The sequence below is a fragment of the Marmota flaviventris genome, chromosome 18, assembly GCF_047511675.1.
Source record: "Marmota flaviventris isolate mMarFla1 chromosome 18, mMarFla1.hap1, whole genome shotgun sequence".
Classification (NCBI taxonomy): Eukaryota; Metazoa; Chordata; class Mammalia; order Rodentia; family Sciuridae; genus Marmota; species Marmota flaviventris.
The window spans coordinates 8,241,072-8,300,669 of NC_092515.1; the positions used below are offsets into that span (position 1 = coordinate 8,241,072).

The 59,598-nt window shown below is 42.2% G+C and overlaps 1 protein-coding gene, 3 non-coding genes and 2 pseudogenes across 4 annotated transcripts; 5 read left to right on the plus strand and 1 right to left on the minus strand.

Annotated features, from left to right (window-relative positions):
• LOC114082168 (sulfotransferase 2A1-like) overlaps positions 1–1,113 on the plus strand; it is a 12,217-nt pseudogene extending 11,104 nt beyond the window's left edge.
• A 4,781-nt stretch (positions 1,114–5,894) lies between these two features.
• LOC114080049 (U6 spliceosomal RNA) lies at positions 5,895–5,997 on the plus strand. The gene has a single exon (XR_003580569.1). It is a non-coding gene; the product is annotated as a U6 spliceosomal RNA (small nuclear RNA).
• Positions 5,998–27,527: 21,530 nt separating this feature from the next.
• LOC139702821 (U6 spliceosomal RNA) lies at positions 27,528–27,634 on the minus strand. Its single transcript, XR_011705415.1, has one exon. It is a non-coding gene; the product is annotated as a U6 spliceosomal RNA (small nuclear RNA).
• Positions 27,635–29,694: 2,060 nt separating this feature from the next.
• LOC114080045 (melanocortin-2 receptor accessory protein 2-like) lies at positions 29,695–30,277 on the plus strand (annotated as a pseudogene).
• Positions 30,278–43,719: 13,442 nt separating this feature from the next.
• Positions 43,720–43,845, plus strand: LOC114080050 (small nucleolar RNA SNORA51). Its single transcript, XR_003580570.2, has one exon. It is a non-coding gene; the product is annotated as a small nucleolar RNA SNORA51 (small nucleolar RNA).
• Positions 43,846–53,028: 9,183 nt separating this feature from the next.
• LOC139702783 (binder of sperm protein homolog 2-like) lies at positions 53,029–56,319 on the plus strand. The gene is made up of 3 exons (XM_071604945.1): positions 53,029–53,110; positions 55,798–55,938; positions 56,168–56,319. The coding sequence occupies exons 1-3, from the start codon at positions 53,029–53,031 to the stop codon at positions 56,317–56,319; spliced, it is 375 nt and encodes a 124-aa protein (XP_071461046.1).
• Positions 56,320–59,598: the final 3,279 nt, after the last annotated feature.

Sequence of the window (59,598 nt, forward strand, 5' to 3'; positions counted from 1 at the left end):
GTGTAGGAGTTATGTCCATATATTTAGCAGCCTTTTCCTCAGCCACTTTCTCACGGAGTAACGCCTCCAGGGCTTTTTAAAAATCCTTGCCTATAAAATGGGATATTATGCTAGTATATTACTAATTCTTTGTTAAACCTTTCAACAATTATTTATTGAGCATATATGATGTGATTCTTTGAAGCTCTAAATCTTAGGCAATTTACAAAGTTTTGATTTTTTAATGTTAGAAGTGCATACCTTATGCACATTCAAAAAGGAAGTACACAGAACATCTCATGTTTGATCATTGCTATGAAGTGAACGAAGATGGACATGTGTGGTTCTGAACTGAGAGCCCCACTGAGTCACTGCATTGGACAGCACTCTGGGGTCAGGAGCAGGAAAGGTAACTACCCTGAGGAGCGGGCAGCCTGGCAAGTCTGAAGCTGAATCAGAAGACTGTGTCATGGAGCACAGAGAGCAAATGGGCAGTCCCAGGGATGGTGTCAACCAACAAGGACCCTACACCTAGAGCCTCAAAGCACCGGGGAACTTGGCTGAAGGAGAGTGGACATCCTGGGAGACTATGAGCCCCAAGGGACTGGAGCCACTGGATCTGGCAAGGGGTCAACATGGTGCCATGTGCAGAAGAACTTCTCACAGAGAATGGCCTAAAGCAGAGGGACTAGTTTGACCTACTCTGATCACCCAAGTTATAAATTGTTAGATTGAGCCAAAGTTCTCAAAAAAGAAGTGGTCAGAATTAGTTATGATCCAGATCTTCTGATTTATACCCAGCATTGCTGCTTATACATTCGGTACAGGTTGCTTTGAAAAGGGAGGGAAGTCAGGACACACTTTCCCAGCAGGTAGACTTGTAAATAGGTGTGGTGGCCAGGCAGGAGAAGGCCTCACCAATGACCCAGGGGTCACTCTGCTGTCTTGACAGAGCAGGGAGGAGGTTGCCGTCTTAAGACCTCTCCCTAGATCTGATCTGCGTCTACTTCATCTTTTCCAGGCATCTGTGGGGACTGGAAGAATCACCTCACAGTGGCCCAAGCTGAAGCCTTGGATAAAGTTTACCAGGAGAAGATGGCGGGTTTCCCCAAAGAGCTGTTCCCATGGGAGTAACGTCTAAAAATTCTGGATATGGTCATTGTTTTTAATGTCATGGAATGTGTACACGACTGGGCGTTCTTAGCATAAAATCCATTTCTACAGAAAAGAGGAAGTGAATGAAAATAACATAAAGAACCAATGAAATATAAATTATCAGACGAACAAAAGGAAGTCTAGTTGAGTAGGGAAAGGAAAATGGGAGAGGAGAGGGGTAACACAGGGAAAGGGGGATCATGAACTAAAGTTGATTTCCATGCATTGATGAGTTTTTCTGGATGAACCCAATCACTATGATAACTATAAAGCTCTGAGAAAAAATTAAAAACCGGTTTCTTCATTCTGGGACCTTGAAATATACATTTTGCTTCTCTAATCACTTGCTTGTTAAAAATTACTGGGATTTCCCTTTTCACTTCATCATATCCTAGCTTTAATAAAATCTTTGTAATACTTCAAGCCAGGTACGGTGATGCATGCCTGTAATTCCAGCAGCGGGGGTGGCAGTGAAAGGAGGATTACAAATTCAAAGCCAGCCTCAGCAATGACAAGACTCTAAAGCAATTCACTGAGATTCTGTATCTAAGTAAAATACAAAATAGGGCTGGGGATGTGGCTCAGTGGTTGAGTGCCCCTGAATTCAATTCCCCAGGACCCAAAGAAAAAATCTTTGCAATATTTTAAATACATAGAAACCTACGAACATAATAAGAATATCACCCACAATTGTGTCTAGTATTTAAATCAAGAAATATAATTTGCAAGCCATTAATGTTCCTTTTCTATTACATGTATCTGTAGAATTTATGATGATGATGATCTGCAGGAGTATGATTTCCAACCCAGTGTTATTTTCATTCCCAGTACTGTGTAAAGCATAACTAACAAGTGATATGGATGGAACTTTTAAACCTCACATGAATGGTGGATGGTATGATATGTTCATAGACTTTCATTTCTACCCAGCATTTAACATATGGTTTTGTCCGAGCTGACATGTTCAAAGTAGTTCAGAGTTGAATTGAGACTTGGAACACAGTTGAGTTACCTGTTTTCTTGTAGATGACTCTGGGTTTCCCCCTCACCAATTTTCCCATATTTAAATCACTATTTGGCAAGAATGACAAAAACACAGGTAGGAGTTTTCCGAGGTAGTACTTGACTGAAGTTGACTGTTCTCTCATTGGCCTGTTGTAGGTGTTACTAAATGTTCCCCCAATAATCTTGTAATGAAGTTAAAATCTAAATAAACTCCTCTACCTCTACCTCTGCCTACTTTTAGTTGACTTAAAAATTTACGAATTTTGGAGAACAAGTAGTTGCACTATATAGTATTAGTGTCTTTCTCTACCTTGCTGTAGAAAACACCTCTTACATGAGGATATGATGATAAAAGTCACTTAGGATTCTTTAAAGGGTTTTGAAGACCATTTTGGTAAAAGCCCTGACTGACTGTTCCCTCGATCCTGCAGATGTCCAATGGGTAACTAAAAAACAGAACTCAGAAGTTTGCCTTCTTGTTGTTTCTCTCTTTTTTGCCTCCCTAAAACTTTGGATCATAGTATCTGTAGATTTCTTTTGATACTATGGCCATTTCATGACATTATGACAAATTCTGCTTGCCCGTGAACATTGGATTCTTTTCTTTTTGGAACTGTAAAGACCAAGGGGAATCAAGTTCAGCAGCATCCATCATACCATTCTCAGAGACTACCCCAGGGAAGACTCCATCTTGGCATAGAACCCTGCTTTTAACCCAATTCCTACCATCCTTGCAGTTGGGTACATACCAACTGTGGTTCTGAAAAATACTTTTTTGCAGATGGTCAAGTGCTCTTGTACACAAGGACTATTAAGTTGAACAACAAAGGAATCATGGGTTCTCTCTGGTGTCCACCCAGCACACACAGAGGGTAGGGTGTCCTGGATCCCACTCACAGTGTCTTGGACCTGCCCTCAGGGTACAGCATATGCAAATCTCTAGAACCAATGTTCACATATTTATCACAACTTCATAGATATTCAGGGATATAACTGCCCATTTTCCTTGGGAGATGTTGTGACTAGAATTAAAAACATTAAGAGTAGTCACCAAAAACCAGAAAATAAAGAAATCAAATCAAAGATGGACTAGCTTAATAAATAACAAGAGTTCCACTACCTGCCACACGTACAGACTTCTGTTCCCTCTGATGTGTGTATCCTGGATTTGACGTTATGGTGTCAAATTAACTCGAAGAAGAAAAATGTAGGGTATCCATTGGGCTCTTGACTGGATTTCTTTAGAACAAATATTTTCGGCTCAGAAATCAAAAGAACTCTGCAAAGTTGCTCAGTTAGCTAATGAAAGGAACTGAGTACGTTCTATCTTTCCCTTTATTCTGACTCACGGAGACTGATTTGATCCTAAACAGACTCTAAGCCAATGTTTTCAAATGGATGAAGGCATGCTCCCTGTGGCTCTAAAGAAGACACTTCCTAGGAACACAATCTGTGAGAGCTTGCTAACCATGGTGTGCTGAAGGATGTGAGGAACTGGACTTGGGATGTCTGTGTGGATTCTTCACCCCCCACCTCTGTAACACCCACTTAGACTTGACAAGTGATTTTGTCATTCTGAGCCTCGGTTTCCCCAGAGGAACTGGGAGTGCAATTCACATGGGAGGATATCATGCTGAGATTTTTAGGAGCACATGTGTGCAAAACAAGGATGCCACCCATGGGGCTCACGCATGACTGACAGGCATCTCCCTTTCACTGAGATCCTAGAGGTTTGGTGAAGACCATCAGTTCAGCAAAATGGTAAGAGCCTGTGGGATGGAAGTCTTGGTTCTCTTGGCTTCTTGCCTTTGTCAAAGTTCTCCACTTCTGTTCCACACATGGTGGGATATGGGGCAAAACTGAAATAACCAGATAGAACATGGAAGCAATGTTCCCTTCTGCAGCAAGATGGTTGGGAGAAAATGGAATTGGGGTATTCTCAAATTCATAATGTGGGAACCCTTTGGACCAATGGAGGGGAAAGTTTGAAGCATGCATTGTCTTGTAATAACTTAGATCAGGGCTCAGCAAAGGCTAGGAGGGGCCTGGTCTTAAACATTTCAGACCATGTGGTCTCTGATGCAAATATTCAACTTTGCCATTGTGGATCCAAATCAGCCACCAATAACACAAGAATGAATGATGTGGCTGAGTTCTGATACAATTATATTCATGTGTCCTGAAATTTGATTTTCATATAACTTTCAGGGGCCACAAAATGTTAGTCACCTATTGATTATTTTTCAAGGAGGGGAGTCAAACTTTTAAAATAAGAAAACCATTAGCTCATGGGTCTTAAAGAGACAGGTAGAAGATTGGGTTTGGACTCTGTGCACTTTCAGACTGTACCTGGCTTGGATTATCTGTCCTTGACCACAGGCTAATGATTAAATAAGGTTAATACCATGGAAAAGATAAGAAAGAAAGGTCAGAGACCATGCTCTGGGATCACGACTTACCTAGAACTTTCTGCAGGTGGATGTCTGACCCTGCCACAGAGCAAACACAACAGTAAAGGGGATCACAAGAACTTACTGGTCGCCCAATACATAAAAAACATTAAATAGACTACATGTTCTACTAAGAATTTTGTCTAAAAGATGTACAAATCTTAACTAAAATGTACTTTATTGAAAAAAAACAATGCTAACATTCACGTGGGATATTGGGTACCCGGCACTCACAAACTTGCTCAACCTGGGAGCACCACAAACCTCCAATTTGTAAAAAGTAGAAAATCTGACCTCAATAAAGCAAAGTGCACTAAAAGAAGTGATGCCTGTAAATACGGAGGGTTTCAGTGGGTGCTCAATTTGCACTGGACACCATGCCATGTACTTCACACACAGCATCTCGCAATGACTGAGGATGTGGTGTTAGGCAACATTAAGCTATTAAGGAACAAGGGAAGTGAGGCTTAGGAAATTTGGGTCACAGCCGAACCCAAGTGTCACAGCCCATCACCTCATTGAGGCGTCACCAGAGGCCACTTAGCAACAGACAGCATCAAACGCGCCCCTCCTCGAGGCTCTCATGAACATCCCCTCTGCCCTCTCTGCCCATGGAACTGCCAATCCTAGGGACCCAAGACAGAGGCAGGGGCCTGAGCACCTTAGCCTGTCAGAGACGAGGCCCCTCACCTAACACAGGCTCGGTGTGGCTGAGGTCAGTCTTCCCCGCCACCTCCCGGCTCAGTGCACACGGGAAACTCCTGCTGCCACTCTTTGGAAAGGTCCCTGCACACATCATCACAACACTGGTGAAGACAAGAGGGGGATCTCCCATCCGAGAGGAGAAAAGAGGATTCAGGGAGAGAAGTGAGTGTGATATTGATCCTTGGAGGGTGAGATAGACTGGGACCTAACTCTCCCTTGTTCATGTCTCTGCAGCTTGAAGATAGTTCTTGATGTTTTCACAGAGACAGAAGTTACAGATTCATCAATTGCATCTCAAAATAAAATCCTGTTCTTTTTAGTCCTGATCATGCTGGTCAATAAAAACTTGATCACTTGTCAATGGATGACTCATTTTCCTAATAAAGGCTCCAGCCAAAGCCCAGTGGTGACCAATACAGGCTGTGGCGTGTGGCAACAGACTGCATTCAAGCCAAGACCCTGATGAATCACCAACTCTATAGTCTTTGTAAAGTTAAACACTCAGAGAACATCAAGCTTCCCTCATCCAATTTAAAACTTTTTCATTTGAAATAGAAAATAGTTCCTTAAATTTGGGGGATGAAATTTACCTGAAAGTTTTTGCTTTGGCAGCACATAGACTAAAATTGGAACAACGCAGAGAAGATTAGCATGGCCCCTGCCCCAGGATGACAGGCAGACTCATGAAGTGTGCCATATTTAAATATATATATATATATATGATTAACCATTTAAAAATTGAACAATTCAATGATGTAAGTATAATTGTGGTATTGTATAACTGTAACTTCTGTCGAGTTAGAAAACATTTTCATCAGCCAGAAGGAGACCCTGTTCCCCTTAAGTAGTCTCTGCCCATCATCTCCTCCCTCCAGCCCTGGGCAGCCACAGGCCTGCCTTGCACACTTGGGATATCTCCTCTAAATGGAATCATCCAATATGTGACCTTTAGTGACTGGCATCTGGCATGTTTAACTCCATCTAATGGCTTTGAGATCCATCCGCATGACAGCCTGTATCAATACTTTGTTAGATTTTGTGACTGAGTAATATTTCCCTGTGTGTGCTTAGCACTTACGCTTTAAGTATGCATGTATTTAAATTACAATTAATTGGTGTACTTTAACTGGTGGATATATGAAGACACAGAAGGTGCTAAAGAGGTAACACAGTGGTGGACCACACGCTTACAACATGGCCCTGGGTTCAATCCCCAGAACCACAGAGACTAATAAGAGAAACAGAACCTATCTACCCCCATTTATGCCCCTTCCAACAAAGGCAACCACTCTCTGGACTCTGACAGTATTGACTTCTGTATTCATACACATTGAATCCTGCCCCTCCATCTGGCTCCTCCTGCAGAGTGCTGTGTGGGAGGTCCACACCTTGGCTATGCAGATGCAGACCCTGCATCCTCGGTCATGTGGCCTTTCTGCTGTGTGAATGTGCCGTGGTGGTTCATCCGTGTTTCTCTTGATGTACACTTGGGTGGTCTTCATCAAGGGTCCATGATGAAGCATTGCTATGAACATTTTCTTGCAAGTCTTTGGTGAATGTGCACAGTGAGGAAGGAATTGCTGGGTCAGAGTACAAGTATATTCTGCTCTAATAGTTCCTGACAAACCCTCAGAGCCATGGAACTGGGAGATGACTCAGGTTTACATTTGTCCCAGTGACCATGAGCCAACCAGAGTCACAATTCTGACTCTTCTCTGTTAGCTGAACTGTTGACAGGTCAAAACAGAGATTTATGCCTTCTTGTTACAGTGTGGCCCACAGGAGTTGGAAAGGACAAAGTGGGTAGTTTTTAATTCAGAAAATCAATTATTTAGCCTATTATCTCTCTCTTTTTGCTTAAGATAATACTGTGAGTTTGACTCAAGAAATATTATTCTCAGTCTTCACACAACCTTCCAGATAAACAACCCTGCACATCAGGAAGCAGATGTCCTTGGATGGAGGAAGAGAGAGGCTACAGGAAACTGTTGTCACATGAAAACCCATTTTTTATTTAGGCTCAACACCTACCCAGTGAGAACCCACTAAGGTCAATGGGACCTACTAAATTTCATTAAATCCAAAGCCCTTCACTTTGGCCTCTTGCTACCTGATGCATGTGAGTGCTGTGATCTTAATGCTTGTGTCCATTCCTCCACATTCATGTCAAAATCCTGAATCCTGAGGTGATGGCATTATGAGAGGTTAGGGTTATCTTTAGGAGATGATTAGATCATAAACATGGGGTCTCTGTGAACGGGGTTGGTGCACTGATGAAGGAAACCCAGAAAGAACCCTCCTCTTTCCCACCACGTTGGGACACGTCTTGAAGGCACTGTCAGTGAGCTACAAAGCTGACCCTGTCCAGATGCCAAGTCTGCCTGGATCCTGGACTTCCCAGCCCCCAGGGCTGTTAAAAATGAGATCTTGCTGTTTATGAGCCACCATCTGGTATTTTGTTATATCAACCAAGGGAGCTCAGATGGAGAACTGAAGCAAGACACAGCAACTTGCTGAAGCCTCCCACACTGTAGGTGGCAACAGGGGTGAGACGTGGATCTTCTCACACTTGCCAGACTGTTCTTTCAGCATCTATCCCTTCAGCAATTCCCACAATATATATAATTTCTTCCTCTCATTAAATTCAGGAGTTATTTTTTTAAACTTTTTTTCTTTGGGGAGGATATTTACCTTGATGTCTGAGTCCTGGCCAATTCAAACAGTTCCAAGGGTAAAAATCTGTTTTGATTGCAAAATTGGGCTTTGTTTGTTTTAGATGCACAGTCAGCATATTGATTAGCAAGAATGGTGTTGGGCGACTCTCTACCCTTCTTAAAAGTGAAATTCAGGGAATTTCTTTCACGAAGTTCTGCTGACCCACACAGAAGGGGCACAAATATTAAGATCATGGCTAAGGGCACACAGATTAGCTGCAAGCATTATTTCTGGGAATATTGGGTGGTGTTTTTTGAAAGCCTGGCATTTGAGCAGTGGACTGAGTGAGGAAGACCTGCCCTAGTTGTGGGTGTGCACCAGCTGGTCATCTAAGGCCACAGAAAACAACCCACAGAGGAAGGTGGCTTATTGCTCTCCCTCATGGAGCTGTGTACCCTTCTTCTGCTCTGGATGTCAGAACTCCAGGTTCTCTGGCCATTGAACAGTAAATTTGCATTGTCCCCTCCCCTGATTCTCTAGCCTCTGGCCTTGGGCTAAGAGCTGTGCCATTGGCTTCCATAGTTCTGAGGTGCCTGGACTTGGGCTGGGCTGCTCTGCAGCATCCCAGATCACCAGTTTGCAGAAGGTCTACTGTGGTAATTCTTCAGAAATATATGAGCAAATTCCCCTAATAAACCCACTCTCCTGTTTCTATCTGTGTATATATGTGTATGTGTGTGTGTTCCAATACTTCTGCCTCCCTTATTCCCTACCAAAATCACAATTTCACTGTGAAGAGTAACACAAAATTGTATATATAACTTCTTTTTTAAAAAAAGAGAGAGAGAGAGAAGAGAATTTTTTAATATTTATTTTTTAGTTTTTCGGCGGATACAACATCTTTGTTTTTATGTGGTGCTGAGGATCAAACCTGGGCCGCATGCATGCCAGGTGAGCATGCTACCACTTGAGCCACATCCCCAGCCCTATATATAACTTCTTGACAACAGGCTACTTTATCCAGATAAAACATCAAATGACATAAATAAATACAAACCAAATTTGTTATTTCTATAAAAATACAAGAATATTGAAACAGATAATTTTAGTTGGGAGAACACCAACTTGGCAAAGCCCTTCTAATATTTACATTTAACTAAGTTGAACTTTTGAAGTACAATTCAGAATCCAGAGTGTATGGTAACAATAGTCACAGGTCTGTATGGATTAGCAAAAATCAAAGGATAGCCTTATAGCCTTCCTTATACTATCAGGAAACAGTGTTAATGATCAGAAATGGACTTAGTCAAAGCAAACAGATATAGGACAGGTCCTCAAATAACAGTGTAGCCCTTCTATGTCAAATATAATGTATAAAAGCACTTATAGTTGATAAATTTACATAAGCTTTCATTTTATCAATTTTTACATAACACTTAGACAAGGCTTACACAGATACAGTCCAAGAGGCATACATGTACTTAGTCACATGTATTTACAGTGTCAACTATATTGTTATAACCTAAATAACAGTTGTTTAACAAGTTACCAAGTAATCATTTAAGTCTTTAAAACAGGTTCAAATCCTAAATCCTTTAAGACTTAGTTTTTCCAAGTAATGAAACCTAAAAGATACAAGAAAATTATCTTGGGAGGAGGAAGCAGCCAGGCGCCAGCCAAGCCAGACCGGAGGAGGAAGCCCAGCGCCAAGCCAGACCGGAGGAGGAAGCTCAGCCCTGCCCCATGTGCTAGTCCGGAGGAAGCCCATCAACCCTTAAAACACATCAAAGGGGGTGTGGCTACCAGCACGGTTCTGTGGGTGATCCAGGTACCCGGTTTCCAACTCCCCCACCCTTAGCTGCGATAACTCAAAATATTTCCCACAAGCTTTTGGGGGTTGTAGCTATCAATGCAAAACAACAACTGTACAGGCACCTGGTTTCTACCTCAGAGATTAGAGTAGGGAAGATACAGGTGGAAGCTCATTTCCTTTCACACTGGCTATACGCACCACCCTGAACACAGAGGCTCAAGCTAGGAATAGACAACGCCACCTACTGGAAGCAAGGAAAACAGTGTTCTGAGAGACTTTTTTTCTCTTTCTTTCTCTCTTTTCTTCTCTCTCTTCCACAACTTCAGCATATGTGAAACCAAGAACTGTGCATGAACAACCGAATTACCAAAGTAATATAATATAGAGGAATTGCATATAGCCCAGCTTCCCCCCATTTTTTTTCTTTATTTCTATCTTACTTTCCTTTTCCTTCTCTCTTATTTCTCTTTTCTTCCTTGTTATTATTTTTTCTTTTTTTTCATTCGTATTCTCTCTATCCCACTTGCAATCTCCTAACTTTTGCTATCTATACATAGGGTAACTATCTAAATACAGATAGGAGGTTGAGTCTATACATTCTTCCATAAATTACCAGTCTATTGGTTAGAGTTCTCCAAAGGTGCTAAGTTAGTTTAACCTCATACCCTCACTCCTTTCCCTCTAAGTATAACATCCTTCGTCTGAAATTAAGTTTTCTATATGCCACCAGATATGGTATGCCTTTTATGAAACTAATGAATATATTCTTAAGTAATAATTAAAACCAATATCTATAGACTTAGAATCTAACTATAAGAAAATTATCTTGATCTATAAGCAGATCAGTGTTTCAGACTTTGTTTCATATCAGTAACATTAAAGTTGAAATAATTTTGACTAACTCTGCTAATTATAGCAATTTAATCAAAAACACAATTTTTTTGTAATTTTTTTAGTTGTTGATGGACCTCTATTTTATTCATTTATTTTTATGTAGTTTGAGAATTGAACCCAGTGCCTCACACATGTGAGGCAAGCGCTATACCACTGAGCCACAACCCCAGCCCACAAACACAACCTTTTTGAGATTTACCTTCCACAAAGCTTCTACAACTTACATAGACATTCTCAACTTCTTTACCTCCTTAGTTTTGTCCTCTTTCATTTTGGACATATGCCGCAGTTCAGCTGCAGCAAAATAACCGGGGGGTGACGAGCAACTTGTGTACATTGATACAGCAGGAGTGGGAGCCATTTATTGTAGGACAGGAGGGGTATATATACACTACACACAGCTTATCTTAATTAACATAAACTAGATACAGCAGTCAACCAATAAGGAATCTCCACACTTAATGGCTCGATGGTGTTACTTCACAAACCACTCCCTCTAGCAAAATGCCAGGCACTATCTTGACTTGTTTACAGACCCTAACATTTCCCCCTTTTGTTTAATTTAAATAATGACCATAGTGGTTTTTACACAAACACCATAAATAATCTGCTACAAGCAGAAGGGGAGGATACAAAATGCCACAATACCCAGCCAATTGATGGCTCCATGCAAGAAGCCCTTGGAAAACTTATACCAGCAATGACACCATTAGCAAAGATACCGAGTTACAATTTGTTGTAGATTACAGTTTGTTGTCTCAGTCCAGGTAAAGCAGTGTCTCAATAGATTAACTCACAGTCCAGATAAATCACAGTCCAGGTAAGTTCTGCAGGCAGCTAGCTTAAATCATAGTCCAGGTAAGTTCTGCAGGCTGCTAGCTTGATCCGAAGTCTCATCCAGTTCTCAGCAACACTGGAAATTCTTCCATCCTTGTCCTCACCGGCACTGGGATGAAGGCAGGAACTCCGGCAATGCTGGCTAAAGAAAATCCTGTAGCATTCCACTAAGAAAACAACCTTCTGAACAATTTAGTACATTATCTCAGGTTTTTTTTACATTTGAAATAAGCCTTAATAGTGCTCATTACTCATTAGCTTCCAGGTGTGGGGGAACCATTGTAGTTACTGACCTTGAAAATGATCAAATTTCAGGGACACAGGCCATCTTCTGCCTGCAGCATCCCAGGCAGCCCCAGATGGCCCCGGGGAGAGTCCGGGAGTGTCCCAGACTCAAACTGCCACTGGGCACAGGGAGCAAGAGCCTGAGAGACTGTGCCTCCAGGTCAGGTTTGGATTTGGGCTTTCGCAGTGGCTTCCCGCTCCCCAGGCGGGGGGGGGGGGGGGGGGGGGCGGGGAATGGGGAAGAGTCAGCTGCCAATGCTTGCAAAGTCCTTGCTGAGCCGTGACTGGCTCGTGCACGTGGCAGCTGCCACGCCGATTCACGCACCCTCTGGTAAGGAAAAGTATTCAGTAATAGCCTTTTGCTGCAACATTTTCCTAATAATCCTTCCTCCTCTGAACTTTCTTCTTTCTGACTAGAGTTCCTGGGCTTCCATCAACACATGCCCTAACTGCTCTTGGTTCCACTGGGGTGCCTTCTTCCCTTAGTAATTTACTTCTCACCCCTTCCATATTTTCGTCACAAAGGCAATACAACATTTCAAGACAAAACAAGACACAAACGTACTGTATCAATCTTATCCATTTTTTCAAAATGGCCATTTTTCCTCTCGCCTTATCTACCTAGGGAAAAGCAGATTTGCTCCCATCCTATCTAGGGACGGGCAACATTTCCTCATCAACTTACCCGCTAGTGTCCCGGGGCTCCTGGTACGGGCCACCATCTGCCACAGTCCGGCTGCAGCAAAATAACCGGGGGGTGACGAACAACTTGTGTACATTGATACAGCAGGAGTGGTAGCCATTTATTGTAGGACAGGAGGGGTATATATACATTACACACAGCTTATCTTAATTAACATAAACTAGATACAGCAGTCAACCAATAAGGAATCTCCACACTTAATGGCTCGCTGGCATTACTTCACAAACCACTCCCTCTGGCAAAATGCCAGGTGCCATCTTGACTTGTTTACAGACCTTAACAGACATAAACCAAGAATATTATTTTACCAGACAAAAATACTTTCTCATCCAGAAACATTTATTGTACCTTCCAATTTCCCAGACTAAAATATTTTCATACCTATGACTGTCTTTTATCTTTTTTAGTTTCAGACCGTTACTTAAATTCACATTCTGAAACAATCTTTATGAATATTATCTGTACATGTAGTTTACACAATGAACTTCATCCCAAGAGAGGGATCAGACAGTCAGGAAAGAGGGAGAAAGTGACTTCAAAGGCTGGTCTTGGAATTTTCCAACTCAGTCCCACTGGGTATGTGACAGCAAGAATTTCTCTTTTTCCTGGCCATAGGGTGTAATGGCATTGAATTGCTGCACATGGATCAGATCCCTGTGGTTGTCACTGTTGATCACTAGGACTCATGTGGCCCACCTGGGCTGGTTTCCATGGTGATCCATTGGCGAACATAAACTCAGGGTTAAAAACATGAATCTCCAGTGCATTCTACTTTGGAGAAGATGAAGTGCTTATTATTTATTGCTGTGTTCATGTATGTGTTTTTATTTTTACTAGTTTTAAAAAATAACAAAAGAGCTAGCTGGGCATGGTGGAGTGTCCTTGCAACCACTGATACTCAGGAGGATGAGGCAAGAGGATCTAAATTTTGAGGCCAGCCTGTGCAATTTGACCAGACTCTATCTCAAAATTAAAAATTAACCAGGTGCACTGGCACATGCCCTGCACACATCATCACAACACTGGTGAAGACACGAGGGGTCCTGCGAGGTGGTCATTCCACTCTAGGCTCAGTCACAGCCCTGCACTCACGGGGACTCTGGGGAGTGACGTGGCCCCCCTTCCTGTTGGGTCTCCAGAGACGTCCCAGGGCGCCCTGGGACACAGCCTCAGTGCTTGTGCTGTTTGTACATGCAGAGGGTCCCTGTTCCTCAAACTGGCTTCCTGGGGACTTACTCCTGGGCTCCAGCCAGTGCTAGTTCTTCCTGGGCTGCTCGGGAACTTGGCTTCTGGGAGAGACGCCCAAGCCCCTCTGGTTGTCACACTCAGCCTCAGGCCCCTCATCCACCAGGTGCTTATTCCTGGAAATAGGAGTCAGTGGTGCTGAGCAGAAGCCACCCAGTGCCATTGGACTGCTGTTTGCTGGGGGCTTCTCCTGTCCCTGAAGCACTGCAGGAGCCAGTGCCAGCCCTGCCCCAGGACCCATCCCAGTGCCACTCCAGAGAGAATTTTAACAGAACAACACCTGGGAGGGGGGCTGTCTGTCCCCCACCAGTGATGGGGTCCCTGTTGCCATCACAGGGTCAGATGATCCAGCTCCAGGTGCTAAACATCATGGATGGATTATCAGAAGCCTATGTGTCATGTCTGCTTTCTTTCCTGGGTCCCTTCTTTCTTTCTGCCTGCCTCAATCCAAAAAGATTTGAAAATGCTAATGAAAATAATTAGCTGTGTAATCATAAAATTAATAGATTCAGAAATCAAGGTAGCTTTGGGGTGATGGGGGGAGAGTTGGCACCAATTCCTGGAGGCTGAGGTGGACTGTGACCTGACTCTCCCTTGTTCATGTCTCCACAGCACTTAGGTAATTTTTGGTGCTTTCAAAGGATCAGAAGTTACAGATTCTTCAACTTCTCAAAATGGAATCCTGTCCTTGCAAGTCCTCACCATTCTGGTCAATAAGGATTTGTCCACTTTTCTACATGGAGGACTCCTTGTCCTGAAACAATGCACAGCCACAGCCCAGGGGTGACCATTACAACATGAGTGGGGTGGGGACCCAGGCTGGCATTTGTGAGGAGCAGCTTGCACTCAAATCAAGATCCTGATGGATCACCCACGATGTCATCTTTGGAAAGTTAATTACATGCTCAGAGAACTTGAAATTCCCCCCAAACCATTTCAAACTTTTTCAATGAAATTCTATCTTAGGTTTTTAAATTTTGGGGTACAAATCAGCTGACACAAATTGACCTTTTAAAAGTGAACAATTCAGTGACATTTAGCACAATCATGGCACTGTCCAGCCCTCACTTCTGTTTAGTATGAAAACAGTTTCATCAACTGAAAGGAGACCCTGTACCCACTAAGCAGCCACTCCCATCACCTCCTCCATCCAGCCCTGGGCAGACTCTCACCTGCTTTGCAAACGCAGGGGATTTCCTCTAAAACAATCATGCAATACATGACATTTTGTGCCTGGTTTCTTTCACTCCTTCAAATGGTTTTGGGATCTGTCTGCATTACAGCATGTGTCAGTGCTTTCTTTCTCAGGACTGCATAGTGGTCCATTGTGGGTAATCACACCTGGTTTATCCATGACACACACAGACACACACACACATACATATATATGTATTATATATTTATAAAGGCATGTATGTTAACTAGGTTGATTCTCCTAAGTGAAACACTCTGTTAACTGTGATTATATTAAGAAACAAAACAGAGGTTAAGGATGAGGCGGAGCACATGGTTAGATGGGTAAGAGCGTGGGTTGAATTCCCCAAATCCTTTCTAGCTCTCTGCATTGCTCCTCTACAAACAATAACCACTTTCTGGATCCTGACAACATTGGCTTCTGTATTTTATACACAAGAATCCTGTCATTGCGTCCGGCTCCTCTTGCAGAGTGCTGTGTGGGAGGCCAAACCTTGGCTATGCAGACGCAGACCCTGCATTCTCGGTCATGTGACCTTTCTCTTGTGTGAATGTGCCATGGTGGTTCATCCGTGTTTCTCTTGATGTACACTTGGGTGGTCTTCATCAAGGGTCCATGATGAAGCATTGCTATGAATATTTTCTTGCAAGTCTTTGGTGAATATACACCATGAGATAGGAATTGCTGGGTCAGAGTACAAGTATATTCTGCTCTAATAGTTCCTGACAAACCCTCAGAGCCATGGAACTGGGAGATGACTGAGGTTTACATTTGTCCCAGTGACCATGAGCCAACCAGAGTCACTATTCTGACTCTTCTCTGTTAGCTGAACTGTTGGCAGGTCAGAACAGAGATTTATGCCTTCTTGTTACAGTGTGGCCCACAGGAGTTGGAAAGGACAAAATGGTTAGTTTTTAATTCAGAAAATCAATTATTTAGCCGATTAGCTGTCTCTTTTTGTTTAAGTTAATTCTGTGAGTTTGAAATCAAGAAATCTTATTCTCAGCCTTCACAGAATTTTCCAGATAAACAACCCTGCACATCAGGAGGCAGATGTCCTTGGAAGTGGGGGAGAAAGAGGCTAGGGGAAACCGTGTTGTCACATGAAAACTTATTTCTTATTTGAGCTCAACACCTACCCAGTGAGGTAGGTAATAGAACCTATATAACTTCATTAAGTCCAAAGCCCTTCACTTTGGCCTTGTGCCACCTGATGCATGTAAGTGCTGTGATCTTAAAACTAGTGTCAATTGATCCAGATTCAAGTTGAGATCCTAACTCCAAGATGATGGCTGTGAGTCTAAACTTTTAGGAGATGATTAGATCATAAACATGGGGTCTTCATGAACGGGGTTGGTGCACTGAAGAAGGAAACCCAGAAAGAACCCTCCTCTTTCCCACCATGTCGGGACATGTCTTGAAGGCACTGTCAGTGAGCTACAAAGCTGACCCTGTCCAGATGCCAAGTCTGCCTGGATCCTGGACTTCCCAGGCCCCAGGTCTGTTAAAAATGAGACCTTGCTGTTTATGAGCCACCATCTGGTATTTTGTTATATCAGCCAAGGGAGCACAGACAGAAAACTGAAGCATGACACAGCAATTTGCTGAAGCCTCCCACACTGTAGGTGGCAACAGGGGTGAGACGTGGATCTTCTCATACTTGCCAGACTGTTCTTTCAGCATCTATCCCTTCAGCAATTCCCACAAAGTATATATATATATATCTTCCTCTCATTAAATTGAGGAGTTCTTTTTTAAACTTTTTTCTTTTGGGAGGATATTTACCTTGAGTGGTGAAAACAAAGGCAATACTCTGCTTATTCTTCAGATAGGGCAGCTACTAGGCAAAGTCCATGTCTTTTGTTGTCTGAGTCCTGGCCAATTTAAACAGTTCCAAGTGTAAAAATCTGTTTTGATTGCAAAATTGGGCTTTGTTTGTTTTAGATGCACAGTCAGCATATTGATTAGCAAGGATTGTGTTGGGTCACTCTCTACCCTTATTAAAAGTGAAATTGGGGGAATTTCTTTCCTAAAGTTCTGCTGCCCCACCACAGAAGGCACACAAATATTAAGATCATGGCTAAGGGCACACAGATAGCTGCAAGCTTTATTTCTGAGGATATCTGTGTGGTGTTGCTGGAAACCTTGGTGTTTGAGCAGTGGACTGAGTGAGGAAGACCTCCCTAGGTGTGGGTGTGCTCCAGCTGAGCTGGTCAGTTCTCCACAAAAAGCAACCCATAGAGGAAGGTGGCTTCTTGCTCTCCCTCATGGAGCTCTTTGCCTTTCTTCTGCCCTGGGATGTCAGAACTCCAGGTTCTCTGGCCACTGCACTGAGGGTTTGCATCATCCACTCCCCTGATTCTCTGGACTCTGGCTTTGTGCTAAGAGTTCAGCCATTGACATCCATGGTTCTGAGGCCTTTGGCTTGGGCTGAGCTGCTCTGCAGCATTCTGGGTCTCCAGCCTGCAGAAGGCCTACTGTGGGAATTCTTCAAAATTATATCAGCAAATTCCCCTAATAAACCCTGTCTCCTGTATCTACACATGTGGGGTGTGTGTGTGTGTGTGTGTGTGTGGGTGGGTGGTGTTACAATACTGGAAATTCTTGATGAGAGCTCCCAAACACTTATTGTTTTGTGCTTTACATTTATCACTAGAAATTTAAACTAAGAAATATTGAAAGCACAAAAATATACAAGCACATTTCTTATCAGCCCTTCAAGTAAGGATGTCATCACACATCATATGGTACCAGGAATCATCCATCACAGGCTCCTGAAAGATCAAGAAGGGAATGGACAACTATTTTTTATTTTTGAGAAAAAGAAAAAACAAGTTTTATTGTTTTGCTAGCAAATGAAAAACACAGGGGACTCCTGTCCTGGAGACTGTGATTCTACCCATCAGAAGGAACAGGGGGCTTTAAAAGGAGTGATTCAAAGACTACATTTCATGTGTTCTCTCATTGAAGCTGGATTCACTGGTTAATTTGGGAGATAGTTATTTCTGAGCTCTCCTGGTCCCATCCCCAAAGTCTGGATTACTTCATTCCTATGGTGGGTGTGTGCTCAGGGACAGATAAATCTGCCTAAAATGGGAAAGAAAGGTAATCCTGTTTCCCCTGAGAATAGGAAGAGAGAGAGATTAAGGAGGAGTAGGGAAGGAGGAAGAGAAAGACAGGTCCATTTTTTTTAAAGAGAGAGGAGAGAGAGAGGAGAGAGAGAGAGAGAGAGAGAGAGAGAGAGAGAGAGAGAGAGAGAGAGAGAATTTTTTAATATTTATTTTTTAGTTTTCAGCGGACACAACATCTTTGTTTGTATGTGATGCTGAGGATCGAACCCAGGCCACACGCATGCCAGGCAAGCACGCTACCAGTTGAGCCACATCCCCAGCCCAAAAACAGGTCCATTTTAAAAAATCAGTTGCATCCAATTTGCCAGAATTTTATTGAGGATTTTTGCATCTAAATTCATTAGGGATATTGGTCTGAAGTTTTCTTTCTTTGAAGTGTCTTTATCTGGTTTCGGAATCAGGGTAATGTTGGCCTCATAGAATGAATTTGGAAGTACTCCCTTTTTTTCTATCTCCTGAAATAGATTGAAGAGTATTGGTATTAGTTCTTCTTTAAAGTTCTTGTAAAACTCTGCTGTATATTCGTCCGGTCCTGGGCTTTTCTTGGTTGGTAGTCTTTTAATGGCTTCTTCTATTTCCTCACTTGATATTGGTCTGTTTAGTTTGTTTATATCTTCCTAACTCAATCTGGGTAGCTCATATGCCTTAAGGAATTTATCAATGCCTTCACTATCCTCTATTTTATTACAGTATAGGGTTTCGAAATAATTTCTAATTATCTTCTGTATTTCTGAAGTGTCTGTTGTGATGTTGCCTTTTTCATCCCATAAGCTAGTAATTTGGGTTCTCTCTCTTCTTCTCTTTGTTAGTGTGGCTAGTGATCTATCAATCTTACTTATTTTTTCAAAGAACCAACTTTTAGTTTTGTTATTTTTTTTGATTGTTTCTTTTGTTTCGAATTCATTGATTTCAACTCTGATTTCAATTATTTCTTGCCTTCTACTGTATTTGCTGCTGATTTGTTCTTCTTTTTCTAAGGCTTTGGGGTGTAGTGTGAGGTCATTTATTTGTTGTCTTTTCCTTCTTTTAAGGAATGAACTCCATGAAATGAATTTTCCTCTTAGTACTGCTTTCATAGTGTCCCAGAGATTTTGATATGTTGTGTCTGAGTTTTCATTTACCTCTAAGAATTTTTTTAGTTTCCTCTTTGATGTCTTCTGTAACCCTTTGTTCATTCAGTAACATATCAAAAAGATCGTGCACCATGACCAAGTGGGATTCATCCCTAGGATGCAAGGCTGGTTCAATATATGGAAATCAATAAATGTAATTCACCGCATCAATAGAGTTAAAGATAGGAACCATATGATCATCTCGATAATGCTGAAAAAGCATTTGACAAAATACAGCATCCCTTTATGTTCAAAACTCTAGAAAAATTAGGGATAACAGGAAATTACCTCAAAATGGTAAAAGCTATATATGCTAAGCCTCAGTCCAGCATCATTCTAAATGGAGAAAAATTGAAGGCATTCCCTTTAAAATCTGGAACAAGACAGGGATGCCCTCTCTCACCACTTCTATTCAACATAGTTCTTGAAACACTAGCCAGAGCAATTAGATAGACGAAAGAAATTAAAGGAATAAATATAGGAAAAGAAGAACTTAAATTAGCACGATTTGCTGATGACATGATCCTATAACTAGTAGACCCAAAAAATTCAACCAAGAAACTTCTAGAACTAGTAAATGAATTCAACAAAGTGGCAGGATATAAAATCAATACCAATAAATCAAAGGCATTCCTGTATATCCGTGACAAATTCTCTGAAATGGAAATGAGGACAACTACACCATTCACAATATCCTAAAAAAAAAAAAAAAAAAAAAAAACCTGGGAATCAACTTAACAAAAGAGGTGAAAGAACTATACAATGAAAACTACAGAACCCTGAAGAAAGAAATAGAAGAAGATCTTAGAAGATGGAAGGATTTACCTTGCTCATGGATTGGTAGAATTAATATTATTAAGTTGGCCATACTACCAAAAGCACTTTACGGAATCAATGCAATTCCCATCAAAATCCCAATGACATTCCTTGCAGAAATAGAAAAAGCAATCATGAAATTCATCTGGAAAAACAAGAGACCCAGAATAGCTAAAGTAATTATAAGGAGGAAGTGTGAAATTGGTGGTATTGTGATTCCAGATTTTAAACTATACTATAGAGCAATAGTAAAAAAAAAAAACAGCATAGTACTAGCACCAAAACAGGCTGGTAGACCAATGGTACAAAATAGAGGACACAGAGACAAATCCACAAAATTACGACTACCTTATATTAGACAAAGGTGCTAAAAACCATTCAATGGAGAAAGGATAGCATCTTCAACAAATGGTGCTGGGAGAACTGGAAATCCATATGCAACAAAATGAAATGGAATCCCTTTCTCTCACCATGCACAAAAGTCAACTCAAAATGGATCAAGGAGCTAGGAAACAGACCAGAGACTCTGCATCTAATAGAAGATAAAGTTGGCCCTAATCTTCATCACGTGGAGGCAGGCCCCAAATTTCTTAATAAGACACCTATAGCACAAGAGTTAAAACCAAGAATCAACAAATGGGATGAATTCAAACTAAAAAGTTTTTTCTCAGCAAGAGAAATAATATGCAAGGTGAATAGGGAGCCTACATCCTGGGAACAAATTTTTACCCCTCAAACATCAGATAGAGCTCTAATCTCTAGAGTATACAAAGAACTCAAAAAGTTAAACAACAAAAAAGCAAATAACCCAATCAACAAATGGGCCAAGGACTTGAACAGAAACTTCTCAGAAGAGGATATACAATCAATCAACAAATACATGAAAAAATGCTCACCATCTCTAGCAATCAGAGAAATGCAAATTGAAACTACTCTAAGATACCATCTCACTCCAATAAGAATGGCAGCCATTATGAAGTCAAACAACAATAAGTGCTGGCGAGGATGCGGGGGCGGGGGGGGGGGAAGGTACACTCATACATTGCTGGTGGGACTGCAAATTGGTGCAGCCAATTTGTAAAGCAGTATGGAGATTCCTTGGAAAGCTGGAAATGGAACCACCATTTGACCCAGCCATTCCCCTTCTTGGACTATACCCAAAAGACCTAAAAAGAGCATACTACAGGGACACAGCCACTTTTTTATAGCAGCACAATTCACAATAGCTAGAATGTGGAACCAATCTAGATGCCCTTCAATAGATGAATGGATTAAAAAATGTGGCATTTATACACAATGGAATATTACTCAGCACTAAAAAATAACAAGATCATGGCATTTGTAGGCAAATGGATGGCATTAGAGCAGATTATACTAAGTGAAGTTAGCCAATCCCTAAAAAACAAATGCCGAATGTCTTCTCTGATATAAGGGGGGTGACTTGAAATGGGATAGGGAGGAAGAGCATGAAAAGAAGACTACCACTAAATAGGGAAGAGAGGTGGGAGAAAAAAAGAGGGAGAAGGGGAGTTGCACAGAAGATGGAAGGAGAACCTCATTGTTATACAGAATACATACATGATGTTGTAATGAGAAAAAGAAAAAAAAGTGTGTCACATTAGGTTGGATAGAGAGACAGAATGGGAGAGGAGGGGAGGAGTAGGGGGGATAGGAAGGGCAGCAGAATAGAATAGACAATATGATTGACGTATGTACATTCCATGTATGTATTATATGTCAAAATACATTCTGCTGTCATGTATGACTAAAAAAATTAAAATTATAATTAAAAAAATAAATAAGTAAAAATAAAAAATCAGTTGCAGTGCCAGACCAGCAAGGGCTACATTCAAGGCATAAAGTGGACTCTGTGACATTTCCCCACTGTTGATTCCCACATCCCATATCTACAGGAAATTGAGTGTGACATCTCCAGGCTGCTTCCTGCTGAAAGTAGGCAAAGTTGGGGGAAGTGACCCAAAGCCCTGGCTCTCTACATGTGGGTCACGGACAGTTAAGGGATTCCAGCATCACAGCAGTAAAGAGGTCCACAGTGGCAGATGGCAGGTGACTGGACAAGGCACATGTAGGGCAGGGATCATGCTAAAACAACAATAAACAAGACAGTAAAGCATTACTTTTTTGTAAACAATTATCACAAAAGCAATTAGTATTTCAGTCAGTCTCTGAAGACCCTGAACACACTAACTCATAATCATATCAATGGAAAACATATCAAGTTTGTCAATGTAGGAGGTTAGGAAGATTTGTAGATCTATGATATCAGGTTCAAATTGACTCAGGACAAACTTGAGACTCTAGAGTCCTTTGTGACCCTTATCATTTGGCACTCCCATGCAAGAACCCTTCCTTTACAGCCCCAGCTTTACTTACTTTTGGTAGAGCTGGCACAAGTATACATCACAAGTTCCATTAAAAAAAATTTCTTTGCCTATTAAATGTCCATGTAGGACTGTACTTAAGGTATACTCTCCTACCAGGTGTTGAAGACCAAGTTGGTCTAAACTGACCTTGTTCCTATCTACACTTAAATGTCAGTTGAGATTCCTCAAAGCTCACTATTAGGGATGTGAGTGGAGCCTCTTACCTCCTTTAGCTTTCCACTACCAGTGGTGCTGTCTGCCATATCTGCTGACTTTATGTGGCTTCTCTTGGAAGCATCAAGGACATTTTCATCTCCCATGACCCTCCTCTTTGCATGATGTTCACTGGTTGGCTTCCTATTCTCCAGGGTCCTCTCAGTCTTACTGATCAGCAGATTGTGTGACTCACCAGAGTGGCAGGGCCGAGTGAGGAGTCCTGACATTCTCTGCACCTTGGCTGGCCTAGAGGACAAAGGCAATGATGTTGGCTGCTTGTTTCCTTGGACTCTTTGCTTTCTTGAATTTGGTCTCCAGTTTTTTTTGTTTCAAACACGAAGCAGGCCAATTTCACCTGTCTTAAAGTGGGAGTAATAGGTAGTATATAATATTGACTTCCAGTACTAATACTGACCCCAATTAAATGAAAGAAATAACTGTAAAATTATAGATATTGAACTCACAAGCTATTATTGGGTCAGTATTAGTTTGAAAGACATAACTGTAAAATTATAGATATTGAACTCACAAGCTGTTACTGGATCAGTATTAGTACTGGAAGTCAACATTATTTACTATTTGTATTATAGGTGGTGACTTATCATCTCAAATTAATTCAAGTTGTTTTATCACTAGCAGTAACTCTGCAAAACACTAACAGGCAACAGTTATAAAGTTGATAAGGAAAAGTCAAAATAAAATTAACAGAGCAAAAAAAATTCAATTTCTATATCAGCTATGAAACAAGAAAAATTTTTTTTATAACCTTAAATTTTTCTTAGGTATATACTATAGCCAATGCTTAATTTAGAATATCACTAATCTTTACAACAAAAAGTCAATCTTTTGAATGCAACTTTAAATGAGCTGAAGTCTAGACTATTTTGGAGCCTTTCTAACATGGAGTAAGATTAGAGGCACAGTGTTATCTTAGATAAGGTGGGGTTCTTGACGAATAACATGATACGACATTACATCTGAAACATTAATCAAACAAAGGCTAAGAGAGCTTTTAACTTTCTTTTTGTGGAAAAAGTGGCAAAATGTTTCCATGTTTTACAATGTCACCTTTAAACAGATCAGATTCTCCTTATTCCCTACCAAATTCCAATTCCATTCCGGTGTGAAGAGTAACACAAAATTGTATATATAACTTATCGACAACAGGCTACTTTATCCAGATAAAACATCAAATGGCATGAATAAATACAAGCCAAATTTGTTATTTCTATAAAAATCCAAGAATATTGAAACAGATAATTTTAATTGGGAGAACACCAACTTGGCAAAGTGCCCTACTAAGATTTACATTTAACTAAGTTGAACTTTTAAAGTACAATTTAGAATCCATGTCTGCATGGGTTAGCAAAAATCAAAGGATAGCATTCTAGCCTTCCTTATACATTTAGGAAACAGTGTTAATGATCAGAAATGAACTTAGTCAAAACAAACAGATATAGGACAGGTCCTCAAATATCAGTGTAGCCCTTCTATGTCAGATATAATGCATAAAAGCACTTATTGGTTATCTAACTGAAAAATTTACATAAACTTTCATTTTATCAATTTTTACATAACATTTAGACAAGGATTACACAGATACAGTCCTCAGAGGCAAACATAGACTTTGTTACATATATTTAGAGTGTCAACTATATTCTTATAACCTAAATAACAGTTGTTTGTTTAACAAGTTACAAAGCAATCATTTAAGACTTTAAACCAGGTACAAATCCTAATTTCTTTAAGATTTATTTTCCTCAGTAATAAAACCTAACAGATACAATAAATTATCAAATTATCTTGATAGATAAGAGCAGATTAATATTTCAGACTTTGCTTTATATCAGTACATTAAAGGTCAAATAATTTTGACTAGCTGTGCTAATTATAGCAATTTAATCTCAAACACAACCTTTTTGAGATTTACCTTCCACAAACCTTCTGCAACTTACATAGACATTCTCAACTTCTTTGAATCCTTAGTTTTGTCCTCTTTCATCTTGGACATTAGTCCAAGTTATTACTTTACCAGACAAAATATTTTCTCATCCAGAAACATTGCTTTTACCTTCAAATTTTCCAGACTAAAATATTTATATACCTATAACTTTCCTTTATATCTTTTAGTTTCATACCCTTTTTAAATATATATTCTGAAACACTCCTTATGAATATTACCTGTATGTGTAGTTTACACAACAAACTTTATCCCAGGAGAGGGATCAGACAATCAGGAATGGGGGAGGAAGTGATTTCAAAAGCTGGTCTTGGAACTTCCCATATCTCTGTCCCATCGAGTGTGAGACAGCAAGAATTTCTCTTTTTCATGGAGCAGAGTGGAAATGGCATCAAATTGCTGCACATGGATCAGATCCCTCTGGTTGCAACTATTGATCACTGGGATTCATGGTGGCCCACCTGGGCTGCTATCTAGGTTTATGGTGAACATAAACTCAGAGTTAAAGACATGAATCTCCAGTGCATTCTACTTTGGAGAAAGTGAAGCCCTTATTATTTATCTATGTGTGAATGTATGAGTTTTATTTTTATTAGTTGTAAAAATTACAAAAGAGCTAGCTAGGCATGGTAGGGCATACCTGTAACCCCAGCTACACAGGAGGAAGGGGCAGGAGGATCTAAATTTTAAACCCAGCCTGTGCAATTTGACCAGACTCTATCTCAAAATTAAAAATAAGCCAGGTGCACTGGCACATGCCTATAATTCCAGCCACTTGGGAGGCTGAGGCAGGAGGATCCCAAGTTCCAGGCCAGCTACATCCACTTAGCAAGGTCCTGTCTCAAAGTAAAAAGGGCTGAGGATGTGGCTCAGTGAGTTCAGTCCTCAGTAACACACACAAACACACACACACACACACACACACACACACACACACACACACACTCAGTGCCACCCATAGTCATAGCCTCCATGCCTTAAATAAATCATTTTAATTATGCAGCATATGCTCTTACTATTTTTCTGCTAAGTGAATACAGTGGCAACCAATGTTTACCAAACCCATTTTTTTTTTTTTTTTAGATTCAAACAGCAACTCTTTATTCCCGAACTCACACCAGCCATCTACAATCAGGTTCTGGGGAAATCCATGTTCTCTGCCCAAATCCACATCCACTGGGCTTCTATCTCCCAAAAATATACTGTCTGAATCCCGTGAGAACTCAAGGGGAACTCAGGCAGCAGGATACGCCCTATTCCCAGCAGGAATAATCTTAAACCTTAAACCTGGAACGCCCTAAACCCGATTATCTTAAACCGGGAACACCCTAATCCGCCCTGGTCCTTGAGCAAGGTCACCTACATTCAATGTCACTGCAAAATGTCAGCAACATGGGGTACGCTGGCAAGGAAATTGTCATACCTACTTGGCTAATGGCTCCCAGCAGTCCCCCAAAAGCTTATGTGTGAGACAATGCAAGAAGGTTTAGAGATGAAATGATTGGGTCTGGGAGCCTTAACTTAATCAGTGTATGAATCCCCTGATAGGTATTAACTTGGTGATTAGCTGAGGGCAGGTAGGAGGGGCTGGAGGAGGGAGGTCCCTGAGGGTTGTACCTTTGGAGTTTATAATCTGTCCTTGGTGAGTAGAGTTTTCTCCCTCTCTCCCCCTTCTCCCCCCTTCTCCCTCCCTTTCTTTTTCCCTCTCCCTCTCTCTTTCTTTCTCTCCCCCTCCCCACTTTCTGGTGCCATGTTCCCAAGCTGCTTTCCTTTGCCATATTCTTCCACCATGATGTTCCCCTCACTGCAGGCCCTGAGAGATGGAGTCACCCTTCTATGGATTAAGACCTCTGAATTGTGAGCCCCCAAATAAACTTTTCCTCCACTAATTGTTCATGTCAGGACATTTGCTCACAGCCCCCAAAAAGCTGAGGAAAACATGCAGCTAGTACTAAGTGAGGAGCCCTGTCTTCTCCACCCTCTGATAATAAGTCAGATTCAGCACCATTGATGTTGTTCTCGAGGGGAGCACAGGAAGTTCTAGAGAATCAGGTAAGCCCACTCACAGATTCCAGAATTGAAAGAAAAAGTGCTCCAGCTGGAGACAGCCCCAGTTTATCTTGAAGCGAAGCATATCACTCATCAGTGGGTGCTCTAGTTACCAGCAATTTGCAGGCCACCCACAGCTTAAAGGTAGCAGAGGAAATGCCTAAATATTACAGTTTCCCAGAGATATGCTGTGTCTCATTTACAGTGTACTCATTATTTATTGCACAAATGGTCTCTATCATTATCTATAAGCACTCAGCCAGGGCCCTATAATTTAATAGTGAGATAAGGAGACCCCTATTTTCTTGAGGTAATAACATACAGATTTGATGGTTAATAGAGGAACAGTGTTCATGTATCTCCAGACTCCAACAGAGAGCCATGATTACCTGTGCAATATTATAATGTCCTTCAGCCCAAAATCTGGATCTTGCTAGAAAAAATGGTTAATCTCCATCTAAATTTGATCCCAATACCTTACATTCTTTCAAAGAAATACATGTTTTTCTTTTTTTTTTTTTAGTTCTTGATATATCATATTTCACACTTTGATTCAAGTGGGTTATGAGCTCCAATTTTTACCCCATATACAGATTGCAGAATTACATCAGTTACACATCCATTGATTTACATATTGCCATACTAGTGTCTGTTGTGTTCTGCTGCCTTTCCTATCCTCTACTACCCACCCTCCCCTCCCCTCCCCTCCCCTCTTCTCTCTCTGCCCCCTCTACTGACATTCATTTGTCCCCCTTGTATTATTTTTCCCTTTCCCCTCACTTCCTCTTGTACGTACTTTTGTATAACTCTGAGGGTCTCCTTCCATTTCCATGCAATTTCCCTTCTCTCTCCCTTTCCCTCCCACCTCTCATCCCTGTTTAATATTAAAATTCTTCTCATGCTCTTCGACCCTACTCTGTTCTTAGTTACTCTCCTTAAAATATATGGAACGCTTCACGAATTTGCTTGTCATCCTTGCGCAGGGGCCATGCTAATCTTCTCTGTATCGTTCCAATTTTAGTATATGTGCTGCCGAAGCGAGCACTACCAAACCCATTTTAACTTTTACCTCTTCCCTAAAATTCTTCTAAACAAAACACCTGTCAGGAAATTCCCAGGACCTGCCCAGCTGAGCCTGAGAAACACATGAGGGATGATGAGGGAACCACAAAAAACAAACAACAAAAAAAAAAAAGCAGAGATATTGAAAAGCTAGGATCGGTTGGGACACTGCTCCCTGATGGAGAAACAGTGACTAAACAGCTGGCCCAGCAAGTTTATATATACAGGGTCTCTTAATCAAGAAGTTAAGCACTATAGAGGCATTGTTCTTTGTGCACCAAAAAGTTACAAGGCTCTAAACTTTCTTGTAGCTATCTCACTGTTTCAATGCTTGGAGCTTCCTGTGGCACCCAGGAAGTACACTGTTCTAAGTCTCTACTAAGCAGGCAGGATTGAAAGTTAACATTGTACTTACCTTGCTATGCTCAGGAGCCTGTATCCTTGGAAGCTGACATCTGAACTCAAAGCTATGAGCTAAAGAATTCTAAGGCAAGCACAGAGTTCTCCCTTTTAACAGGCTCACCATCAACAGGGAAGTTTTCAATCAGCTCCTTCCCACTGAGAAATTCCCAGGAGTGCTGTCACCTCTGTCCAGGGGTCAGTTCAAAGCAATCATTCATTCACCACTCCCAACAGAAAAGAACTTAATAGTGAAGGCTTTATTGTTACTTCCAGGTCACAAGATTAGCAGAGTCAGATCAAAGAGGAGGCACTCTCAGTGGCTCAGGCAGAAGGGACCTTCAGAGCCACATGCCTCTCAAGGAGACGTCCTATGGTCACAAGGAGGCAACCACACCCCACCTTCCCAGGCCCAGGGATCAGCCATCTAGGGCTTGGTCCTGGCTCCTTCCAGGGACCAGAGAGGCTTGCCATAGACCTCACATGTGAGTGGTAGAAACACAGGGAAAAGTCACAGAGGTAGCATTATATTTCTTTTTATTACCGTAGGTTAAGCTAAATTCAAAAGGGAAATATCAATTCAACTAGGATTGAGAACCATGGTTTATGGAAATGTACATTGGAACACCTTTGGGAAAAAGGCACATACATCTTATGATCCAAAAATTCTAGTCCAGGTTGTAGAATTCTCCACCAAGACATACACACAAAGGCACACTTAATTCTACACAGAAAGGCACACTTAAAGGTGCACTACAGATTTATAACTCCACACCAGAGATTTCGCAAATGCACATGAATATATATATATATATATATATATATATATATATATATAAAATTTTGGTGAATTCATCCAATGAAATACTACACAGGAGCATGAATCCCATAAGCTTTCTGAGTAAAGGAAGCCAGACACAAAATGCAGCCCAGGTGTCCAACCACAGATAATTGGATAAAGAAGATGGGTTTATTACAAAAAAAAATTTATTCAGCCAAAAAAAGATGAAATTATGTCATTTGCAAGAAAATGGATGGAACTGAGACCATTGCGTTAAGTGAAATAAGCCAAATTCAGAAGGTAAAGGATCATACTTTCTTCTCATATGTGGAAGCTAGAGAGGGAAAGACAAAGAAAGGTGGGAGGGGTGGGGATCTCATGAGAATCAGAGGGAGACCAGCAGAGGAAAGGAACAGGGTGTGAGAGGAGGGTGGGGAGAGGGAGCATTGGAAGTAAATTTGGCCAATATATATTGTTCTCTTGTGAGCCTGCATGGCCTCGTAACCACAAACCCATCATTATGTACAAATATAATGCACCAATTCTTTACATGTGGGAAAATGAGGCTGTAACGCTGGGCTCAGAGTATATGCCTTGTAATTCCCAGCAACTCTGAAGTCAAAGGCAGGAGGATTGCAAGTTCAAGACCAGCTTCAGCAATCTAGTGAGATCCTGGACCATTTTGTAATACCCCGTCTCAAAAAATAAAGCTCTGTATCTGGTTGCCATGTCCTCAGTCACTTTCCCCAACACACCCATCCACCATGATGTCCTGCCTCACCTGGGGCCCAGAACCATGGAGTCAGTGGACCCTGTCCTAACCTCTGAAACCCAATGCAGAGTCTTTAGAGAAAAGATTTGGAATGAACAACTTTGTGTCAGACGTTGGAAACTCCAGAGCCAGACAAGGTGTTTTCTCACCAGGGGTTCAAGGAGTGCAGGTCTGTCTCTGCATCAATGGAACACTTGGAGGGGCCTGCATCTTGTCACCAGACCACTGCCATCAACAGCAATGATGAAGCCATCGGGAGCAGTGGGCGGCCACAGGAAGAGCTGAAGAGGCTCATGCAGTTTGACATCCCCAGCTTTGTGAACAAGAACTACTTATTTGGAGAGGATGACGTTCTAATTGGGGGGGGGGGGTGTTTTGTTTTGTTTTGCTGTTTGTTTGTTTTTTCATGCAGGGATTGAACCTCAGGTTGCTTAACCACTGACCCACATCCACACAGCCCTTTCTTTTCTTTTTTCTTTTAAATTTTAAGACAGGTCCTCAGTAAGTCACTGAAGCTAGCCTCAAATTTGAGATCCTCCTGCCTCAGCCTCCCAAGTTACTGGGGAATTACAAATTCATGCCACCAAGTCCAGCTTGATCTTCTAATTTCTAAACTACCTGTTTTTCTAGAAAATAAGCCAGTTTCACAGACCTCCCAAAAAGACCCCAAATGAATATATGCTCTATATCTTCCTTTTTTACAAAGGAAAGAAAAGAAAGAAAGAAAATTGAATTTTTTTTTCTTTTTGTGGTGCTGGAGATCCAACCCAGGGCTTCATGTATGCAAGCCAAGTGCTCTGCAACTCAGCCACATCCCCAGCCATAGAAAAAAAGGACTGGGTAAGTAACTCTGTTGGTAAACTGCACCTGGATTCAATTCCCAGTACAAATCAAACAAAAAGAAGAAAAATTGGGCTGGGTGTGGTGCACATCTATAACCCCAGACACTTGGGAGACTGAGGCAAGAGGATGGTGAGTTTGTTGCCAGGGTGGGCAACTTAGGGAGACTTTGTCTCAAAATAAACTAAAATAAAAACTCAGGGGGTGCAGCTCAGTGGTAGAGTGCCAGCCTAACTTCATAAAGGCCTGGGTTCCACCCCAGTGCTGGGGAGGCGGCGGGGGCAGAAAGAAAATTGGTTGTTTTCTCACTGCTGAAGTTTTGAGAGTTCTTTACATATTTGGGGAACAAGTCCCTTGTCAGCTATGACATAGGACACTTTATTTATTTATTTACTTACTTACTTATTGGTACTGAGGCACTGAACCAGCTTTCCCACTGAGTTACATCCCAGCCTTTTTTATTTTTCATTTTTCATTTTGAGACAGGGTCTCACTAAGATGCTTAGGGCCATGCTAAGTTGCTGAGGCTGGCCTAGAACTTGCCTTCCTCCTGTTTCATAAACCGGGTCACACGCGTGTATTCTAGTTTAGTTTAGTTATTTTATTAGAGTAACACAGTTGCACATAGCAGCTGGCTATGCCATATTTTTCCTTAGTTACAACTGATGTTTTCCTTTTGATTTTGGCTCAGCCTGGGAATCATTTGTGACATGCTCCTTTCAGATCCCTCTACTTAAAACTGTGTTTCCAGTCCACACACAGGATGTGTCCTCCCCTCATCTAGGTCTCCTTCAATCTGCTCCAACAATATCTCATTGCTTTCAGTTTGAAAGTCTTATACCTCCTTGGTTAACTTTATTCCTAAACATCTTATTCTCTTTGATGCCCTTGCAAATGTAATAGCTTTCTTAAATTATTTTTCCAATCTCATTGCTAGTGTAAGGAAATGCAACCAACCCTTGTGTTTTACCTTGAATCCTACAACTTTCATATCATCTGCAACAATTTTTTTGTGTGTTGTGTTGTTTTGTGTGTGTGTGTGTAGATTGTCTAAAATTTTTTTAAAAAAAATACCATGATCCGTGAGTAGTAACAGTTTTCCCTGTTCTTTTCATTGTGGATGCCTTTAATTTCTTTTTCTTACCCGATTGCTGTGGCTACACTTCCAGGACAAGGCCAATTAGTCATGGCAAATTCAGGAATCCTTGTCTTATTTCTGACCTCAGGGAGAAGTTTTTGGAGGGTCTCCCATTCTATCCTGAGTCACTCTGTTTCCCAGCACTGAAGTGGAAATCAGTCTTGGGAAACTCTTGATGGCACCCTTGAAGGAGGTCACACTAACAGAGGGGAGTAGAGGGAGGTCGTGGAAAGCCCAAGGACTTTGGCCCCACTGGGTGATAAGGTCATTGCACAGGAGGCCGATGATCATCTCTGCTCTCACTGGACACCACTCTGGGATCTCCTGAGACTTTGTGTAAGATGTGCCTCTGCTGAGCTGGCACACCCCAGATTGCAAGTAGATTGATTGACCAAGAATGAGAATTGTTTTCTGTTTAAGATGATTCAGATCACAGACCATGAATTATAGAAAGTTTTCCAAAAACATTTTTTTGCATGCCAGATCAGATGTTTGCCAAGGGTCAGATAACTTTCATCCACTGTCAGTTAAATAACTTTCACTTACTCACAAATATACATATTTCCATAAAAAGTTTCTTTCTCAATGATTTGTCTTAATATTGTATTGTGACCCTAATTGTAATGACTTAAATAAACTGCAACTAGTATTTAAGTGATTTACATCAATTCTGGTCTAAAGTATTTGAATTTTACCTCTATTGGTACTAGAAATGTTACCCTTCATATGACCTCACCAAATGATAGAAATAAACTATATAATGGCAGTCGGGCATGGTGGCTTATGCTGGTGATCCCAGTGACTTGGCAGGAGGATCACAGATGAAAGCCAGCCTCAGCCACTTAGCAAGACCCTGTCTAAAAACTAAAAAGGCTTCTGTATACAGCTCTCCTGTGTTCAATCCCCAGTAGTGCAAAAATACACACACACACACACACACACGCACACACACACACACGCACACACACACGCACACACACACACTACAGGCTGCAAACAAATCATATTTTTCTAAATAATGAATTTTATTTTCTATAAATGTGCTTTTCTATGAAAGATTACAGAAGCCGAATGCTGAGGCAGGAGGTTCATTATAGGGCAGGAATCTGAGGTCACCCCAGGCAACAGAGCAGGATCTCCTCAAAACCAAAAAAGATTCTGTAACTGCACTTAGCTCACACCAGGGTGCAGCACTGGGGCAGACGCTCTGCAGGCCCAGCTTAGTGAGGCACATCTGCCTGGTAGGGGTCGGGGACGGGATCAGGTCCAATCCAGCACAGGGCAGAACCTCAGCATCAGCAAGGGGTAACTAGTGGAATACAGAGCACAGCCCAGCACAAAGGGGGACCACCTGAGGCCAGAGCACTCCAGTACCCCAGGTCACCAGGGGACAGTGGTGAATCACAGCATATTGCAAACTCCGGATTGAAAATAGATTGATTGGCCAAGAATGAGAATTGTTTTCTGTGTCACCAGGCACAACTGCTCCAGGGTCCCCCAGTGCCCCTACCTTTCGGTTCTCTGCTAACTGAGAAACAGCAGTGCCTGGGCCACACTGTGACCAGCCAGCTGCCTGTTCTCTCCTCAGGCTTGAGCCCAGGCCAGGACAGACAGACAGACATTCCCTGGCACTCAAGCTGCTGTTTCTGTTCTTACCCAAAGGCTGAAAGAGATTGGCCCAGCTCTGAGCCCAAGGAAACCGTCCATGACTCCTCACTGAGCCCTGGCGCTGGACACGAAGGTCTCTCACTGCTCCCAGGAGGGTGAGGCAGCCGGCTCGGAGCGCTCCACTCCACCTTTGCACTTGCTTTGGGGCACCTGCGGGCACCTGCGGGCACGGGTTCCGTTGAGGCAAAACAATTGACTTTGTCAATGGGATTCAAAAGAAATGGGAAGAGGCCAGGAGAAGTGGCCAGAAGATTCTGGGAGGACATCCAGGTCTTGTGGGGGAGCATTAGTTGAGTGAAACAGGTGTCAGACAGCTGACCTCAGGATGCCCACAGACTCAAAAAAAAAAAAAGAAGAAGAAGAAGAGCAAGAAGAAGATGAGGTGGGGAAGGAAAGAAGAAACGAAGGGAGGGAGGGAAAAGAAAGAAAGGGAATAAAAGGGGAGGAATTTCATCGAAATAGAGGAAAGACCAACACAGTGGGTGAAGGAAATTGAGGAGGAAGGACAGACAGAAAAGGGGGAAATAGTGGCCTGAATCTGACAGACTTTCATATGTAAATACACAAATATACCACAGTTAGTCCAGCACCCAGTGCATCCACAAGACTCTATTAAAAAACAAACTGTAACTAAATTGCAGAAAGATCAGTAGAGCAGAGGGAGGGGAATGGGGAAGGAGAGGGCAGAGGGGGAGTGCCAGGGACTGAATTAGAGCAAACTATATTCCATGCTTCTGTGATTATGTCTCGATGTATCCTAATGCTGTATATAACTAAAAAGAATCAAAAAATAAATAAAAAACTGTATTGACGTCCCTGTGGTGGTTGACATTAGGAGTCAACTTGACTGGGCTGAGAGCACACAGGTAGCTGCAAGCATTATTTCCAGCAAAGTGTGGTGTTTCTGGAAACCTTGGCATTTGAGCAGTGGACTGAGTGGGGAAGACCTGCCCTTGGGGTGGGTGGGGACGAGGTGGTCAGCTGAGGCCACAGAGAACAACCTGCAGAGGAAGAGGGCCTCTCTCTCTCTCTCTCATAGAGCTGGGCACCCTACTTTTCCTGCCCTGGACATCAGGACTCCAAGTTCTTGGTCTTTGGACTCAAGGACCTGCACCATCCCCAGCCCAGGTCTCAGGACTCTGGCCTTGGACTGAGTTACACTATGAGTGTCGATGGATCTGAGCCCTTTACACATGTCCTGAGAGTTACACAATCAGTTTCCATGCATCTGAGATTGTCAGACTTGCATTGAGTTCTGTGCCATCAGTTTCCAAGTTTATTAGGTCTTTGGACTTGGAGGCAGCCATGCTACCAGAATCCCAAGTCTTCAACTTGCAGAAGGTTGGAGCAGGAATTCCCCTAATTATGTGAAAGCCAATGCCCCTAGTCATACCCCTGTCTCACCCATAGGCAAGCTCTGCCAGGGTGGTGGGTAGGTTGCAGACAGGAAAAAGAATACGCCTGGAGACAGCATGGAAATGTGTGGTTTGTTGGAGAAAGTTTACTACAGTTTCCCCTGTTTCAGGAAGTATTCTGTGCTGACAGACTGACAGAAGAGAAACTCCTTCCCTCACAGAGCTATGTGCCAAACAGTGTCTCTAGCCCTGTCTGGTGGTAGCTGCCTAGAGAAGGTGACATATATCCTTTCCAAAGTGGCCTCAGCTCCATGCCCATCCCACTCAGAGACAGATTATGCATGTTATGCTGCAGGAGCAGTGACAACATCAGCAATGGCTGTTTAGTATGCTTGTGTGACCAGCATCCAAAGAAGTGCCTGTCCCAGTGCACATGCAAGAAAGTAGCTTTCTACAGATGAGACTGGCTTGCAGTCTCAGAATGCACAAGAGGAAGCCAGCACACTTCTACATAGTATTTATCTGGATTTCTGCATGCTCTCAGGGTCCCCTCAATTGATGGGTTTTTACTGTCCCCCTTTGCTTTAGACCACACACCACCTCTCTTTTATCTCTCTCTCTCTCTCTCTCTCTCTCTCTCTCTCTCTCTCTCTGTGTGTGTGTGTGTGTGTGTGTGTGTGTGTGTATGCAGATGTATATTAATACTTCTATGCACATACTCTATTATTTATGGCTCCCCGGAGAATCTTGACTAATACAGTTCCCAAATACCTTTTGTTTATGTGAGTTATATATCATTATTTACCATGTTATTTACCAAGAAGGGCTGTCATCCCAGCTATTTGGGAGGATGATACAGGAGGATTGCAAATTTGAGGCCAGACTTGGCAACTTGGTGATGTGCCATCTGCAAAAAGAAAAGGAAAGAAGAATAAATTTAAACTAAGAAGATTTTAAAATACAAGAATACACACGCACATGTCTTATCAGTCCCCTAAGTGATCACGTCATCACGTATCTCGTAGCACCTAAAAACACCATTGCAGATCCATAAAATAATAAACCTGAAAGAGCAAACAATCTTGTTTTGAAAATAATTTATGAAAATAATTTGGACCTAATAGATCTGATTAAAGGAGTTTAGACCATACCTTGGATTTAGAGGATCTTTATCAGGATTATGGGAAATTGACTTCAAAGAAAAGGTGCTTAGTCTGAACACCAAGAACCAACAGCTGCATTTCCACAAGGAAGGGGACAGCCTAGCAACTCCTGTGGGTGGCTCATTTAATTCCTTCAAAAACTTTATGCAGTGAACACCATCATCATCCCATCCCTAGAAAAGGGAAACAGGGCACAGAAGGGTTCTATCACCTGCCAATCATCATACAGCCCAAAATCAATAGGCCCCAGTATATAACCCTAAGGATAAAGTTTCTAGAACCTGAACTCTACCTCATATGCAGAATTGACCCTCCTGGATTTTGAGGCAGGACAGCAATCCCCAGCTCCTGAATTTACAGGTCGTTGGTTCAGGCAAATCACCTTGGTGTGAGTCCTGGTTTTCTTAATTGTAAAAGAGCAGTAATGTTTACTAGTTGATCTTGATATAAGTGAAGTAGAATGAAAACTAGAAACTGCACTCAGATAACTCCATACAGAGAGACTGTTGTCAAAGAAAACTGGACACTTCAAGGACAATTACAGGTTACACCAGAATTATGGACAAGACATGTTGGTGGATAAAACATCAAACGAGGGGAAACCATTTTCAAGAACTTGCTTATTTGAAATGCTTCTTTTGCTGTTATGCAAATAAATGGACCTGTTTTGAATGGTACAACAAGACAGGAAAAAAAGACTGATGAGTAATTACTTAAAGACAACAAGCTGGGCTCAGTGATGCACTTCGGTAACCCCAGCAGCTCAGGAAGCTGAGGCAGGAGGATTGTAGGTTCAAAACCAACCTCAGCAACTTAACAATGCTGGGAGCAACCTAGTGAGATCCCGTTTTAAAATTTAAAAGGAGTGAGGGTACTGGGGATGTGGTCCAGTGATTAAATGCCTTGGGTTCAATACCCAGTATAAAGAAAAAAAATAAGAAGGAGGAGGAGGAGGAGGAAAAGGAGGAGAAGAAGAGGAGGAGGAAGAAGAAGACATAACAAAGAAAACTGATTCTCAGTGCAGAAGGTATAGCTCAGTGGTAGAGCACTTGCCTAGCATGAGGGGGGCACTGGGTTTAAACCCTTGCACCACAAAAAAAGGAAAGAAAGAAAGAAAATGGATATGATTCAGAGGTGGGAGGGAAAGGGAGGGCGTGGATTAGCAAGGATGGTGGAACGTGATAGCCACCATTATCCAAAGTGCATGTATAAAGACACGAATTGGTGTCAACATACTTTATATACAACTAGAGATATGAAAATTTGTGCTGTATATGTATAATAAGAATTGTAATGCATTCTGCTATCATTTTTAAAATCAATTTAAAAAGAAAATGGGTATGAGATCAACATGAAAGAGAGATTAGAAACAGTCCCAAATTCCTCAGATGCAGTAGAGGTCAAGCAGCACAAATTCAAGAAGGAACAAAGAAAATTAACCTCAAGCAAATAAATAAGACAAAAATAAAATAAGAACAAGGGAATAAACAAAGAGGAAACAGCATGGTCAAAAGACTTCAGAGCCTAAGGATTAGTAATAACTTCATCGGAAATAGGTTGAATTCCAGAATTAAGACAAAGCTTAAAGCTGTTTCAAAGTGATGAAACCGCATTGGATATTGCACGAAAGAAAACCACTTAAAGGTGCAGAGATGGGATGCCACACCTGATGTGCTGTGGGAATCATCAGAGGATTGTGGGAAAATCCTCCAGAGAAAGCAGAGGTCCTTCATCCCTGAAAGATCCACCCAGCTGCATACAATGCTGCAGGCAAGGGTCCTATAAATTTGGTAAGACAATAATAAAATGGTTTTGGCTCTTAAAAATCTAAAAAGACAATATAGTTTATTGACAAGAATCATGCATGCCATCAAGTTGAATGACATGAGAAGCAGAGCTCACTACTTTGTTCAGTTTCTCAGGCTCCTGAACATTGTGTTGACGGCACAGATGTGACACCACTGGGCAGTGCCATGAAATGGAGCGTCACTGCTTCCCTGGGGCAAGGATGACCTCAGGCCTCCTCTGCCTCCCTGCCCAGCACTCACCACCTCCTCTCCAGGAGGAACATGGGTCAATTCTGTAGGTTCCTGGGCAAGATTGGTGTGTGAAGAAGTTTAGAAAAGTCTCATATTCCTTCAGCGGCCACACTGTGTGTTCGTTCGTGTTTCTACATGAGGATCAAATGGAATAGGAGAGGCGATCTGAGTTCTGTGCTCCTTTCTGGAGACTGTCCTTGATTCTCCCTACACAAGATGACCAGAACCCAGAGATGCCCTGAGGAAATATGAGGTCCTGAAACTTGTTAGAAAACTTCAGCTTGGAACAATGGAAAAGGGGGGCACCAACTAAGAGGGGAGACTGGCAAACTCGGGAAGAAGCCCTGAACCTGGTTAAAGCTCACTGTATTAGCTTCCTGTGGCTGCTGTAACAAAGGACCACAAAGGGGGTGCTGACAACAGGAGCCTACTCCCACATGGTTCTTGATGCCAGAGACCGGAATCAAGGTGTCAGTGGGCCACACTCCCACAGGACGCTCTAGGATAGAATTCATCTGCGCCTCTCCTGGGAACCAGTGGATGCAGGTAATTCTGGACTTGTGGCTGCATCCCTTCCATGTCTGCTTCCATCTTCACCTGGGCTTCTTCCTCTGTGTGTCTTCTCCTCTTCTGTCTCTAACAAGACCCTGGACATTGGATTGAGGGCCCAACACATAATCTAAAATTATCTCATCTTGAGTTTTTTTTTCTTTAACTTAATTTCATCTTCAAAGACTCATTTCCAAATAAGCTCACATCTCTGAACTTCAGTGGTCAGAAGATGGACATAATGTTTGTAGAGAACCAAATCCAACCCACCACAAACAGACTCTGGAATGACACTTTCTGGATTCTAATCCCGGCTAAGACACTTAGCAGTTGCATGACTTGGTAATACCCTTAACCATGCTGAACCCCTATTTTTCTCACTCTAGAGATAATAAAATGTCCCTGACATGTCTCATGCCACTCTCAGAGAGCATTGGCATGTTTTTACTCAATTGCACCCTGATTTAGATATGCCAATGGTTAAGCATAAATCATACTATCATTATACATTCTTGTTGGATTGTCCCTTTACTAGTATGAAGTGATCCTCCTGTCTCTTCTGGTTGATTTTAGTTTGACATCTGCTTTCCTGAATATGAGAGCTGCAACTCCTGCTGGCTTCGGGTCTCCATGTACATGGAAAATCTTTCCATCCTTTCACTTTCCACTTGTAGCTGTCTTTGCCCATGAAGTGAGTGACTTTCAGACAAAATATACTTGGGTCCTGTTGTTTATTCTGCTGTGCCAGTCTAGGTCTTTCAATGGGAGAATCGAGACCATTTACATTCAGTGTTATAATAGAGAGGTTTATTACTTCCTGCCATTTTATCTATTTCTGATGTTTAATTTGGTCACAGTCATCATTTGCTTAACATTCCTCTAATGCAATTCATCCATTTCCAACCTCTTTCTTGTATTTTACTCTGTGTGTAGGATTTTGTAAGGGTTGTGGGTTGGGGATTGGGATCTCTGATGACTTCATAGTTGGGGCATGCTTACCTTCTAGGAACATTTCTGTGCAAAGGTATAGAATGTCTAGCTGCTTTAGCAGTGTTCTGCATGTGCCTGGACCTTGATCTCAGGCAGACAGCTCCTGAAAATAAAGAAAGTCTCTTGTTAGAGAATCACAATGTTTCACCAAGCTCAGCTGAGCCTGACCCCGTCCAGATCACAGTCACTTTAAACAATGGACTTTCTTGAGAGCTACACAAAACTCCTAACGTTGCACATTGCAATTTTAGTATGTAACTGAGGAATAAGCTGCATAAGGTTCCTAACTCTGTAACCTTCCTAATGATACAATGACAATAATGTACTACTGATGCCAGTGACCTAATGTAACCTACTGATACACATAAAGCTGGCAGCTTGAGCAAGAAGCCACTCTGTCATTCTGTCTGTCTACCTTTCTGCCTGTGCACCTTGCTTCTGTATCCTTTTGATTTCTTTACAGGAGTTTTCTAAGCATTTTCTGTAATCATGGTTTTGTGGTCACAAATTCTGTTGGTTTATGCTTATCTTGGAAGGATTTCCTTTCTATTTCAATTCTGAAGGGTCGCTTTGCTGGATACAGTAATCTTTGCAGTTTTATTTTTTTTCCAGGGTTTGAGACACATCATTCCAAACCTTCCTGGATTTCTATCCCAGCTTACCTAACTTTTCAGTTTCTTTTCTACCACTGTATCCAAAGAAAGCTTGTTGGCTGTGCTTCTCCTTTTATTCCTTCAATTACTCCCCACCCCAGAGCTGCCTTGATTGTGAAGGTGCTGGTTTCAGGTGAGCAAATTCTTTCCTGTGTGTGTTCTGGTCAGCAGAATTTCTGAGTCCCTCTGATCTTCTGACATTCCAAGATTGTGGGTCCATGTATTCCTGCTGTCACCCACCACTCTGTTCGGCTGTTCTCTCACTTCTTTGATTCCAAACTGTGAAGGAGTAGAAATCTGTATCCTACCTCATTGCCAGCATCTTGGATCATCTTCTCCTTTTAACATGTTGCATGAACGTGTGAAGCCATTGACCTTCAGAGCCTGCACCTGAAAATAAACGAGTTAGATGAAACCATCACTGTTACAGATCTTCAGTGTACAAAATACATGAATTCTCTTGCCTCAGTCCCTAAAAACTGAAAGCACATAACTTATTGTCCTTCACACTCAAAGAAGTCACAGTTCATGGTTACACAGTCTCCTTCCAACTTATTATTCTTAGGGTACATCTGTTGATTTCATTGTAAACTTTTATTTTGAAATATCTTCATACTCAGGAAACTTGCAAAAACTATACCAAACACAAGAGTTCAGGTCACACAAATTTAATTCTGTTGACATTTGCAACATCTACTATGTCATTTTCAGGTAACTCCAGCTACTCAGGAGGATTGCAAGTTCAGGAAACTTAGCAAGACACTCGCTTAAAAAAAAAATTAAAAAGAGCTGGGGATGCAGATCAGTGATAGAGCACCTGTCATGCATGAGACCCAGGAATGAATCTCCAGTAACACAAAAAATAATTCAGTGTATATTTTCTAAGAACCATGTTATGGCCTACAAGTTAAAGTAAAATCATAGGAATCAGTGAAATTAATGGCAATAATATATTATATCTAACTCGTGATCAACACTCAAACTTAGCCAATTTTCTCAATCATATAATTATATTGTGTGTGTGTGTGTGTGTGTGTACGTGTTTTCTAGGATCCAATCCAGAATTCACATTGTATCTAGTTTATATTTTCCTTTCATCTCGAAAATATCTGGCCGGCTTCTCTTTATTTTTTTAACATAACAATTTGACACTTTAAAACATTCAGGCCCATTGTTTTGTACAATAACCCTGAAGGAACTTTATATAATATGTTCCAAAAATGAATTTTAGTCTCACTTCATGTATAAATTATACACATATAGGGAGGGAGGAGGGATAATGTAAATTTACAACAGAAATATTAGACTCATGCTCTAAGGACCAAGTTCCAATCATCACTTGGAATTCATGTTGATAGTAAGTACACATGATATAATAGATGATATGATGGATTTTACCTCTTCTAATTCTGTGATCCCAGTCTACATATTATATATATATATATATCCCATCCCAATGCAGGGCATTCAATAAAACACCCCACCAGGTAGTCCTAAAAAATGTTGATGTCATGAAAGAACAAAAACTGTATGATAAAACACCACAGTTAAGAAGAGCCAAAGGAAACATGATGACCCTTTGTGATGTGGTGCCCTGGGTGGGATCTCGGAGCAAATAGAGAACATTTGGGAAACACTCAATGAAGACTGGACTATGTTTTCTCTCTTGCATTATGATATTTAAAATATGCATTGAATATGTCCACAGTTCTATGTCCTTGTGCTTGTTTTTCAATTTGTTTCCAGTACAGGAATAGCTACTCAAATCACCGCCAGAAAGTCTCTGTATGAGGCCAAAAGGGCATAATAATAGCAAACAGTTGACCATCGTTCATATTATCTATTTCTCAATCTCACCCAGTTCACTGCAAAACAAATAGGGAAAATCAATGATTCTGTCATCTTGATGACAATATCTGATATCCCAGCATCTTCCACCACCTTCAACAGGGGATTCAGCAGGAAAAAAATCACACCACACACAAGAGCTCATCATCATGACAGAAAACACTTTTGTTTTGAAGGGATATGTTTCCAGATTGTGGTGTCACCTGGGACAATATATGGGGAAAACAGTTCGGTTTGGATGTGATGTGTCCCCCAAAAGCTTATGTGTAAAACAATGCAAGAAGGTTCAGAGATGAAATCATTGTGTTAAGCAAGCTTTTACCCAATTGGTGAATTAATCATCTGAGGGGATTAATTGCAGGATAACTGAAGGCAGGAGGGGTGTGGCTGGAGGAAGTGGGCATTAGAAGCATGGCTTTGGAATATAGGCTTGTGAAAAGCCTTTAAAAAAGAGAGGATTGCTTAACAAAGAAAGCCACTGAAAATTAACCAAAAGTTTTTTGTCAGAGAAATTAGTGCAGCTGCTACTAATTTTCCTGCATAATTCCAAGAAAATCGCCTTTACATCTGCTTTTTTAGGATGATTCTTCCAAAGGGCAAACACATGAGACTCTTAGTCCACTCCATTTACAGATGGCATTTGGCATGTGACCTACAGAATCTGGAGAAGTAATCTTAACAATGATAGTTAAAAATTACAGTGTGATTATTTTTGTTAAATTGGCAATCTGAATTTATAACTAATTTATCAGAGCAACCTTTACAATAACATGTGGTATCATTTTTTCCATGTTCGTGTATGATTACATCTTGAGATATTATTTGCTTAGAAAAGTGTGATAATCTACATGGCCCCAACGTCATAATTCCTTTAGAAAACCTAGTTTCTGGGCCAGGGTGTAGTTCAGTGATAGGGCACTTGCCTACCACATGTGAGGTCCTGGGTTCCATCACCAGCACCACAAAATAAATTAATAAATTTTCAAAACAAGGCCTTTGTTACTAGAGACTAAACTTATCACCATGCTTTACTACTTTTTACAACAGCAGTGAATTAAGAATGGGTATATGGGTTAGATTTTTTTAACAAGAAAGAAAAGGATAAAAAGCAATAAAACCATGCCTCTCTACTCCCAGGTAAGATCTGTGCACTTTGCTTCATCTAAAATTATACATAGGAGGCTGAGATTAATTTTTAAGTTGATGGAATCAATTATAATTAGATAATGCATTATAAAAATCATTATGTCCTGGAAAGTTGTATTAAATATTGACTGGCCTGATCCAAGGGTATTCTAGTAATCTATTTTCACAATCTGTGGAACCTTTACCTCCTCAGGACACATCACCCCTCATGGACTACCTAGGAGAAGTGCAGCTATGAAAATCACCCACTTAGTGGTAAGGTATCTGATTTTAAGATTAAAGCAATTATATATGTTAGTCAGCTTTGCCTGTCTGTGACAAAATTCCTGAGGTGAACAAATTAAAAGAGAAAGGTTTATTTTGACTCAGAGGCACATCATGGTGACCAGGAAGCAAAGAGAGAGAACAAATGGAAAGGTCTCCATATCACCTTCAAAACTTTATCCCAGGAGATTTAACCTCTTTCCATTAGGCTCCATCACCTAAATGCTCCACAAATACCCATAATCCTAAAGGCTGGGAAGCAAACCCTTAATACATGGGCTTTGGTGAACACTTCAAAACCAACACAACAATTTACTTATTTTACAGCCATTTGGCTTATTACTAATGTTGACCACTTTTAATTTACAAGACAGTGCCTGGAACAAAATAGCCCTTCTATGTTGGTTTTCTGGATAAACAGAAAAAAATGTGATGTAATAAATTCTATTAAATTATTAATTTGGGTCCCCTGATGCTTACCACAGGCTGTGTTCTTACACTGACTGTATAGCAAGAGGAGGCAGAGTAAGTCTACCCCATGTATACCTCAGCCCAGTGCCTGGTCTGCATTGTGAATGGGGAAATATGGAGTTGGATAAAAAAAAATGAAAGAAAGAACAAAAATAAATAAATAAATAAACTACTAATTTGGTTTAAGTGCAATAATTAACAAGTGTTTTGACACTTTGCACACCTAATTATAACACAACCACAGTCCTTCAGATTACAATATTAAAATTATGAAATATGTTAACACCAGAATAGTAAACATAAATAATGATGAATAATCTCTAATGAGCTTTATTCAAAACTTGATGCCAACAGAATATTACAGCTTCAGTATTTAGAAGCAATAGGAAACCTAGATAAGAACATTTTTTCCACCTAAAGACATTAGTAATTTAGTGCTTGACAGAATTTTTTAAAAGAAATCTTCATAACCAAGATGCATGGGCTGAATTACCTTTCCCCAAATCATATGTTGACCTCAGAATGCAATTTTATTTGGAGGCAGGGACTCTACAGAGGTAAATAGGTTAAAATGGCCCTTTGGATTAGCTGTGATTCACAATGCCTGGTAACCACAGAAGAGGAAATGTTCACAGAAACACAAAGAAGACAATAGGAAAACACAGGAAAAGACCAATATCTACACACTAAGGGAAGAGGACTGGAATTCCCAACAATCAGTTGTTGAGGTCTACCAAACAATCAGCAGAAGCAATCAACATTTCCCACAACTTGATCTGACCATCACACCCTTTCATACTTCTACCCACCTGGAAATGATTTCCTGCCTTCCCTCTCGTCTCTCCTGGCCCAGGAGAGACATTTCAAGTCTTTAAGTCACCCACACTGTGGTGTCTTGGTATGGCTGCCCTAGCAAATAATACACAAGAGTTTGGGGGAGATTTTTGAAAGGTAAGGAATGAAAAGAAATATGGACAGAAATTTACACCTAAAGGATATGTAGGATTATGAATTAGTAAGATTTAGAACTTTAGCTGTCAGAATGGAAACAGTCAACCCCTCATCCTGAAATTTTACACAGCATGGAAGGAGATGTACAGTTATGAACTGGTAGGAAAGGCGAACCTCGGTGAAAAGACTGTGCTGGAGTGGAGTCTTGAAGGACCCCGAGAAGCTGTGGTGACATCCGTGAGGACAGCACTCCAGGTGGAAGCAACATGAAATGCAAACAGAGGAGTGGGGCAGGTTGTCCGGGTCCCGCCCAAAATCAGAAGGGCAAGTGCAAGGGAGTGGAGGATGCAGATGGATAACCACACAGGAGAGGGTCGGAACACACCAGGAACCCAATCACCTAGGACCTAAAAGGGCATGCACTAAAACCGGAAGTCTGGGAGACACGGAGCCGGAAGTGGCTGGATCCCACGGATTCTGGGAGAGATCAAGATGGCTGCCGTGCGGAGGCGAGAGCTTCTGAAGAGCAGTCAAAAGCAGAAGACCAGTTATACTCCAAAAGACAACCAGGTCAGAAATGCTGTTTTCTTAGCACACGTGGCAGATATAGAGGTCTGAGAAGTTGACAGAAGATGTGGCCGCCATCCTTAAGGGCGCATAGTGTGTGGGCTGGGACAGGAGAGACGAGAGGGAAGGCAGGAAATCATTTCCAGGTGGGTAAAGTATGAAAGGGTGTGATGATCAGGCGGCTCCCCAGTGAGCCCTGGACGCTCTGCTGTTACCCCAGTGTCCTTCCCAGGTGATGGAAAGACACATCAGGGAGATGTGCTGGGGTCAGACCTGTGGGTAGCTCTCATCTGAGTCTCTGCTTCGTGTTTGCCAGGCATCTGTGGGGACTGGAAGAATCACTTCACAGTGGCCCAAGCTGAAGCCTTTGATAAAATATAGGAGAAGATGAAAGGTCTTCCTAAGGGGCTGTTCCCCTGGGAATAATGTCCAAACTTTTGGATCTTACACATGTACTGATGCCGGTCTTCCTTCCTCCCAGGGGTGCTTTACCACTGAGCCACATCCCCAGCCCTTTTTTGTATTTTATTTAGAGATAGGGTCTCCCTGAGTTGCTTAGGACCTCCCTAAGTTGCTGGGACTGGTTTTGAACTTGTGATCCTCCTGCCCTTGCTTCCTGAGTGGCTGGGATTATGGGCAGGTGCCACTACACCCAGCCTCTGATGATTATTCTTTTTCCTTTTAAATGTGCATGACATGTGGTCATGGTATCACATCTGGTATGTCATCCTGAAGCCTTCAATTATAAAAAATTTTCTTCCTTGATCAATTACTGGTTAAAAATTGCCAGGGTATCTCTTCTCTATTCACTTTGTGGTATCCAAGATTTTTTTAAAATTTGAAATGTTGCAAATCTAATTAAGGTTTTATAAATAATAAGACTATTACAACTGTGTCTATTTTTTAAAATAAGAAAAAAAGGTATAGCAGTTTAGGCTCCTTTTTTTAGCATGTATCTTCACATCATTTGTTATTCTGACTTGAAAAATACGATTTTCATCTCCTGTGGTATTTGACTGCAAGCAGAAAATGGTATTTACGGAGCTTTTAAAACTGGTATACATGGAGAATTGTGGCATGGATTCATCCACTCACATTTCCACAATGCAATGTGTGTCTGAGTTTCATCCATGGTGACATTCAAAGACTGCTTAAGAATTGTATTGAGCCTCAGGACATGATTTTATTACCTGTTCTACCATGAAGGACCCTTACCAATTTTCTCTTATTTAAAGCACTACTTTGAGGGTGGGACAGAATGTAAACAAGATAAGGCTTTTCCTAGGATGTACCTCTAGAAGCAAACAAGCAGTTCATTCACTGGCCTCTTGATAAGGTGTTGCCAAATTCTTTCCAATAATTTGCAACCCAACGAAACCTAAGTAACCTTCTAGATTCATTTGCTTTTATTTGGCTTTACTACTGCTATTGCTGCTATTATTATTACCAAACAAAGGGTATACTCACAAGGGAGCCAACAATAAGGAGATAAGAAACTCAAATTCACCTCTTAATGATTTTAACATTCACTAATCTTGGAGATTGTGTAAGGGAGCATTATATTATTAGTCTATGGGTATATCTGCCTTAGATAGTGCCTCTGGCATGTGTATTATATGATGATAATGATTGCCTAGGTTTCTTTGAAGGAAATTGAAGACCACTTTTCTGAAAGCACTGACTATATTTTAGCCCACAACTTGATGGATGATTCAAATAGAATTGAAAACTTTGCCATCTCTTCCCTTCAGAGTGTTCCTGTCTCCTTTCCTACCTGAAACCTTTGGTCCAATTTCTGATCACCTCTCTATGTAGACAATAATCATTTATCAAATGGTTCACCCAGAGTTGTTCTGCAACATTAATTTGAACTAAACTTATGTAATATACCTCCTCCTCATGAAGGCTGAATACACCAAGATGAGAGTAATTAAGACAGTGTCCTGTTCTGGGCCATGGGAGTGGCACCTAGAAGTCTCCAGTCATCGATTCTTTCCTGCCCATTATCCCTCTGCTCCTTCTTTCCCTCTCTGTCTAACCATTTAGCATAATGGAGCTCCCTAGGATGGCCTCCATCCTTTAGGTTTGCTACCTTTCCAAATAAATCTTTCTCCTTGCCCCAAGAGCTTGGCCTCAAAACCTTGACATTTCAAGTGAGAAGTAAATGAACTTGGTTCAGAGCTAGTTCTGCTGTCAATTAGTGAAGACATTCCCTCTTTAAGAACTTTCTACCATTCTCAGTTGTTAGTCGCACACGACCCTGGATTTTGAGTGCTTTTGTGGTGATCTTGCACATGTGTTGTTGAGGATGTGAGCAGAGGTTCTCATTGCAGCCTTCCAGGGTATTCCAGGCTCCCTTTGCTCCCATTTGTTCCATCCAGGTTTCCAGTTCTGAGAAGTAAGAGCTGGCTCCATGCAGAATGTCTTGTTTTATTCAGTTTTCCCAAAGTGTCACTCATGGAAGTCATCTTAGATAAATTAAACAAGATATATAAAGACTTTTTTCTTAACAATACAGATCATGCAGTGATTATGGCTGCTTAAAACAAGGGATGATCCACCAATTCACACATCATCATCTGTGTGTGTGTGTGTGTGTGTGTGTGTGTGTCCACATCTCCTATCTTAACAATTAGCAGCTCAGGTTTGAGAAAAGCAACAAACGTTCCTAATTACCTCACAAATTTTGGACCTTCCAACAGCAGAATAGGAGTTAGAAGCCTACACAACCAAAGTTAGAAGCCAAGAAAAATAAACATAAATGAAGATGAAATTAAAAGCAGAGCCAGAGAAAATACCACCAAAATCACAATCACCAAATGCAAGAAAGAATACAAAGCTAATGGAGAAAAAAATGAAACAACAATGTTGAAGAATAAAAATAATTTCAGAAAAGGGTTAAATAAAGAAGACAGGCAAAAATCAGACACAGGAATAATCATAGTTTCAAGGGAAGGATCCAGTGATACTGAACAAGAAAACTACATTCTAATAATGGAAGGCTTCAATTGACACATGTACAAGGTATTCTGTGTAAGTGGCAATATGAACCCCAAATAGTCAGTGATGATTCATATCCAAGGGAAACTTTGTAATTTGAAGCAACCAGATTGCTCGAACAGTGACAAAACGTTTGTTTAAAATAGTTGCCTCTAATTCAAGACACATGATGCATTACAGTTAGTGATAGTAATACACTGTACCATAGAACACCAGAACTTATTCTGCCTATCTAACTCTTATATTATTTCTGTAAGCCAACCTCTTTCCACTCTTCCCTACCCTCCTGAGGGTGAACACTGTTCTGATCTCTTGTCATTGAGATTGACTTTTCTAGATTCTCCTTATGAGTTAAAGATATGGTATGGGTCTTTGTGCCTGGTTTAATTCACTTATAATGTCATATGTTAACTAGACTTATGACATAAGTCTGTCCATATGTCCATCAATGACAGAATGAATACTTTATTATGACTGAATAGATGCTTTTTTTTTCTGTACCCCACTTTTTTCTGCATTCATCAGTTGATAAACATTCAGTTACCAGAGAAAGCAGACTGAACCACATGTCTCAGGAAATTCAGTGACAGTAAAGAGTAAACAAAATGTTATAAAATTACTCATAAAAATACATGTAAGCCAACAATTTTTTATCCAGCCAAGCTTTCCATCAATTCTCCAGAGAAAATTATGAACAGAGAGAATTGAAGGCTCTCACTTGCTGTTCTGGATAAATCCACTAGGGGACAGACTTGAGTCAAGCACTTTCACTCTCCGTGTGGATAATACAGTTCTACCTGGGTGGATATAAAGGCCTCATGATTGGAGTGTCTGAGGAGGTGAAAATGATATGGTGACTTAGAGCATGCTGGAATCAGATGCCATGAGATTTGAATCCCCACCTCACATATGACCAGTTGTAACATCTTGGCAAGTTTGCTTAACTTTGTAAGGCTTGATTTCTCTATATAAACTGAATTTATACCTTTCCATAACTTATGGTCTTTGGGTGTTTTCTTATATGGTAGAATAATCACTTTCGAATAATCTTTATTATCATGATTAGTTCTACAACAAGGACAGCATTTCTAACATTACTAATGACTTAGGATGATGATTTTGTTCAGTGGCAGAAAAGAGAATCAAATTCTGATGTATCCGACCTGAGGAGTCATCCAACTAAACCTACTCTGCCCCAAAGTATCAATATTTTATTTATGTTTCTCCATGAGCAACTGATAATGTCCTACACCTGCAATGAACGTGAACACATTGGCAACAATTATGCCAGCACCTCATGGACAAAGCTTTTCCACTTAAACTCAAAGAGGGCAACAATCATTCTTCTTGATAGCTCAGTAGCTGACTTTTTTTTTTTTTTTTTGCCTAAATGCTCTCTCCACATTACATCTCAAATTCTTTATACCAAACCTACAAGGAAGGCCTGGTCTTCTTCCAGTCAACAAATGGTGGTTGAGTTGTGCTATTTTTCAAGCAATGTTTTACCTTACTGGAGATAAAGTGTTATATGAAGCAAAGTTCCCTCCATCCCAGAATATGCAGTGTAGTTGAGGAGAAAGGTATAAACTCACACATTCACAGATGTGTATATAAATGTAGGTGAGGATGTGAATATGGAGTAACAAGTCAGGCAGAGATAATTACTGTAGACTATTAAACCATGTAAGGGGGGGAGATGGAGTCGTCAGAGTTGCCAGGTTAGAGTGATGAGAAGGGCCCTTCTGAGCCAGTCATGTGGCTTCCCAGAGACCTGAGGAAGGTTGGAAGGGAGGGAGTTCTGCACCCCGTCTTTCAGCAGTGCTTCCTGGCAAACCCCAAATGTAAATATCCTGAGGTCTGATGGGTTTGGTATGTGTGTGGGTTGACGGGAAGGCTGCCTGGTCGGCTGCTCAGCTCTAGGGGGATTTTGTATTGGCAGCCTTAGCTGACTAATACAGATTCCAGAATATTCTGTCTTACGTACATTATTCAACTTTTATATGTGACAAAACTTAGCCAGATGGTGGTAGCACAGGCTGCTTTATATCTCAGGTACTATAGGAAGGCCAGTGTTTGAGGCAGGCCTGGGGAATGTAATGAGACTCTGTCTCAAAAAAAAAAAAATACAATAATGCTGAGAATGTAACTCTCGTAGTTACATTCTGCCAGTACAAGGCACAAGACCCTGGGATTAATCACCAGTAATGAAAAAAATAAATAAATAAAATCGCAAACTCCCATGAAGGTTAAACACCTGTTTTTTCCTTCTGCCATAAGTCTATGAGCAAAGATATCAAATAACCCCTGTGTTAGGGAGTCCATTAGCTAATGTGCCCACTAGAAAGGGCAAAGTCAAGGATTTGAAAGACAATCCATCTGATGATAATGCTCACATGTTCTGCATGTCCAGAGCTGGCATTGCAAGTTGGTATTCTAAATAGAAACCCAGTGCAAGTCTATTAAGTTTCTCAGATGATAAAAAATAAGTGACCCTGCAGGATTCCTCTCTGTCAGAATCAGAATCAACAGCAGTTTTCACTGGCCTATGAGCGGTGTTTTCATGTGGAAGCTTTGAACTGCATATGCTGCTCAGTCACTTGGCAGGTTGATGAACTTGGGACTTTATTTTCAATCTTTCCCACCCAGGACTGTTGGCTACAATCCAGTTATGGTTTTGAAAATCATTTTTTTCATGGATGGCCAAGCACTTTCGTACATGATAACTGTTAAGTTGAGCACTAAAGGAATAATGGGTTCTCTCTTATGTCTACCCTAGTGCATCCAGAAGGTAGGGTGTCCTGGCTTCTGCTCACAGTGTCCTGGACCTGCCACTAATGTACAGCAAATCTCTAGAACCAACATTTACATATTTATCACAACTTCCATACCTCATGGACACGCAAGGATATAACTGCCCATTATCTTTGGGAGACATCATGGCTAGAATTAAGAACGTTAAGAGAGTATTCAGGAATGAAGGAAGAATAGGCAAACAAGTCAAAGATGGACTATCTCACTTAATAAATAACAGGAGATCAACTACTTGCCACAAGTATTACTTTGAAATGAGAGATACTGAAAGACCACTTCCACCCAAAGACCCTGGATGTGTGTATCTTGGACTGTAATTGTTCTGGATCCCGTATTGTTTTGTGATGGAAAATAGTAACTCGGAATTAACTGAAAGAAGAAAAACATGCATCATCCACTGGGCTCTCAGCTGGATTCTTCTAGCCCAAATATTTTTGGCTCAGGCAGCAAAAATAACTCCAAAGTCACTCATTTAGCGAGGAAAAGAAATTGAGTGATTGCTGTCTTTGGGATGGGTATTCCTTGTCTTCTACTTATGTAGACTGACTTGGTCCACAGTAAACACTGAATCAATATTTTCAATTGGATGAAGGCATAGTCCCCGTGACCCTAAAGAAACCAGGCTTCCTAGGAATGCTCAGGCTGCAGGGCCTTGCTCACCATGCGGTAGAGGACACCAGGGACTGAACTCAGAGTTCTGCATGCCTCCTTGCTCTCCACCTCCAGAATAGACCCTTAGGCTCACAAATGATGCTTCCATTCTGAGCCTCAGCTTCCCCAGAGGAACTCGGGGTGCAGTTCACATGGGAGGATATCATGCTGAGATTTTTAGGAGCTCATGTGTGCAGAGCATGGATCCCACCACTGGGGCTCACTCATGACTGACGGGAATCCCGTTTACCCAATGAGACCCTGAAGGCTTGTAAAGATCATCAGTTCAGCAAAATGGTAAGAGCCTGTGGGTTGGAAGTCGTGGGTTCTCCAGTTTCCTTGCCTTTATCAAAGTTCTCCATTTCTGCTCTAAACATGGTGGGATATGAAGCATTACTGGAAAAATGTCTGAGAAGATCTCAGTATCAGTGGAACAGTGACTGATAGCTGCCTCCCCCCTTGAATGGACAGAAAGCTTGGCCTCAGAGACTCTCTGTTCTTCATGTTGAATGGTCTTGAGTCGCACCAGGCAACTGCACTCAAGATGCCCACCTCAGTATGGGGACTCACCTTTCCAACTCTCTCTCCTTTTCTTTCTCCCCTCTTCAACACTCCAACTTCTGTCTCATGGTCTTCCCTATTCTGTTGTTTCATATGGCTCCAGAGATGGTGACATGAGGAACGAATTCCAAAGTCCACCAAGCACACACCAGGAACTGAGATTAAGATGGTCCTCTCCTTGTGCTGAGTGCCAACAGACCGCGTGCTTGGCTCTCTGACCTTTACCTGCTCAGGGGACTTCACTCGCCTTTCCCATTCTATCATGCTCTCCTCTCATTTCAAAAGTAATACTCAAGGGATAAAATCATGTGAAGTGGATATGAAAGTGCTAGGCACACTATACCACAGTGACCCCCGGAGGGCTTGCTACAAGGCAGGTACCTGCACCACCACAGTTTCAGCAGGTGCACTGAGGGACTGAGGTTTTGCATTTATTACACCCCCCCCCCAATTCACACAGATACACACAAACACACACACACACAACAACACCCCACTTCCCTACCCCCCAATACCCCCACCCCTACCCCCACTCTGCAAGGGTGACATTGCTGCTCCACAGATCAGCTTTCAGGATGCAGCTCTAGAATATCCTAACATGGGTGGTTCCTGATTTTAAGCAACCTGAGATTCAGGACAAGGAAGAAAATGTGGCAGGGTAGGGGTGAGAGTGACCAGAGGAGGAGGAGCAGAAAGGCAGAGTATAAACTGGGAGGTGAGGCTCGCCAAGGTGCATGTCCTCTGAGGGCTACCAGAGGCGATGAGGCACCTGGTGGTCTGGGTGCTGCTGGCTGTCTGCTTGTGTGGCCTGGATGCAGGTGATGGGGAGAGGCTGGTGAGGGGTGAGGGGACAGTCAAGAGCAAGAGCAAAATCAATTGTCCACAGAAACTTTACCTTTCAATGCTGGGTGGCAGCTGGTGACAAGGGAAGCTCTGAAGAGCCTTGTTCCAGCTCCTGGTACTTCCTGGTTGGATGATCTCAGAACACATTTCTTTGCCTTTATTGAGCCTCAAAATTATCATCTATATAGTACTAAAATCTTCTAGGGAAAGAATTTATTATTGTTCTGGAAAGTTCTCCTAGATATGTTGGTAAAGAAGCAAGTTCAAAAATACAGTCCAGTATGTGGAATAAGCTATTCTTCATGTAGGATGTAGAGTAAAAACTTGTTAACACATGTGCTTGTGAATTCACCAGCTGAATCTGTAGCTTTCAGAAGAATTACAGGGCTTGCTTGAGGGGGGATGACGGGGTGAAAGGTAACAGAAATGCCACATGACACAGCTATCCCATTCCTTGGTTTTTATCCAAAAGAACTGAAGTCAGCATGCTACAGCAAGGTACGCAGAGCTATGTTTATAACACCAAGATTCACCATACCCAAGTTAGAGAAGCAGCCCAGGCGTGTGTCAACAGATGATGTAGAGAGAAAATGTAGTCTATATACACCATGGAGTTTTATTCAGCCACGAAGGTGAGCAAAATTACATCATTGAAGGAAGATGGAAGATACTGGAAACAATTATGTTAAGTAAAATAAGCCTGTCTCGGACAGGCAGGTCACATGTTTCTCTCATATGCAAAAGCTGGAGAGAAAGAAGGGAATAAAATGGGGGAATCTCATGAAAATGAGAGGGAGACCCGAGAGTAAAGGAATCAGACCAGGGGGCCAGAGGATGGGAAAGCAAGGGGACTGGGGAATGACCTTGATGAAGTCGTGTATGGGCACAGTGAACCCCAGTATTCTTTATCATTATCATGAGTCAAAAAAAATGGGGAAAAATAAAAGAAGATTTGTTTTGCTGTCAGGATCAAAATAAAGTCACTTGTGTGAATTCCAACAAAATCAGAAATGCAGTAAGTGAGTAAACCCGGGATGCTGTGAAGGCAGGTTCCCTGGTAACACCAACCATAATGAAAGCCTCTGCCAGAATCATGAACTTCACAAAGGTCACTGCACACCAGCGCACAGGAAAACAGGCTTCAGACAGCACTGCTGCCAGTGCCGCTGTGTGCCCACCCTGCACCAGCACCACGCTCTGTGAGTCCAGCTGAGGAGCCCCGCTCCAGACCGCGTGCTGCAGCCGTCCCCTGACTGTCTCTAATACCCGCCCCTGGCTCCAGATCTTCACATATGCCCACCTGTCCCCATGGCACGTGTGTGGCAGTGCTCTCCTGGTTTCTCACTGATGTCACCCATTCTTTGGAGAGTGTCTCGCTGACTGGTATTTATTGTGGCAGAACTACTGGGTTCCAGCAAAGGGGTAGAAATCAGGACATTGGATAAGCTGCACTTTCTCTCACCTACACAAAGGAGGACTGTGGAGACACCCAGCTCATAACTGCATGAAGGGGCTTCCCTGGGGAGAAGCAGGATCCCCAGTTGGAAATGCTTACAGTCATCCCCAATGGGGTATTGTAGATGCTCCTACCTCGGGAAAACAGTCAGATTACGGGAATGTCAGGCTGCATTAAATAGCTGTTATTCTGGGAAAGGAGAACGTTATGTGGTCTAAATTTTACCTTTTTTTTCTGTTTCAGATTTGATTTCTCATTTAAATCTTCCAATTAAAGGTAGGGAGACTACCTCTATTTTTCAGTACCTCAAATATTATTTCCATCCTTTTAACATCATTAGATTCCCAAAAGTAGCTTGCCCTTTGCTGTGACCTCACCATTTCCTGTGTCATTTTCCTCATAGGAAAGTCTGTCCCAGGTCAGAACAGCCACGTCAGATGGTTGAACATGCCCATCAGTTGCCCATCCAAATCTTTTCTCCTAAGCTTCCAGAAAAATGTTCTCTTCTCCATTGAAAGTGACACCAGCAACTGAATGGGGGAGGGGCTCTTTCTTTTTACTTTGCTTTCAGTGGGCAAGTAATACGTTTATATGTTGATGGAGAAGCATGTGATGTTTTGATACAGCTCACATTTTGGTATGATTGAATCAAGATAGTTTTCCTATCCTTCAGCCCACATACGCCTCAGGTTCTTAATCTGGTGAGAACATCAACCATTGCATGCAATTTCTTCACTTAGAACCGGGGCCTCAGCAGGCCAGCAGCAGGTGTCACTGAGGAAGCTGGCTCCCCTGCAGCGCAGGTGGGCTGGGAGCTGCAGGCCAAGTCACTGCTGCGGTCAGGGCAGAACGCTGGGGTAGGAAGCCGGTGGGGGAAGCAGAGAGTGTGGAGGTGCGGGGGGCTCACTCTGGCAGCCTAGGAGACACGCCTGTCTAGGAGAGAGGGAGGGAAGAGCAGAGTCAGGAGGACTCAGGGTCAGGCCAAGGGAATCTGTGTGGTTGCTGGAGGACGGGCATCCTCAGAAAGTCAGCAGACCCCCTGCACCCGCTCTGTGCAGAGGAAGGCCTCCTTGGACAGTCCCCTCGGATTTTCACCACACACGAAAGGCAGTTAGTGGGACCAACAGGTGGCGGGGCGAGGGAGAGCAAGCCAAATGCAGATGACTAGATGCACGCTTGAGGTCCATTCCCCCAGGGCTGCCCTGCACTCCACACGTGTTCTCTTGCCAGAAATTATTCTGCATGAGTGCGCCATTCCATTTATCTATGGTGACGTCGTCTACCATAGCTGCACCTCGGTCCGAAGTGACTTTGATTGGTGCTCCCTTGACCGCGTGTTCCGAGGAAGGTGGCGATACTGCACAGCGACTGGTGAGTTTCCTAAGGTGGGACAGCTTAGTGCGAGCACACAAGGGGTGTTGGCAACAGTGTGCTGCATGGTTTGGGGTATCAGGAAGGCCTGAGTTCAAATCCTTGCTTTTCCATATAATTTTCACTGACATTTAAAGACCTTGGCAGAAAATCCTGATGTTCTGTAAAATCAGCAGAGACGATCTGAAGACTGTGTTCACAGCCCCTTCTCCTGCCCCCTCCTCTGCAGATCCCCCCAAGTGCACCTTCCCCTTCACTTTCAAGCAAAGAACCTTTGAACAATGCACCAAAGAAGACTACGTTTTGAATCGGAGTTGGTGCTCACTGACCAGCAATTACAACACAGACCGAAAGTGGAAGCAATGTTCCCCTCTGCAGTAAGGTGGCCAGGAAGGGTGGGATTGGGGTCTTCTCAAACCCACAGTGTGAGAGCCCTTTGGACTGAGTAGGGGGGACACTTGAGGACTTGCCATGACCTAGAGCAAGGTGCAGTAAATGTTGCCTTTAGAAATATTAACGTCTTAGTAGCCAGAGGTCCCTGACACAATTATTCAACTCTGCCTTTGCAGATCCAAGCAGCCACCAGCCAAAAAAAACAAAAATGATAATGCTGAGTAAAATACATCCTGAAATTTCTCATATAAATTTCAGGGGCATAAATGTCAATCACTATGGGCTATCTTTTTAAAGGCAGGATCAGAACCACTTTAAAATAGTAAAGCTATTAGTTCATGGGTCACACAGAAACAGGTGGCAGGTTGGGTTTGGACTCTGAAAACTTGCAGGCAGGAGCCTGGCTAAGTGACAGGTGTTTGAAGGGCTTTGACTGAAGGAGGCTAGTGCCACGAAAAGAAGATGAGCAAAAGAAAAACAGAGTATACCTGGGTGGGGTAGCACACTCCTGTAATCCCAGCAAATTGGAGGCTGAGGCAGGAGGATCACAAGTTCAAGACCAGCTTCAGCAACTTAGCAAGGTCCTAAGCAACCTAGGGAGACCCTATATCTAAAAAGGGGGAAAGGATATGGCTCAGTGATTAAGCACCCTGGGTTCAGTTCCTAGTACAAACACAAAAAAGTATAAAGAGAATAGAAGAAAGAATTACAGGCTTCGCACTCCACCACTGCAACATAGCAAATATTATAGTAAAGGGAGTCATAGGAAATACACACAGAGTTGTGTTTACACTATCCTGTGGTCTATTAAGTATGCAGTTGAACTGTGTCTAAAAATGTACACACCTTAATTTAAAATAATTTTTTAAATGCTAGCAATCACCCAACACAGTGAAACACATGTATAATCCCAGTAACATGAAAGACTGAGGCAGGAGGATTGCACATATGAGGCCAGGCTCAGCAACTTAGTGGGACATTCAGGGATGTAACTGAGCTGCAGAGTTCCTTTGCTGTCTGTACCTAGTACTGAAAAAGTCACTAATAATCATCTCAGCTGTTGGAAAAATGACATCTGTAGATTTGCTTCATCCGGGGTCACAGCAACTTTCAATTTGTAGAAAATAAGAATCTGTGAATCTCCTAAAGCAAACTACAACAACAGAAGCAAAGCCTGTGCATAGAGAGGGTGTGGCTGAGTGGTCGGTGTGCACTGGACGCCATACCCCAGGCTTCAGGCAGTCTCATTGAACAGTCACAGCGACCTTAGGAGCTCATGTTAGGAATCATGTACCTCGAGAAAGGGAAGAAGTGAGGCTTAGGAAGTTTGGGTCACAGCCAAACCTGGGGGTCAAAGCCCATCACCTCAGCGAGGCGTCATCAGAAGCCACTTAGCAACAGGCAGCATCAAACGCGCCCCCCCTCCAGGCTCTCATGAACGACCCCTCCGCCCTCTCTGCCTATGGAACTGCCAATCCTAGGGACCCGAGACAGAGGCAGGGCCTGAGCACCTTAGCCTGTCAGGGCTCAGAGACGAGGCCCTCACCTAACACAGGCTCCGTGTGGCTGAGGTCAGTCTTCCCCGCCACCTCCCGGCTCAGTGCACACGGGAAACTCCTGCTGCCACTCTTTGGAAAGGTCCCTGCACACATCATCACAACACTGGTGAAGACACGAGGGGTCCTGCGGGGTGGTCATTCCACTCTAGGCTCAGTCACAGCCCTGCACTCACGGGGACTCTGGGGAGTGACGTGGCCCCCCTTCCTGTTGGGTCTCCAGAGACGTCCCAGGGCTCCCTGGGACACAGCCTCAGTGCTTGTCCTGTTTGTACATGCAGAGGGTCCCTGTTCCTCAAACTGGCTTCCTGGGGACTTACTCCTGGGCTCCAGCCAGTGCTAGTTCTTCCTGGGCTGCTCGGGAACTTGGCTTCTGGGAGAGACGCCCAAGCCCCTCTGGTTGTCACACTCAGCCTCAGGCCCCTCATCCACCAGGTGCTTATTCCTGGAAATAGGAGTCAGTGGTGCTGAGCAGAAGCCACCCAGTCCCATTGGACTGCTGTTTGCTGGGGACTTTTCCTGTCCCTGAAGCACTGCATGAGCCAGTGCCGGCCCTGCCCCAGGACCCATCCCAGTGCCACTCCAGAGAGAATTTTAACAAAACAACACCTGGGAGGGGGGCTGTCTGTCCCCCACCAGTGATGGGGTCCCTGTTGCCATCACAGGGTCAGATGATCCAGCTCCAAGTGCTAAACATCATGGATGGATTCTCGGAAGCCTGTGGGTCATGTCTGCTTTCTTTCCTGGGTCCCTCCTTTCTTTCTGGCTGCCTCAATTCAAAAAGCTTTGAAAATGCTAATGAAAATAATTAGCTGTGCAATCATAAAATTAATAGATTCAGAAATCAAGGTAGCTTTGGGGTGAGGGGAAGAGAGTTGGCACCAATCCCTGGAGGCTGAGGTGGACTGTGACCTGAGTCTCCCTTGTTCATGTCTCCACAGCACTTAGGTAATACTTGGTGCTTTCAAAGGATCAGAAGTTACAGATTCTTCAACTTCTCAAAATGGAATCCTGTCCTTGCAAGTCCTCACCATTCTGGTCAATAGCAACTTGCCCATTTTTCTACATGGAGGACTCCTTGTCCTGAAACAATGCACAGTCACAGCCCAGGGGTAACCATTACAACGTGTGTGGGGTGGGGACCCAGGCTGGCATTTGTGAGGAGCTTCTTGCACTCAAATCAAGATACTGATGGATCACCCACGATGTCGTCTTTGGAAAGTTAATTACATGCTCAGAGAACTTGAAATTCCCCCCTAACCATTTCAAACTTTTTCAATGAAATTATATCTTAGGTTTTCAAATTTTGGGGTACAAATCAGCTGACACAAATTGACCTTTAAAAAGTGAACAATTCAGTGACATTTAGCACAATCATGGCACTGTCCAGCCCTCACTTCTGTTTAGTATGAAAACAGTTTCATCACCTGAAAGGAGACCCTGTACCCACTAAGCAGCCACTCCCATCACCTCCTCCATCCAGCCCTGGGCAGCCTCTCACCTGCTTTGCAAACGCAGGGGATTTCCTCTAAAACAATCATGCAATACATGACATGTTGTGCCTGGTTTCTTTCACTCCTTCAAATGGTTTTGGGATCTGTCTGCATTACAGCATGTGTCAGTGCTTTCTTTCTCAGGACTGCATAGTGGTCCATTGTGGGTAATCACAGCTGGTTTATCCATGACACACACAGACACACACACATACATA

Excerpts from the sequence above, each read along its gene's own strand:
- LOC139702783 (XM_071604945.1), top strand. The coding sequence starts at position 53,029 with ATGAGGCACCTGGTGGTCTGGGTGCTGCTGGCTGTCTGCTTGTGTGGC. Across the intron at positions 53,111-55,797 it reads TGGGGAGAGGCTGGTGAGGG|AAATTATTCTGCATGAGTGC; the intron begins GTGAGGGGACAG and ends TTCTCTTGCCAG. Across the intron at positions 55,939-56,167 it reads GCGATACTGCACAGCGACTG|ATCCCCCCAAGTGCACCTTC; the intron begins GTGAGTTTCCTA and ends CCTCCTCTGCAG.